This window comes from Coloeus monedula, assembly GCF_965178545.1.
Source record: "Coloeus monedula genome assembly, chromosome: 1".
Taxonomy (NCBI): domain Eukaryota; kingdom Metazoa; phylum Chordata; class Aves; order Passeriformes; family Corvidae; genus Coloeus; species Coloeus monedula.
The window spans coordinates 86,726,987-86,790,594 of NC_138781.1; the positions used below are offsets into that span (position 1 = coordinate 86,726,987).

General features: G+C 38.9%; 2 protein-coding genes across 6 annotated transcripts; one reads left to right on the top strand and one right to left on the bottom strand.

The window, feature by feature from the left end:
- Positions 1-22,319: 22,319 nt before the first annotated feature.
- Positions 22,320-52,811, bottom strand: MTRR (5-methyltetrahydrofolate-homocysteine methyltransferase reductase). 5 transcript variants are annotated; one of them, XM_082289811.1, is made up of 16 exons: positions 52,642-52,810; positions 51,754-51,885; positions 48,759-48,926; positions 44,452-44,605; positions 41,212-41,329; positions 39,926-40,298; positions 36,924-37,046; positions 35,151-35,304; positions 34,280-34,368; positions 32,400-32,580; positions 31,002-31,044; positions 30,381-30,567; positions 27,957-28,075; positions 26,400-26,492; positions 26,132-26,311; positions 22,320-25,197 (listed from the first exon to the last, which is right to left on the bottom strand). In XM_082289811.1, exons 3-16 carry the CDS (start codon positions 48,900-48,902, stop codon positions 25,053-25,055), a joined length of 2,103 nt encoding a protein of 700 aa, XP_082145937.1. In that variant the 5' UTR covers positions 48,903-48,926; positions 51,754-51,885; positions 52,642-52,810; the 3' UTR covers positions 22,320-25,052. The 5 variants fall into 5 exon arrangements, with proteins under 5 accessions (XP_082145937.1, XP_082145939.1, XP_082145940.1 ...); XM_082289812.1 differs by having other exon boundaries at positions 25,081-25,197; positions 26,140-26,311; positions 52,642-52,811; XM_082289813.1 differs by lacking the exon at positions 48,759-48,926.
- Positions 52,812-52,895: 84 nt separating this feature from the next.
- FASTKD3 (FAST kinase domains 3) lies at positions 52,896-60,014 on the top strand. Its single transcript, XM_082299077.1, has 7 exons — positions 52,896-52,920; positions 53,392-54,852; positions 55,956-56,041; positions 56,443-56,605; positions 57,635-57,704; positions 59,009-59,123; positions 59,905-60,014. The coding sequence occupies exons 2-7, from the start codon at positions 53,421-53,423 to the stop codon at positions 60,001-60,003; spliced, it is 1,965 nt and encodes a 654-aa protein (XP_082155203.1). The 5' UTR covers positions 52,896-52,920; positions 53,392-53,420; the 3' UTR covers positions 60,004-60,014.
- Positions 60,015-63,608: the final 3,594 nt, after the last annotated feature.

A 63,608-nucleotide genomic window follows, 5' to 3' on the forward strand; every position in this document is an offset into this window, starting at 1 on the left:
TCTACCTTATCTTTCCCTGAAATGCTTTTCCAATACGGACATCCAAGGAAACCAGTATTTTTATATGATTTAAAATTATTCTTAGACTATATATCAAAAATATGAAATATTCACTTTCATTATTATTTTATTATGAGCTCAATCTTGATGTAATAACAGGTCATTCTAAAATCAAATTTGGTGTCATATGCTTTGGATTTTACAGATTATGTGATGATAGTTCTTAAGGCATGCCAACCCCCTTCACTTTTCAAAACATTGAAGTCTTTCATCATTTTTCAAATTAAAAAAAAAAAAGAGGCCATATCATACATCTCAGCCAAAACAGCTCTCAAAAGAACAGAGGTTAAAACCAAAATCAGTTATTTCTACTTATACCTCTTGCTTTGGCTTGAGACGTTATTGTTTTACATAATAAAATTTATTTTCCATGTTAAATTACGAAATAAATTCATAGATCAAAACAAATAATAAACAAAAACAGTCCATAAAAGCAAACAAAACTAACAAAATAAATATTATGTAGATCAGATACTATTTTGTTGTTATTACAACACATGATCCACCACCCTTTGCTGGACATGTTACAGTTTGTCCATGCCCTTCTTGTGCCAAGGAGCCCAAAACCAGGCACAGCAGACCTGATCTGTCTCACCCGTGCTGATCACCTTCCTTGACCTGCTGGAAATGGGTCAGGCACAAAGGGTTATAGTGAATTGGGTGACACCAGATTGGTGACCTGTCACCAGTGGGGTTCCACAGGGCTCCATCCTCAGCCCTGTGATCTTCAACATCTTCATTAAAAACCTAGACGCAGGGCTGGAAGGGATACTAAGCAAGTTGGCAAGTGATATAAAACTGGGAGGGGCTGTTGACTCCCTTGAGGCAGGGAAGCCCTGCAGAAAGGACTTAAAAAATTAGAGGGCTGGGCGATCACCAATCATGTGAAGTACAACAAAGGAAAGCCTCAGGGCAGCCTTGGATGTATGGACAGACTGGGGAATGAGATGCTGGAAAGCAGTGCTATGGAAAGAGACCTGGAGGTCCTGGTTGATGGCAAGGGGAATCTGAGTCAGCAGTGCCCTGGCAGCCGGGAGGGCCAACCCTGTCCTGGGGGGCATCAGGCACAGCATCGCCAGCCGGGCAAGGGAGGGGATTGTCCTGCTCTGCTCTGCAGTGGGGCAGCCTCACCTCGAGTGCTGGGGGCAGTTTTGGGTGCCACAATATAAAGAAGACATTAAACTATTGGAGAGCATCCAGAGGAAGGCAACAAAGATGGTGAAGGGCCTTGAGGGGAAGCTGTGTGAGGAGTGGCTGAGGTCACTTGGTCTGTTCAGCCTGGAGAAGAGGAGACTGAGGGGAGACCTCATTGCAGTTACAACTTCCTCATGAGAGAGAGAGGCAGACACTCATCTCTTCTCTGTGGACACCAGTGACAGGGCCCAAGGGAATGACCTGAAGCTGAGTCATGGGAGATTTAGGCTAGATATTAGAATAAGGTTCTTCACCCAGACGGTTGTTGGGCACTGGAACAGGCTCCCCAGGAAAGTGGTCACAGCACCAGCCTGACAGAGTTCAAGAAGCATTTGGACAACACTCTCAGGCACATGGTGTGTCTCCTGGGGACGATCCTGTGCAGGGCCAGGAGCTGGACTGGATGATCCTGGTGGGTCCCTTCCAACCCAGCATATTCTGTGATTCTGTGAAACAGCTTCCCTAATGCAGCCTGTGCAGCATGGGCACACTGCTGTCTCATGTTCATCTTGTTCTCCATCAGGACTCCCAGGTCCTTGTCTGCAGAGCCACCAGCTCACCAGCCACTCAGCCCTGAGTTTATGTGGGTGTTCCTCCACGTGTTCAAGACTTTGTATTTCCTGTTTTTAAAGTTTGTGAGGCTATTCCTTCCAGTGTGCAGGACCCAGCATTCCCCCCGGCTAAACTTCATGAAATTCCTTCTGGCTTCATGCTCCTGCTTGTCAGGCTCCCTGTGAAAGACAGGACATTCAGCTTGTTAACGAACCACTAACCTCCCTGCCCTGGCTCTGCATTATCAATCAGTGTGCTGAAAGTGCACTGCCCCATCATCCAGGTCATTCATGATGTTAAGCATGATCAGACCCAGCACTGGCCCCTGGGGCACACCAGTAGTGCCTGGCCTCCAGCTGGGCTTCGTGCTGCTTTTGATGGCAGCCTGAGCCCAGCAGTTCAGCTACTTTTCAATCACTGTCTACTCATCTACCCTATACTTCATCAGCTTGTCCAAGAGGGAGGTTATAGGAGGCAATGTTGAAAGCCTTTCTAAATTCAAGATAAACAACATCCAATGCTCTGTCCTCACCTGCCAAGCCAGCCATCAAATTGTATCAGACTGTCAGACCCCATTTTCCCTTCATAAATCTATGCTGACTGCTCCCAAGCAGCCTCAGAGTGCCATTGTAACTCCTTTGATGTCAGTGAGAACCCATATCTCTGCCTGTAACTGCAGCCACAGAATCTCTGCTTCTTTCCTGCGTGATGTTTCTGTAAAGTTCCTGTAAACTTTTTCAGATAATGCGACATGGAAATTAGCAAAGAAATCTGTTGTGACAGGGAGATCTGGAGATAGACTGGAATTTGTCAAAAAGGTGTCCAATGGCTTAAAAGAGACCTGCTTTTGAATAGATCAGAAAAATTATGTCTACATACAATACCAAGAGTAAGTTCCTCTAAGAAAAACACATTGTCCTAATAAAAGAAACAAGTCTGCAAGGTTTGCCATTCTAATAACAGGCTGTCGCACAATTTGTTGTCATGCATCTTTCTCATCTTACTACCAAAAAAACCATTTATCTCATCCATTGCAAAAACTTCACTTGTATCAGTTTAACATATTTACTAGTTCTCCCTTTGCAGTGGAGTAAAAGGGGCAATATCTGAACCACCATTCATGTTCTCTGATGGTAGCAGTTGATTATTCTCCAACAACTACGATTCTTTAAGTAGAGAAAATGTATGATAATGCAGTAAAAACACCAGTACATACTAAGAATGGGATACTACAAAATTTAAAGTAAGATTTTCAGAAGGAAATGGAAATCAAGAGATATAATAGATACTAAGAAAAACTGCTCCCTAAAAAAAAGCAATACTTTTAAAACCAGTTCTTCACATAAATCAAGACACTGCAGAGATGTTTAAATATTAAAAGTGTAGATGTTCAATAAAATATAATGGGATCTTCAGTCATGCAACTTTCTCATTGATAAGATAGGCAAGAAATCACACATATTAAGTAGTGTAGACACACTGAAATATTAAAGACTCTCATAAATTAGTTTATCACTTGTTTTCTAACTAAATAACATGCCTAAAAGCACACTTTTTCTTTACGTTCAAAAATGTCTCCTGTTTCAGGGGCTTAGAATTATGCTCTAAAAAGTACTTATATCCTGAGTGATTTAGTATACTCAAGTTTCATTCCACATCCCATTTTGCACAATTTTTACAGTGCTTATTCCATTCCTGAGAAGAGGCAGGATGCCACAAACTACAGGAAAGCAGCTCCTCTCCCCCTTTCTATTGGTTTCACAGATGTTGTAGAGTAGATCTGCCCACAGAAGCTCTGACCAAGGCCTGGTCTAGAAAGCAATTGCTGCTCACTTGCAAACCTTGAGACAAATCTGTCCAGCAGAGAGGAGGAAATGTCAAGAGGCTAAAAGAAAAATCTAATGGAAGTGAAACACTGCTGCATGTCAGTTTGGTTCCAAAGGGAATCTGGAAGCATTTCATTACAGCAGCCCGTGGGTGATCTGCTGAGGAGGGAAGAGGCTGGCAGCCAAACTGGCCCAAAAGAAGGAAGAAACATTTAATATTCTTCGAAAGCTTTATTAATTTTGACACATTTCCACAGGGTGTTTCATCTTCAGAGTATCAGCACTCTGTGGTAGAAATGTACTTGCATGGAAAATTTCTGCTGATCCTAAAGCAGGTGGCTCTGACTGCATCTAAATCTGCTCTTTTCCCCTGATGCTTGCTGCTTTCAAAAGAATTTAGAACAGATCCTGAACAATTTGTTAGAAGACCATCATCAAAATTGTGAAACTTTCTAAAATTAAAACAGAATTTATTAGAGACCTTCTTCACTCTCCTACATTAATTATCTCTGTGTAATGGTAATACCTTTAGAATTTGAAATGGAAATATAAAATCTAATTTGAAATAGAAATCTAAACTTTGAAAAATTGTACTGGTGTATGTATAGACACATGTCCTTCTGAACCCTTAGCAGTTTTTGAGACAGCCGGATGGTGCCCCAGTTAACCCAAGGTAGTGTTCACTGAGCAGGAGGTTGGTTAGAGAATTTCAGAGAAGGAGGTCTTTCAACTAGGAATTCCCAATGCTACCTTACTTTCACTGTGGAAAAAAGTGATGTTAGAAAGGGAGCTACTAGTTTAACAGCCTTTGAGAACAATAGGTTCTAGAAGAACATATTGCGAAATAATATCTTCGGAAGAGTAAAGCAAAAGCCTCACTATAAACAAATACTTTACTGAAATTTAGCTATAAATATAAAAGAATTGCATTCAAATATAGTATAAAATTAAACTAATTCATATTATTTTCTTTATAATATAAGATCAAACTGATTTCACAGTTCAGCTTGAGTACAATTCAAAATGATTATGTGTATTTCCTTTTAAAGCCCATGGAACCTATCTTTTCTGGTTAATACATATTTCTAACAAACATATCATGAAAAATTTGCACTTACACATTTAAATCCGAGAACATTTTTTCAAAGCTGATTTTGCCACAGGTACAAAGAAATCAGTCAGTGTTTCAATTTTGTTATTTATCGGCATCAAAAACTCCCATGGCATGTAACTTGACTGAAAGAAAAGTGGGCTGTACAGGCTAGATAAAGTAACATGCTGCAAGGAGAGAGACCATTATCTCAAACATTTTAAATTGAATAGTGCTAACACCTAGTATGCAAGCTGAAAAAACAAAGACCTGAATGCCGATATTTGTTAATCACTTGAATTCACTAAATCCCTTATGCTTTGGGAGAAATACAGAATAAAATTAAAGCTCACATTTAAATGTACATAATTTTCAAGACCAAAGGGTGAGCTTCAAAAACATTCTAGTGTGAACCACACTGCGAAAAAAGACCATGAACTACATATTTCTATGTAACTCATGATGGAAATGGACTCCAACTGTAAAAGAATAAAAACTGCTTGATAAGAAAAGTGGGCCTGTTATTTTTTGGAAACAGCAGTGCTTCCTACTTCCTCACTTTAGGAGATAGACTCTCGAAACCCTGACAGAGTTGTCTTAGTCAGCCTCAACCATTTTCCCCACAGCAGCGATGACAGCAGATGAGAAATATGCTCAGTCATATGCTCAGTCATACATAATCTCTCTACATCTACGTTATCTCTTAGTCTGTTGAGACTAACTTCAAGAGCTAGATCAGGTTGTTTAAGATCCAGTTCTGGCACATTCCAAAAGCCTCCAACAACAGAGACTCCAGCCCTGCTCAGCAGCACTTGAGATGCTCCACTCGCAGCAGCATTTCCCTTGTCCACACAGAGGTACAGAAACGGGCGGTAACAGATCTCTGTCCCCTAGCTTGCAAACTTCTCTCACACCAATATTTCACGGTCCTGATTGAATATAATATTCCATAAAGGCAGAAGAAGCAGCAGCACCTGAGACAGGGAAAGGAAAATTTGAGAAATTATGCGCAGGAACCATGACCTCTCTCAGGGAGAGAAAATGCAGATATTAGCTTGCATTCAAGGAGTACGTCCACCTGGAAACCATCAAGAATTCAAATCTTGGAATGGTTTGGGTTTGAAGGGATCTTAAAGATCATTTAATTCCAACCTCCCTGACATATATGGCAAGGAGACATTCCACTAGATCAGGTTGCTCAAAGGTCCATCCAACTTGGCCTTTGACTTTCCAGGGCTGAATCATCTCTGGGTAACCTGCTCCAGTGCCTCACCACCCTTACAGTGAAGAATTTCTTCCTAGTGTCTAATCTAAACCCACACTCTTCCAGTTTAAAACCATTCTCTCTTGTCCTATTACTACATTTCCCTGTAAAAAATCCCTCTCCAGCTTCTTGTAGGCCCCCTTTAGGTACTGAAAGGCTGGAATACAGTCTCCCGGGGGCCTTCTCTTCTTCAGGCCAAACAATCCCAAATCTCTCAGCCTGTCTTCCTAAAACAAGTGCTCCAACCTCTGAGCATCTTTGAGGCCCTCCTCTGGTCTCAATCCTCCTCTGGTCTCAGTCCTTCCTGTGCTGGGACCCCAGAGCTGGATGCAGCACTGCAGGTGGGGTCTCACCAGAGCAGAGCAGAGGGGCAGAATCCCCTCCCTTGCCCTGCTGCCCACGCTGCTTTGGATGCAACCCAGGGTACTGGGCACTGGCCTGGTCTTATGACTGTCTCCCACAGTTCCCTTACTTGGCAGCACAGATCCTCAATAAGTATCCATGTCCTGCCCACTTGGAGACTGTCTCCCACTGGTCTAGCCCAGTGAGGGGCCCCAGGCATTCCCTGCAGCCTGAGATCTTCACAGAGTCATCCTCCTTCCAGAGCAAAGTAAAATCACCAATCTCTATGTGTGAATTGTAGTGGTTATTCTAGCATTTTCTAATGAACACTTCAATTTGGGGAGCAATCGTTTTGCCATCAGAGAAGATTTTGTGGTCAGGAGGATCAGTGCAGGGATGAATTAAGATACTTTCCCAGGATGGAAAAGGAGCGCCCAGATGGATGAAGCAAGAATCCTGTGCCAGTTTCCATCCCAGGCCTGAAGGCATTGGTCGATAATCTCCACTTAACTACAGCAATCAACTTAAATTTCCCTTTATTATCTTGTAAAGATTTCCAGTCACTTTGCAAGTGAAAAGGCTGCTTCATGCAGACTTTGCAAAATGACTGAAAGCAATAAACAGAGATTATGCTGCGATAAATTTGCAGGATGGAATCAAATTGGTCCCGTTTTTAACTGGGAATATGTTATGCTGAGGTAAATATTGGCAAATTCTCCCTTTCCAGAGAAAACTGGTTGAACAGAATGAAATGCTGTGATGGAGTGATCTCTCCTTGAGTTATAGAGACTATATGGTTATCTATGGCTACAGCAAGCACAAACACAACATCTGTCAGACTTGTTGATTCAGTGGGCCGATAACACTGAATACTAAACCTAAACAAACTAAACAGCAGTAAAGGCAGCTGATAATCACTGACAGCAGCAAGTTGACACTTGAGATCAGTACAGAAGAGCAGTTTTATGGCAGAATTTTAATCCAGAAAGATGACTGGTAAATTCTTTGAAAACAGATGAGAGGGAATTCCCACAATCCATTCCTGTGAATTAGTGTCTGCTGTCAATATCATAAATATTCACATAATATTTTCATTGCAGTAATCACCTAAGAACTGTCTTTGAAGATGTCTTAAAATAAGACCACCACAAGCCACAGATGTAAAAACTTTGTTTCTTGGATATTTTATTATTTATTTTATTCAGTTTTGGAGTTTCTCTGCAGTGTGGAGTAATCAAAAAGCTATCACAAGCTGAAAGCACACAGTCCCCGTGAATCCATTGTTATGAGTCTGACAGTGCCAAATTGTGAGATATGTTTTTTGGATGAGCTATCATATGCATGGTTAGCATGGAAATGGAAGAAGCAGCAGGCTGCCAGCACTCAAGCCAGATCTGTTACAGCTGTTTGTGTCCAGAGATCTCTTGCAGAGCTGTTTTGTGAAATGTGCCTGACTCGGGTAGCACACAGTTACCAATAGCTCTTAGCAACCTCCAGGACCCAAGTTAAGTGATTATGAAGTGATTATGACAGTCTTCAAACAGTAGTTCTGAGTAGCAGAAAACTCTTAGAAGAAATTACAAGCTTAAGATTTACAAGCTGAAGCCTTGTAACTTTAACACTTGCATTTGTTCAGTGCTCCTCTGACTGAAAGAAAAACTGCAGGAGATTCATTCTTCATTACATACTCGACTTTTTTCCACGATAATAGTATGACTGAATGTCCAAGAGACCCTTTTCCATGCTAGAACTCCTAAAGTGAAGACAGTCATTTCAATGCTGTCTGAGGCTTCTCACCTTTTTGTGGAGTACTTGAGGAATATTTGAGGAGAACAGAGGTGTTCTAAAGATTGAACCTTTGGCTCAGTTAGCAAAATTTGACTTCTTTCAGAATCACACTGCAACATAATAGGGGCAGGGGTTCATCTCCCATTCAGTTGTAGCTTTTATATATTAATGTATAGGAAATGTTTTTACTTCATTTAGGAGGTTTTGCACATTAGATTTTACACAGATCAGCTCAAGTTTTATGTTGCTAATACTACAACAGTGTACAAAGTACTTTTCATTATTTCATTGACAGATTAAAATGCTTATTTAAACAGTGCTGACTCAAAGTCTGAAAAACAGAGAGAAAATAAGAAAGAGGAAAATGTCATTCACTAATACATTTGTGATAAAAAAATAGAAACAATAAAGAAATGCCAAATAAATAAATACAAAGTTGATGGATATCATCAGGTTATTATGTGCCAAGACTCAAATTTTGAATTTTAGTTGATTTTTTTTATATTTTAAAGGAGTGGAATCATTTCACTACAATACATAGAAAAATATTTAATAGCTTTCTACCCTCATAAAACTCAAAATTATTTTTTCCAAATATTAAACAAGTTGGTTTCCCATCCTAAATGTGAATGAAAACAGCTTTATAAGCTTTACCACAAGAACTATGCTTAACACCTCCAAACCTTATTTTTGTAAATAATTGAGAATACCTAACTTCCCAAGTCATATTAAATCAATCTGAATTATGTAAGTGCTTCTGAGTTTTAAGGATAATTTTCCTTCAGGCTCACAGCCCAACCTCTTACATTTCCAGGAAGTGAGTATGTCACTTTCAAAAAAAAGGATGCATGCAGGTAAAACTGCTCAATATTGAAACCTACAGAATTGTACACTGTCACCTAAGTATGTAAAGGCAGATGAGCCTTAACAATTATAGTTGGCAATAAAACAAATTGATCTATTTAAAGTTAATAAAACTAGAATACATTTTAAATCTAGAATTTTCTTTTCCAGTTCTCGAACTATATGCACACCTTAAGAAGGTACTGTTCTCTTGAAACTATCCATAGATATTCTGGCATCACCCATTGCTTCTTCCTGTATTATCCAAAACCATAGCAGAGAACATAATGGGATCCATTGTACCTGAGTATTTTCATTTGGGTTGCTTTTTTCTTGTTGGGTTGTTTTGTTAGGGTTTTTTTTATTATTATTATTGTTTTGTCCACAGGTAGAAAGCATATGATTTTCCCATGCAAAGAAATAGGACCAAAAACTATTCCTCTGATGCTCTTCTGCAGAAACATCTTCCCCAAGCTAGTGGTTGATTTTAACATTTTTGCTTGCAAAGACTGCAGTCCTGTTAAGAGCTAAGATGGAGTTCTTAAAATGTTACTGAAGATAGACAAAATAGCCATGCACAACTGGGAAGATCCAGACTGTAATCAGATGCAGACAACACTTCTTTATTATTCAAAATGTGGAAATAGGAATTGTGGGTAAATTTGTTCTCCCCTATGAGGGAACAGGAGAGGTGGCTGTGGGGTTTTTTTACTAAATGAAGGTCAATGGCCGATGGCTGGTTTATTTCCCCTCCGTCTCTGAAGTAGTCTCACTAAAAATGATGATTTTGCAGAGTGAAAAGGCTGCACCCTTGCATTCAGCTTAGACAAGTCAGGGCAGACAAGTTCACTGAAGGAGCTCCACACAGCTTCATGCAGAACTTTATGCAATGGCATGGCTGGCTCTGACAGAGGTCTCTCAGCCAGACTGGGCAGTCTGGGGGAAAATCGAGGTACAGCTCCTGAAGCCTCTCATGCTGAAGCCAAAATAAGTAACATTTTTGTTCCCTGAAGACTTAATACCAATTCACTGAGTCTATACCACAGAGATTTGATTTTTGCACATATATTTCTATGTGGTTATACCTAATGGGCTCCTACTGCCTAGGAACCGGAGTGACCCCTTCATGGATTAATAATGTTAACAGGCAAGTCCTGATGTGAAGTAAGAATTATACCATCCTTAAGCCCCAACCAAACAAAGAATTTCCATTGTCAGGAAACCAGTTTAGTTCATTGCTTTTTCTCTTGAAATATGAAAAATAAATGGGTCAAATAAAATACAGAATATCTGATATTTCAGTGTTGGTATTTTCCAGTTTTCCTAGTGGAATGGTTCAAATTCCAACCTTCAGGGGCAGTAATAAAATCAACAGTTTTTAGGCTGTTGGAGGAAAAGGACAAAACCTCCCCGGGGAAGAATCTGAGGACACTACTTCAATAACAAGATGAATATTCAGTCTTTATGTTACTTGTGATCTGGAGACCTGACCCCATGTGCTGACCAGCCTTGCCTCAAGCAGTGCCTGCTGCAAGGGCAGCACCCCAGAGCTGCTTCTCTTCATGCAAAGATAAACAGAAGGTCAGAAGTAAAACACAAGGTATTAGTCCTTTATTCAATTTCATACCTTACATTTTCTCCTCGTATTCTTGTTTCCCAAAGATGAACACAAAAACATTGAAAAGTTAGGCAAGTTGGCTTCCTCATTAAGAGAAAATTACATTACCAGTTTATAAGATGGGTTTTATCCAACCTGCTGTGCATCCTTACCGACTGGATTCAGAAAACCAAAGCAACGCTTTTTATTGCCTCTCACAAAAGAAGCAATAGATGTAGATAAATAGGCTTAAGTTTGAACATTCAGGTGCATTTGTGCAGCAGGTACATGTTTTTTTGTACTCACAGCTGGTCTCATGCCTGGTTGTTTTGCCTCAGCACAATCCTGCAAGTATATATCAAACATGATACAGACAGTCAGTAGCTATCTAATGGCACTCAGGAGGCATTCTAAAGTGTATCAAAGTTGATTTGCCTTGGTAGTTTGGAATTCCCTACAGGTAATATTCTGTGAAGAGACAATGCTTGGCTTAGGTGGTAAGCAAACCATTTGCCTCATAATGAAAGAAAAATCATAGCTAATTCTGTGTATTAATACCCTGATAGGGATCTAAAGTTACCTACATCCTGCTGTACTTTTTTTTTTTTTGCTGAGTCTTAAATATGAGACAGTTCCTACTAGATCCCCCCAGCGCAGTCTGTCCTGAATTAAGGGGTCAAAACTGGGTACAATATTCCAGATGTGGTCTTAAAAGTCCTGAGTAAAGCGTTGCTTCCCTCAACCTACTGGCCGATAATACAACCCAGGAAACTGTTGGGTCCTCTTTGCTTCCAGGGCACACTGATATATTTAGCTTGGGTTTGCCAAGCCTTCTGTGTCGTCCTCTCCAGACGGACAACATAGTCTGGAGAGACTGTGCAGAGCTGCTCTCCACACACTCAGTGTTCTGAGGCAGCTGTTGCTCGGAGGGCTGTGAGACATTGCTGTGCTGGGAGGAGGTGGTGAGCGATTGCCTTCGCACCATTGCTGCGGGGGTGGTTTACCCACTTCTTTCCTTCACTCGTTAATTTGTTGATCTTGATTGATGAATTTTTTTAACTTTTGCTCTTGCTGTTCTTTCTCCAGTCCTGCTGGGGAATAAGGATTTTGTGGTGCTTGGGAGCTGACCACGGTCAGCTCATAACAATTAGTTACAGAAATACTGTGGATGGCAGTGCCAAAAGCCTTGCTGAAGTTAAGGTAAAAACATCTACTGCTGTCTCCTTATCTACAAATTCAGTTACGTTATTCTAAAAGGAATTTGCATGCTATACCTTCATTACATCCATGCTGACTTTCCCAGTCTTCTGCCCATAAATGCATTCCAAGGAGACTTGCTCCATGAGTTTTACAAAGAACAAAGAGAGGCTGATCAGTCTGCCACTTTTCTATCTGTCCTTTTAGTTTGAAATGAAGCTGGAGAATACTCGCTCTCCTTCAGCCCCTGGGGATCTTCCCCACTCTATTCAGCATGTCAAAGATGAGGGAGAGTGTCCTCACTATAACATACACCAGCCAGTTCTCTGAGCACTTCTGGATGCAGCCTGATCCAGTCTTCTGGGCCTGAATGAATTGATCTCAAGTGATTCCTGATCTCATCTGACCTACATCCACTGCTGGCAGTTCCTTCTCTTTAAGGAGAGAGGCCTGAATGACATTGCTGCTGAAGATTGAGGCAAAACAGCAACTGAGTATCTCCACCCAGTGTGTTTCAAATTGGTGCTAGAGCACCAGCCCTACTCAGCCATGGGCCATGCTTTCTTTGATCAGCCTTGTGCTACTGATGTAGAGTTTTCTTGGTGCCCTCACCATCGTTTGCAAGTGTTAACTCCTGTTGCTCTTTGACTTCCTGTATAGCATTCTTAAATGCGTGGGCAAGGTCTCTAAAATCCTCCTTTGTTGTTTGTTTTTGCCGAAAAACAAACCTAGCACATATTTTAATAGATAAAAGCAGTGAGAAAGAGTAGGTGGGAAAGGAAAGAGAGTGAAAGATAATCAAATAAATTCAAATGCAATAAACTCAAATGCTAAAATGCTAAGGACAGGGTCAATTTCCTACATACATCCAGGAACATTAGAAGTGTAAATAATTAAGCTCGCTTGAAAAATCTTTTGAAGTTCTGATAAGTTTTTATCTTTGGGAGAGCAGAAGGACCAATGTTCATGAAGGTTTCCCAGACAGGCCTAGAATTCCAGCTCCCAAACTCTTTCACTGCCTAGCTTCTGAGACATTGTTACCGTTGTTAAATGGCCATTTTTAAACACTACAATTAAGCCATACTAAGAAGCATAGATCCAAGTTTGGACCAAAATGACCAGTCTTGGAAAGTAAGTTGCTGCTCTAAAAACATTTTCAAAATCATTGACGGTTTGGTTGGGGTTCTTTTTTCTTTTTGTCTTACTAACAGCAGTATCACTACAAAAGATTATATCTCTTTAAAAAAAACAATAAGCAGAGCATCAAGATTGGTGAATCTCCTTTATAAGATGTTACTTAGTGGCTACATGAGGAATTTGCCTTACCTTCTGTTGGAGATCAAACCTCCCATAGGTTAATATAAAAGATTTCTGCTACAAGGGTTTTAAGAAGCTATTTCAGGCCTCAGCCAAAATATATCATAAATCAAGAAGTCCATCTGTCATTGCTTCTGAAATGAAGCTAATTCTACCAGCCAAAAATGATAAATAGAAGTGCTTGAGGTTAAATTTGTTAAACAGTATCTAGACTTGCAATCATTTTCAGCTCTTCTAAAATGGTTATGAACTTAAATCAATGGATAGCCTCATTATGCTTTTGCTCCTACTGTTTTATTTTAAAGTGATCTTTTATTTACTTTTGAACATTGTCATGACACTTTCAACTCTCCTTACAAAGGTCATCCCAATGGGTATCTCTTTATTTGCTCTCTCTCTCTCTCTCTATGATATAGGTGCTATTGATGCATGTCCACATGCAGAAGAATACAACCACAAAAATAAAAGGACAAAAATTAGTTACAGCTCTTGTGTTCTTTTTCTGACCCAATTAGGGCAAATAAAACTGTGAGAGCAGAGTAGAAGAGTATGTAATTAATGGCAGGTAAGTAGAGCAGATCGAATGTAAAAATTTGCAGAAATGGGATGTCAGGTATCAGCTAGACTAGAATACAACAGGCAACAATGGATCATAGCAATAATTATTAATCATGACACAATGAGGATGGCACACTGCAAAAAATGTATTTAGTCATCTGTAATAAAGACACAAAGGATTTCTCTTATGCTTCACCCTTAACATTATAATTTTTTCACCAATGATTTCACAAAAGACTTGAGTTACAGAGAGGTTGTGCCATCCACTCATGATCTAATTTAGAGCATAACTGCAAGAGTCCAAGTACAAATTTCTGCTCATTGACAGTATTATTTGCTCAGAAGTTCCATCCCTGTTCACTTCTTATATTCATATTTTCCCTTATTTTAATAATAGTAACAATTTCCTCTAAAGCAATTAGATTTTTCCCCCTAGCAAATTTGTGATATCCTTAGGGGTTTTTTTCTACAAGACAATGACAGACAACTTCTTCTAACATCACACAGGCTGCCATTTCCAGAAGCATTTTGCCCTTTTCATCACTCCTCACCTTAAAGGAGGCAGGTATTATAAACACCATCTAAATGTTTTCTCTGGTGCTGCAACTGCCCATGGCCCAGGCAATGAGGGATCAGTGATGTTGTATTTGTGTAACACGGCAAGAGTGTCTGAGGAGTGCAGGAAGCTGCTGATATCCTCAGTAGTGTGCAACACAGGGACACACTCTCGCAGAGAGGTCACAGAAATCACTGAAGGCAGATGCGCACACCACTCTCTGAAACAGCATCTCACCAGGAACATAAGCTGGTCAGAAAGCACACATCCTTCAAAGCAGGTGACTGACCGTGTTAGTTCAGCACATTTCCCATATTGCTGACTTTGGTGGAATTTTTATCTAACTTCAACCACAAATTAAATCTGACTGCAAGACAGCAGAGTCTGCAGCACCTGACAGCAGTGAAAGCATCCTCTGCATCCTCAGAGAGTAAGTCCACCTGCGGCAGAACTGCCTTCATTGTGTTCCTCTGCTGCAGTTTGCCAGCAGAGATAAACCGGGCTGTCTGTCTCAGGAAAGCCACTGTGTTTACTCTGAACAATGCAGGCAATGAATCACAGGCACTCTGTCAAGGAATCTTCTCAACCCCAGCATGCAGCAAGGAGACAAAAATCCGAGAATGAAAACCATGTATACTGAAAAGCAACACTCATTATATCTGCTTTAATGATCCTTCTCCTCCTTTCTCAAAAAAAGGCTGATGAATATGCCAAGGGCAGATTCACAGCAAGAAAAATCTGTGTACGCTACATTGATCATTGATTGCTTATTTGCTGGCTTGCCCAGGGATGATTTACACACACACAACCCCTGCATGGGTGGTGATAAGAAAGAGGATGCACACACGTTCTGCTGTCATCTTACAACCAGTGCTGAAGGTGTGTATATCATGTGTGTATATTTTTTGTTTCCCTTGACAGGACATTTTTTGAACCTGGAATTAAACAAACCCAAAGGATGACATGGCTATCTCCATCATATTCACTAGGAGTTTACCAGTATCAGTGCTAGAGAAAACAATAATATTCCATCTCTTTATTCTGAATGCTCTGTCAGAGAAAAAGAAGGACATATCCTCTGCAGAGGACAAACCAGAGTCTGCAGAAACTCCCCAGCATGAGTTCAGAGACAAAAAAAATCAATTAATTGACAAATATAGTATTCTATTAAAAAATGGGGATTTTATAGCAATTATTTCTGAAATACACAGGAAAAGGTTTTTCCATTGCTGACTCCTGGCTGCTTTGCACTTTAGTGCAACAGAAGTCCCAGAAAAGAAAGACAGAATTCCAGCCTCGATGCTGCCATTGGAATTATTGCCATAAAACATAAAACCATGTTGTCTACCCTGCACATCAATGTTACAAGTAAGTGTCAACCACTCTCTTCAGATGCCTTAGGAATATAAGAGGTCATCTGAAACTCACAATTACCTGGATCTCTTTTCAGTTCAAAGCTGACTATTGTTCAGTGCTACAGAGCCTCAATAAGTGGTTCAAAAAATAGCAATGTAATCATTCCTTGCACAAGCCCAGCAGTAAAAACGTAAAACAAAATGAGGTTTATTAGGCCAGCTGGCATGTATACTTTATCTTTCTGAAGCCTGCATGCACCCTTTTTTTGCAGCCTGACTCACAGTCAACCAGTTTATTTTTAATTTAGTTCTGCTGAGGACAAACTTGCCCAGATGTACTGAATTGCAGAAGTTCATACCATGCCTTGAATATTTTCTTTTAGGAGATTAATCTGGCTTTGGCCAGAAACAAAGCAGGAGCACAACCACATGTAGTCACATACCAGTGCTTAAGACGCTGCTGCTGAAAATCTTATAATGGAAAAATACTGTTGAACTCCAACATAGAAGTTTTATTAGGAAACAAATGTGGTAATTTTTAAAGCAAACATCAGGGGAAAGGTTCTACTGGATAGATGGCAGCAGTGGTCCATTAAATTCCCTCCCCCAACTTGTCCCTTCCAAATACGTGTAATATTGAACATTTCAGAAAGCACCAAGTGTCAGAAAAGCAAAAGACCACAGACATCACATAATGCTCATATCAGAGGCATCAACAAACAGCTCAGACTCCCTGGTGTGCAAGCTTTGGGTAACCTCTACAGGACTCTCTCTTCATTTGCAGGTTTCCTGAGGGAATATCCTTACAATGTCTGAAGCCCTAGTCCGAAGCTATCTGGGTAAAACCACATTGCCTGTTAGAGAGGTGCTAGCAGGCGTCAGCCTGGAGACAACCACGTGCAAAGGTCACTTGCAAGAGAGATTCCTGCTGGCTCTGTGCTTCAGACTGTCAGAGCCCCCCACTAAAAGGCAGCACACACGTCTATCAAACACCACTGCACTCCCAGTTCTCCATCATCTGTCGACTTTCTGAACCTGCACTTTGCTCCATTGTTCAGGGCATTGAAGAAGATGCTAAACAGGACTAGATCCAATATTGTCCCTGGGGCACTTTAGTGACACACATCCAGCTGAGCTAATCACAACCCTTGGAGAACAGCAGTTCAGCCAGTTTTCAAGCCACCTCACTGTTATTTCTTTAGACCCAATTTCATCAGTAGAACAGTGTCAAAGGCCTTATTGCAGCTGAGCTCCAATGATATCCACTGCTCTGCCCTGGTTCAGCAAGTCAGTCATCTTATTTTGGAAGGCTACTACATCGGTCAGCTGCTATTTCCTCACTATCCATGACGACTAATCCAGATCACCAATTTCCCCTTAGAAATGGTTTCCAGGAGGATTTTCTCTATCACCTTCTCAAGGAACAAGGCAAAGTTGACCTTATTCAGATCTTCCTTGTGGTTCATCTTGAGGTGATATTTCTTTCCTCCAGCCCTCAGGAATTGCTCCTGGTTGTCATGACCTTTCAGAGATAATGTAGAGTGGACTCACAACCTACATGTTGAATACATAAATAGAAACACTGGATAATAACATATTCACAGAATACACAGATTCTCTCATTCTCCTAAATTTTTACAGCAATGTCAGTTGATTAAATGAAACTCTACAAAAGCCTTTACAGTTAGTGAGATTAATATGAACAAGATTAGTCGTGTTTCTTCATGTGTTTGAAAGCGTCTAGCATGCTACAGGCACTGTAAGAAATGATGAATGAGAGAAATAAATGTTTCCACCACATATGTAAAGCAGTTTACAGATTTATGTCCTCCTTTTTGTTTACTGTTTGTGCATTTCTAGGTTTCTTTTTCTCTGAAAAATGAGAATCCTATATTCTTTTGATACCAATAAATGGAGGAAACTACCCAGGAGCTATTTTTTCTTGAAAGCATTCATTTGACCTTTTCTGAATAAAGGTTTGCATATGTTTAATAGTATAATACAGCTATGTAAACTGAAGGACACAGTTATCCAAACAGGCATTTCAAAATATGTCACCTGTAAAGCAAAGACAAAAACTGTATGGAGATCTTGGCAATGCTTGTATAAAAATACATATGTTGATACTTGAATATATGTATGTTTATTTTTTATACTTGGATGTATACATGCATGTGTATAAAGAAAACAAAGATGGTTTACATGTCCCATTAAAAAAGAAAGAGCAAAACAACAATAAACTGATGAGAGAATTATTTTTCCCATTGCCTATGAGTTCTTAATGGACTTTGGTAGGAACTTTTACATGCATGAAAAATGTTTGCATTTACATTAAAATTCAGTAACTCTCTGTGTGCAAAGTTGTAAGAGCCTTAACAAACTTGGCTATTGGTAGATAAATACAGCCATTTCTACTTAGGAATTACCTTTCTGTTTGGGAATTTTTCAACAACAACTTAAAAAAATATCAGTGTGTTCTGCTTCTCATAGGAATAGATCTATTAAAAACTAATGCGTGGAATTCTTCAGCATCCAACAATTTATTTCGAAAATGTTACAGTATTCATTTCTCCCCCTCCTATTTGTGTTTGCTCTAGCTGTTTTAGGCAAGGAAAATATAACAATTTACTACCATTAAGCTGTGCCTCTGGGACTTCCACTGGCAGCAATGCCACCCCTTCCCAGCACGCTTAGGAACTGTAACATGAAAAAGGGAAAGAGATTCTGCCTTTAAAACAGTCTTCCAAGTGCCACAAGCTGTTATTTGACTGTAGTTTTGGTAGCTCAAATACTGCTCCTTTCTCATCCTTACAGACCACAAAAAGGTGACATGAAGAGTGGTTTATCTACAAGAACCTGTTCCCACCAAAAGAAAGAGAGTGCAGTATTATCTTAGTCTCAAAGCAGTGATCTGTAAGAATCACAATCAGGGAGATGGCATTCATCTGGAAAACAGGAGTTTTACAGACACGCAGGATGTAGATGTACACAGAAGTGCCTGTTTCAACATCTGCCTCCACCCAAAAATGCTGAGCAGTCACAGCCCTGTAATTCTGCTTTCATTTGGTCTGGTGTTCGTAAATCAAGGGCAAGTGACACTATTTTCTCACAACATGTGAAAAACTGAAAACATTGAGGAGAAAGTACTGGAAGCAGCCTTGCTGATCTTCTAGCAAGTTACCATAAAATGCATAAAAAGAAAAAAAAAACCCAAATCAATCATCCAAGCAATTGAGTTAAAAGCAGATTAGAAATGAGTATTCCAGATTGATGGAGCTCTACAAAACTGCTGTTTTCAAACCAACAGTAGAACCACTTCTTTTTTAATAAGCACAATTGGCTTGGAGTGCTTTGTCAACGTGACAAACCTTTTCCACCACTAGTGAAGCATTTATTCAAATGCTAATGAAAGTGAATGTAATTTGTAGTGGTGCTGAATCAACTTTTCAACACTGTAATTTGCATTTCTGTAAAACTCTGATTCTTTCAATATGCAATATATTTGAATAGGGGTTTGAGACTAAACAAATTGATATACTGTTTTTGCCATCAATTTAAAAGCTTTTTGATTTCTTTATGCAAGGCAACTCTAATAATACTGAGTAGCTTCTTACATTTACACATTTTCTTCAACTAGAGAGCCGACTCTCAGAATTCATTAAAATTGTCTATAGCTCTTACATTAAACCATTGTTATCAAATAGTACCATTTATAGATTCAAGTCAATAGTTCATATTACTCTGCTAATGTAGATTCATGACCAGGGCTTCTGGATCATAACTTTCAGTGATGTAATATTCTTCCTATAATCACTAGCAGGCATGCAGTGATTCTCCCATTTTCATTCCTCCATGACACTCCAAAACCCAGAAAAGAACATAAAATTACATTGAGAATATTGTTGCTATTTATTGTACAATCACTGTCATGTCTGGAACTGGACTACTAGATTCAGTTTTGGTCTTCCCAACTCAGATGATGCATAACTGCAGCGAATGAAATGGATCCAGAGATGGAGTCACAGAACTTTTCCATCTGAGGAGCAGGGAAAAATCTGAAGCTGTCAGGTTAAGATGCAGAATGACAGAGCTACTCAGAAAAGAAAAAAAAAGTCCATTTTATGCAAAGGAGATCCAGTGAAACTGAGACACTAATAAATTGGTTATGCAAAGCCATCAACATACCAAACTGCTAAATGCATAAATATGCAATGAGAACATCAATTTTTACATAGCAGAAAATAAAAATTGAAAGCATATGACTATGTGGGAGCCATAAAGCTCGAAGTTGAATTACAGGTAGGTCATTTCATATCTGCTGCTCTTTTATTCTTCTTTTAAAAAACTCAGCTACAGAATAATGGACTGAATAGGTCTATTTAGCACAATTCCTCACTACCTAGACATGCAGCTGAATTTGTCCATTCAAACAGGGTATTTGTGAGTCAGATACATTTAAAATTATGTCTGGCATGGTGTTGACCAAGGTTTTAAAAAGCATGAAGTCTTCAGATGCAGGCATCTAATACACTATCTGCTATGGACACTACTTTAGCCAAGCATGGAGCCTGACAAAATATTTCTATCCTCAACAGCACAGAAGTATTATCATCTGGGAAGCAGCATTAGCAAGGATACAGCCCAACATTCAGATAAAACGTGCAGTGTGTATTTTCCATATGGTTTATGTGACAACACATCTTTGTATTGTAACAGTAATTGCTATTAGGCCGCATAAAATATCACTACTGGAAAAGAATTTGCATTACATTCAGGGCAGGTTTCAAAGGAGATGGCATTTCCAGAGTATGAAATACAATACAGGAACTAAGAGCACAATGAAACACCAGTTAATGGAAGAGTCCACATCAAACCTGTACCACTGCCACTAACTTCAGCATGCCATGCATCTCCTGCCCTGTGCAGCGATATGAATGAGGGCAAAGAACAAGCAGGAAACTGAAGAACACCTAGCATGCAGAAATAAGGTTAATTTTTTCATTGAATGCATTGCAATAGTAACACTTTCACTGTCATGATCTAACTGGTTGAGTAAAAACTGAACAACATAACCTGCCCAGTAAATGCTCTTAAAAGTCTTAATGAAAACCAACTATAATTGCTGGGCACTATAAAAAAACTCCCAACAATCTGAAAGCACAAGATAAATATATTAAAATAGTTATAGAAGAATGAAGGGGTGAGGAAGACACTTCCATCAGAAGAAATAGCCACATGGAGATTTCTGTTAGGCAATGAAGACAGAAATAATTTTGTCCATGAGTCTCACAAAAAGCAGGACATATTTGGAGCTAATACCTATCAGTGGATGTAACAAAAAAAACACCTTGTCAAAAAACCAAACAAACAAATATACAAAATCCCACAACATGACTTCACCACATTCCTGACTATAAGCAGCAGCTGATGCGTTAATTATCAGCTGTATAGCTACACTGAGAGTAACTGGAGAGTGAAAAGGATGTCACAGGAGTAAGGAATAGCTCATGACTGCAGAACTTCCGTATAGATAGATAGATAGATAGATGTACACATGTGCAGTCATTTGTAAAATCAGGGCTGGGGGGCTGCAGACACAAGGCCTCTACTACAAAATCTGTGTTGTGGGTTCACACATATTAAAAAGTACACATTCCCATACGTGGCCTCATTTTCAGATAACCTAGATGACAACAAAACACTAAGTTTTGGCATATATTGGCTTGAGGGGTTATTTTAAAATACATTTAAAAGTGCATTATTTCAGGGATGAAATTTGAGGACAGAACATTCCCTGGTAGACACATTATGCCAATCCATATCAGGCAGTGATCTGAACTGGGAGGCTTTTTTCATCTCCTTTACTTTGGGCTCTCAGACAGAGTAACAAAAGTACCAAAGACAGAAAGGAAGAAACTTAGAAGCATCATTCCTAATGACACTACTGGTAAGAGCTACTTTCTCTTTAACTAATACTTTTATTCCCCATTTGCAGTTCCAAAAGTAAAATGGAACACATTTAAGCTAAAAATTGTGGGTTTGGGGCCTAACTTCCAAAGGAAACAAGGAGACAGCAATACTCTACGCATTCCCCAGGACTGATGAAGAATACAAGGCTTCTGTTTGAAACAGATTCAACAAGCATAGCACACCAGTTGACCTTAGTCTGCTCACAAAGTTGAGCAGAACAAGTGTTTATGGAGGACAAGCCAATTTTACTAAATAAACCAGTGTTGGCAAAACTACTCAAAAAGTCTCATCTCAGTCATCTAAACCTCCTTAGAACAAAACATTTCACTTTGTGTAAAACACTGTCTGATGCATCACAAATCATGGTTGCTGGTAACTGGAAATGGTGAAAGGAAAAACTTATTTATTTCCAAATTGCCTACAAACTATTGTCTGCAACACAGCCCCCACCTTACTCCACAAGCTTATTTTGCTTTGAGACCTAATCAACTTGTACTTTTACTCCCAATAACCACTCCCCAACCCCTCATCCCTGTGCCACTCAATACCTAAGGTGCCATTCAGTAAGTTCAACCCTTAAAGTGGACACGAGTGATGTTCTGTGATTCTGCCATTTCCTTCATCTGGCTTTTTAATTTTTCAAAAGAAACTTCTCAAGATGCTCAGTATCTTCAGAAACTGCTAAAAAAGCCTATTCATTCTATTTTGGCAATATTTTAGATTTCCTGAAAAGTTGGGAGAGAAGGGGGAAGGAAAAGGAAAGGAAAAACAGGTGCAAGAAACACGCCAATACTACTTCTGCTTCCAGGTGCAGGAAAGTCAGCTTTAATTCTGAAGCAGCAAATTGAAAAAAATAGCATGAATTTAACAGTTTGAGAAGTTAACCCTCTTTTTGTAACTGCAGTTTAAAAGAGAAATTTCAGTATTGACTCTATTTCACAAATCCAGAATAGCATTAAAAATCTAATGAGAAAATAGGCCATAAGGAATGCTCTGGAACAGCAGCTTTAGCACGACCACCAGTTCTTGTTAGCAACATGACAACCACAAACCTCTTAAATATAACAGCACACCATCTTCACTACTTCTTTTAAATAACAAAGGTATTCTGTAATGAATTTTGTAATTTTGAGGAAAAGCACATACATGGTATTTCTCTTAACAGAAGAAAATTGAAAGACATTAAAAAAAAAATCCCCACTTAGGTTTAGGATATTTTGTAAAATTCACTCTATATGCTTTTCTAAAAGAAACACTGAGGAGGAGTCATAAATCAGCATTATCTAATTACAGAGAAACACAATTCAATTAAGAAAAACAAAGCTTTTACTGCAAGCCTTTTCCACCTCCATGATTCCTGTATCTTAAAAGTCCTCCTCGTTCAATGTCACTGAAAGAAATATTTCCTCCTCAGGTAACACAGTGGTGTTTGTTGGGGTTATTTTAGTTTGTTTGAGCTTTGGACTTTGCACCATGCAGTTATAAATTTAAGAATAACCTGCAACCATTTTTTGTGGTTCTAAGAGATCATAATAAAGCTCACATGCTTAACTAAGGATTTACCACTAAATAATCCAAATGTTTTAATTTTGTAGAGGATTGATAAAGGAGAGGTGAAATGCATGGATACCCTGTAAATATCCCAAAGGGTGCCATGCAATGACCTGCAACATTACCAAAATGGTCACTGCAACTCCCGTAGTGTGGGATGTAAGTGACAGGAAAATGAGCACCTGTAAGAGATATGGGGAAAGCTGCAACTCGCAGTCAGAAAATCATTGCTTTTCCTGTAATCTCCAAGAGCTTCTGAGTGGAACAGAAGACCCTAAGTTCTATCTGAGAATGCACATCATGTAACAAGTGCTTCTTCCAAACAAACCGATCCAACAGAAGGTAAAGATTTATCTTTACTATTCCAATGCTGGTAGCTTTTTCTTTTATTAATAATTTTCAAAAATATGTAAAGCTGATTCACTGATGCAAAACGTTGACATTTGCATTGTCTTTGTCATTTCCATGAAAGTTTAAAATCGGAGTACTTTGCACTTCTTTTCTTCTTTATGAGCCAGAGGTTAAAAGTGCAGTTTGCAATTACTGCAAGCTACCTCTCCCTATGGAGTTTTTTCTGTAGAGATTACTTGACGGAGATTGATATAAACACTCTGCTGAAGAACTTCTGCACAAAATTTTAGTTGACGTCTTCCAAGGTTATTTAAACAATCATTGCACAGGTTATATCATAACCTTAATTCCAGACACTTCACTGGAATGTTTCCTTTTTAAACACATGATTTTATTCTGACTGACCATCCAAACTTTTCCATTTAAAAAAAAATTTACCTACCAATTAACTAATAATCGCCAGAAAACCACAAAACTTGCAGTAAGTGATGTGGTTCTGATTATGTGTAAGTCAAAGCAAAACAATTCCCCCCAGGAAATAAACAATGATCTGTCTAAAATATTTTCTCATACTTTGCGTTTGTCTTTAAAGGTCGAAGCATGACTTGGGACTGAGGAGACAACATGGATGTTTAGAAGTTAGAAAAAAGCAGAGAGAAGAGAGCAGGGCTCTGAAGAGAAGCATAAATTAATTACTTTTACTTCCCCACCTGTTTGTACTCCAAATGTCCCTTGTTACAAGGAAGACCAGACACTTCAGTGATTTGCTTTCGGCCACTTGATTTTTGCAGTGGGTGGCCACATGTAAATGCAACTAATTTCAAACCACCATTATTTTACTATATCTTCAATTTTAAAATTATTTATTTAGTAATCTGAGAAAGTATTTACCAAGCAATATTATTCCATCAACCAAATTCAGTGCAGCTGGTGAGTTTGCTCATAAATTAAACCACAAACCTTTTAGAGACAGGAATAGAAAACAATTTCGAAAACATTATGCAGGAAGATCTAATAAGCAGTAGAATGGTGTGTTGCAAATTTTGAGACATGATGTAATGATGTGATGAAAAAGCTAATTATTTAAAGAGAACTTCTGAGTTGAAATTCTTCAGTAACCTTTCTGTGCAACATCCTGGACATTCATTCCTTTTGGCAGTCACTGTCATTGTTCAAGATGAAAAAATATAAGCGGTCTCAGGAAGTATCTAGAAAGTGGTCAAATAAATCTTGGCAAGTCAGTAATGTATTTCATCATACACAGATCAGTGTGTAACACATTTACTCTGTAGCTTCTTTATGTCTACTTTATAGGAAAAGTTACATGATGTAATGTAAATATACAATTATGCTTGTACAAGTGGAGAAGTTTTTAGTTTATACAGCAACCCAAACTTAAGATGAGAAAATCAAGGCACTGAGACAGCCCATTATGTAACATCTCTAAAAAACCATATACTTCAAAGGCCAGCCTGGTTTGTTGTCATTTAAAAGGTTTCATGTTCCTGTTTGAAAGGTCAATAGAGAAAGTTAACCTTTGTGTGTGACTACCGACAGAAATTTTGACAATAACTTTTAGTCAAAAATGTATGTGTGAAAGGAAGTCTTTTGTACTACAAAGGCACAGGAAAAGCTAAATATTTAGCTCCAAACATCCTGCAAATATCGTTTTGCTTCTCGAAGCATAGCCAGAATTTTCAATGCTTCCAATTTGTCAGCTTCCATTTCCATGCTTAAAATGTCTACTACGGCATCGCTTACATCATCAGCCATATGCTTCTTATCTCTGAAAAATAAAAAAGAGAGGAGGAAAATGCATAATAATGTATTTTTCCATTTATCAATAGCTTCAGAGGACAATATAGGAAAGGATCATTAAAAAAATCCCGAACATAAATATAGCTTTTATATTGTACAGCATGATTCTTACGGAGTTTTCATGTAGCTGAGCATTGACATTAACTAGGGTTTCCCTCAATTAAACACTACATAGTTCTTGGCATGCTGTAATTTATAAGTAAAAAACCTTGCAACCCTAGTTGAGCTATTGGAGAATAACTGGTTTCTTTAAGAAGAACTGGACCTGCTGAATGAGTTATTATTCTATCACTACATGGTTCCAATATTAAAAAAAATCCCAAACAACAAAAAACCTCTACCAAACCACTCACTTATTAATAATGTTATTTTTAATACCAATAGCTAACATTTATACCTGCAGGAGAACACATTTACATCAGGCCCTATATTTAAACAGTTTGTACATTTATCAACAAACTTTTTAAGTATCTTGAACCTCCATGTAAGTTTAGCATCCACAAAAATTTATTACTATGACAGAGCTTTAGCATTCTGGAGCACCCAAACCTGGAATACAGCAGAAGACTGCTACTGTCTCTCAGCTGAGCAGTTTCTCATCACATCTATTCATATATGTCATTTTCTAAAGAGAAATCTATTAGCTTGAAACCTCCTATAACTTAACTGAATACTGAACAAAAAAAGGGAAAATAAATAACAAGCAACTAAAACAATCAGTGGAACTGTGTGGTTACAAGCTGTATTTCAAGATTATTCTGGAAAAGAGTAGGGATGACAGTCAGGCTTTCCAGGAAGGCTCTTTCAGTGTGATATTGGTCCTTTCTTTCAGACAGCTCTAAGACTTTCTAAAGCCTCAAACTTCTGCTACTCTCTTTCACAACAGTCCATTTCCTACTCACCCACATACATAGAAGTAACCTCTGTCTTTCAGCAGGACTCTGGCAACCTCCTTAGCACAAAGCCTAAGGACATCTTGCACGTATTTAGGTGGGGCTACTTCCGCAGTTGAAGAGTCTCTCGAGAAACAAACCTTGAGATAAGTTAATGTTCCATTTTCAAGAAAACATCTGAGCTCATCTCTGAAAGGTAATAAAAACCTGTTAGCAATGGCTCAGAGATGAGCATTCCCTCATGAATGAAAAAATGGATGTTAAACAGTGAACTTGCTTGAACAAATAGTCTCGATCCTGATGCCGACAACCAAAAAACAGCCATGTCTCTCCAAATTTCCAGTCTGGATGTTGTTCTCTGAGCTTTTGCCTAAAGAGACAAAAAAAATCCAAGCCTGTTTTATCAAGTGCAGAATCTAAAACATCTATAACCTAATTTTCATTTAAAGTAGTATTTTAAAAAACCACTGGATTGGCAGAAATGTGAAACGACTTAAGCTAAATCAAAGTCAAACCCTGCTTATTTGATTTTCTTGACTATTCACGTTTGGACCAGCTCAAAATCAATGAACTTCAAATTTATGGGTTTTTGGCCACAGTTTCATACTGGAATAGTCAAGACTGGCAACTCCAAACATCCCACAAAATAATCCTGACTGCTGAATAAGGAGATCACTACCTTTTATCCTTCACTGGAAGCCCTGTAAAACCACCTGGGAAAACTCAGCAGTTTTAGAAGGCTTTCCATTTAGCTGTATATACCTGCTAGATTCTGTGAATAATAATTTATTAACTTCCACATCATCAGAAATATTATTTCATTTTCTTGGAATAATGCTGAAAGTATTATTTTAAAGGAGTTTTAGCTGCCATTTTCTAGTTACATTTTGAAAGAGAGTTTTCATTTATACTTTAAAATAAAATGCAGAATACTTCTGAGAGATAAAGGTATATTTGGGAATCAAAATTAAGGAGCAAGGATGGTACATAACGATTTGGTTAAAGCAAAGCATGGAGTTAGAAACAGCACGTCAAATCCTCACTTTTCTCTCAAATAAAATGTTTCAAAAATAATTGTTATAGGATCCAATAAACTCCATTATCTTGCTGGAACTAACGAGTCATGTTGGTTACCTTTAAAACTTAGAACCATTCCCACCCAAATACTTCACTCCTCCCGTTCTTCATTTCCACAGAATGATCAAGTTTTTACATATTTTTGGTGGTGTGCTGTCACTTTTTGAACAACCATCTCTTTGCCTTGCAAAATTACACTGCTGGAGCTGGAGAGGGAAAATAAGAGATCCACCTTCCCTCACACACAAACTCCCAAACACAAAGACTACTACTGAGTTGAAGGTTCTGGTGCCAAGCTTCTCATCTTAAAACATCAAAATGTAAGCCACACAGAAACAGGAGAATACAGGAGAAAACTTGACATTCATCATGCCTTTTAATACAGATGCCACTTCTCAAGGAACTGAATTTTGAATAACAAGCCAGCCAGCACTTCCTAAAAACTACCATTCTCTTACAGGACTTCCACCAGCAACACAAGATAAAGGATTTAACTTCTTATTACTATTTCTGCAATTCACCCCATTTCTCATATACCTACTATGAATAGTAAATACAGTTAGATGAAAAATTTTACTCCTTTGAAAAACAAGTAAACACACAAGCAATGCTTGTTTAAAATTAAGACTGCTTATAATCAGCATACCACCATTACAAAAAGGAAAAAAAAAAAAAACTGCATTTAAACTCAAATCCTCAGGCTGTTTCTTTCCTCAACATAAAAAGGCTGCTCTCCAGGTAACAACTTGGTACATACCTATGTTGTAGGAAACCAATAAATGGTGAAATTCCTGTTCCTGGACCAACCATAATGAATGGGACAGATGGGTCTGCAGGTAAGTGGAAAGCATTGTTTGGACGAGGAAAAATAGTTATCTAAAATTAAATTAGATAAAATATAATTGAAGGGTATTCTTAAGCAGTGAAAACACCACGACATTTTTAGAACCTTCAGGGTATTTACACAGCATATGTACCCACACACTCTTCCAAATCCTGAGCCTCAGAGTTCATCTTTAATTCCACGCAGACATTTAGAATGGAACCTCACAGAAGTTTTTGGGAAAATAAAACCCAACAAAACAAAACAAAACAAATGTATTTTACAAACCTATTAATCCATCTGAAGGAAAACTGGGATGAACCACGCAGATGTGAGTTTCTGAACATGAAACCTCATGAACATGAACTGATTGCACCACAAATTTGGGGAATATTGTTACAGAATGCATGGAAAATTTGGAGTTAGCATTCAAAGGGAAGTAGAGCTTGTTTATTGCTATTGAAGGTAACTTAACCTTTTTTTACATTGTGGGCATCTAAAAATAATCCAGCGGAGGTCAGGATTTGTTTATAGTGAATTGAAGCCTACTGGTACAGGGCTTGCTTCCTTAATTTTCATAAAAGTTTGACATGATTTCCAAAAGTGCATATGGGTGAGGGGAGGCACATAAGAGCTCAAAGATCTCGGGAAATGTTTTACAGAATCCCACTGATAAACAGTAATTCTGATTTGCATATCTGTGTCAGAAAGGAAGACATATTTTCATAGGAGCTCCGTATCTACCCTCTGAGACATGGCCAACATAATCCATGGAAAACAAGACATGACTATTTTCATTTCTTAAAGATTATTCAAGACTCAACAGCAGCCATAGCAGAGCTTCATCCATTAACGTCATAAGCAAACATCCAATTTATTTTGCACATTAATTATGAAAGGATTTGAATTTACTTTCAAGTTTAAGGAAGGAGTAAGGCACTAGACCAAGTTATTTAAACTTTGCTGTGTAAATCTGAATAGTTTAGCACAACTCATTTTTTTATATTCTAATTCACTACAGATACAACAATGTTAAAGAGCATTATTTTCCTGGTTTCATGATGATAAAAAAATAGAATAATTCTTGCTTGTGGGGACCAATACTTATATATATCCTTCAAACCACACTTGAGTTAGGAGGCTCTCTACCCTATTAATGATTCCAAACTGGTCATTCTTTCAAAACAGACTGCAAATGGTAAACACATTTATGCTGTAAAGTATATTCAATTAATCTAATGTATTTCTGCATAAGATCACAGTCATCTATTTTGTATTGTTATTCCATATATTTCTGCAATCTATGTGCATTGCTGCACATTTTTCTATGCTGAATTCTAGCTTGTGCAGCAGATGGAAATAGTTCTAAACTTTATACAGACTCATTTCGTAATAATTTTTTTTTCCCTTTTTAGCCACCTCTTTTTGTTGTTTGATCTTTAATTAACTTCAAATCAATTATATTTTAAATAAAGAGCAGACGTGAACATTGGAGTAAGATATATCATGCACATATGAATCTTTGTATTAGTTTTAAAAAATGAAGGTAACTTGTATGGTGTTTTTTTCCATTTTGTCTGACTGACATCTTGAATTATTGGCACAGTTTTCTTTCAACCGAATTCTATGCTTGTTCCATTTTTCATAATCAAATATACATTAGGCTGCCAGCAGTTCTTTTTGAGAGAAGATATGTGTATCACATATATCAATTATATAGCAGAATCCCAATTTGTTAATAATTAGCTTAGACCTAGCAAATTTGAGATCGATTAATGACTCAGAATCTCTGCCACAAAAGGAAAAGAGGGGAAAAAAAAGTACCTTCTCCCAGTAATACCCACTGTGCCAAACAATCATTGACACACATCAGAAAAAACCCACAGGTGACTGACACCCGTGTCATATTCAATAACTTGGCCTTTGCAAACTCTGGAAGCCCTGACAAGAAGCATGAGTTTTACAGTATCTTCCCTATTATCTGCCACCCTTTTCTAGAAATAACTGCTTCTCTCTTGTGATGAGAACAGTCACAACCATTTAATTGTACAGTGGCAGTTTAGTCCATGAAAACATCCTCCAAGATACACTTACGACTGCAGAGGGGTGGAAAACAACTCTGGCCTTTCAGCAGTGGAAAATTTCACAGTTCAGGTACGCATAGATAAGTAAAATTTAAGTTTAGTGCTTAGCAATGAAGTTCTGGACATGTTATACAGAAGTAGGGTAGAACTGCAAAATTAAGGTGTATACTGACAAAACATCTGCACAACATCACATCAGTGAACAAAGAAACCCGCAGTTGTTTCAAATATGCATAAATGCAACAGTTAATGACTTTAGATCCAATATTCATACCTTTTCAGTTGAAGAGCTTTCTCCTTTTGTATCCAGAGTGCTTTTACTGGGGTGCAGTAGAGGTGCAACTAACTCAGCAAGCCACCCTGTACATACTCCTTTCCGTGAGACTGGTCTAGAGGGACTGGCAGGGAACTCCACAACATTAAATACAAAGCACAGCCTTCCTGGCTGATACAAGTTTGAACTACAAAGACAAAAATATTAAAAAACCAATCCAAAACCTGAGAGACAGCTGTACAATTTTGCAGCGAGTCCATTTGCAGCCCAAACCATTTCAATGGAACCAAGATTCTCAGTGGTCAGCTAACTGCATAATATTTGTAGTTAGAAATTGTCTTAAGGTTGGACTCAGAGGCCAGTGTCTACAGAAGGGAATCCAAATTCCTACCAAATTCAGGTGTGTGCGAGCTTGTTCTTAAGAGCTTTATCAAAAGCATTGCCACACACTCAAAACAATGCTCTTTGGAATAGCCCAACAGTGTTTCTTGCAATAGAGTCACAACTACGTTTTATCCTTCACTTCTCTCTTTCTTCTTCAGATTATAATGCACAGAAACATGCATGAGAAAAACCCCATACCTAAATATCTAAGAAGATAAAATTTGAGTATTTCATTACCTTGACACTGAATAGGATCTGGCTTGTAATTTAGGAAGATGTTCTGAAGAATAGAAAAAAAAAATGTATCATTTATTTGATTCACCCCAATGAAAATGTCATATAATGAGTGTTTACACTACAACAGATTACAAGGTATTTTAATTTAACTACAATTTTATTCTAGTGACATTGAGTGTTTGTGATTGAGAAACAAGCAATTAAGACTTGAACTCTTATTTTGAATGGGTTTTAGACCTTGTGGAACATCAATTAGAGATCCTATACGACGGGACCATAACAGTTAATTTATGGAGTTCTAGGTCAAATAAAAATGACTGTAAGGTGTACAGAAGAGATGCCAGTAGCTAGCAAGATGAGGTGAAGCTTGAAATTTAATTTTCCCCACCTTTCCTCCATGAGCTCAAAAGCTCTCACAATACACATTGCTTGATTGAAAGTTTCCTACATACAATGTCCTGGAAGCAGATGTGCCAACTCAGTTTCAAATCACTAATTACCTATGTGAAGTTTTGAAATCTCAGCTAAAAAAACAACTGGGCATTTTTTCAACAAGATGCCCATTATATATCTATCTATATATATATATCACTCACACACACATTTATACCAACATTATGTACATACATAAACAGAACTACCCTTTTGTCAGTACATGCACACCCTGACATATTTTAAAGGTGCTCTGCTACAGAAGACAGTTGCTAGGTGGAGTTAAGAAAAGCTAGCGCAGTGAAATCACTTGCACAAGACACTAAACCCATTCAGAAATTTTGGGTAAGTGTGGACAAAATGACTGCAAAACACAGCAAGCAATTTCTTTTACTCATATTATGAAACATATTAAGAAACTCTGGATTTTAATTTGAAAAATAACTGCCAGTAATTTCAGATGTATTTGACATGGTTGGAGTTGTAACCTCATCCTTTCAGTATTTTATATCAGGAACCCAGTGAGTGTGTTAGACATTACATAAACACAAATATACTGGGAAAACCATGTTGTTTTAACAGGTAAAAGTGCAAGTAAAGACCACGTAGGCAGAGAAATTAGGAGTTGTAAAAATAAGTCTTTTTTAATTGTAAGCAATTGATGAACTAATTCGTAAAGACCCTACTCCTGCAAGCACCTTATGCCTCCTTTTCATGTACAGGAGTAATCCAGAGTCAATTAAAGCACTGGTGTGAACCGAAATGTTTGCAGAAAGAAGGCCAAAGACTACAAACTGTAGAAGAGAGCTTTGTTCCCCAACAACAGTTTCAGCTTGATCACTATAGAAACTATAACATTCCTAAAGTAGTTAACTGAACAGTTATTCCCCTTTCTTGGGAAATTGAACATTTACTCTGACGCATTTTCAGAAACCAAATCTAATTAAATCTAAATCAGTCTTTTACCAATTAACAGGCTAAGTGAAGGCTTGCAGCTTGGAAAAGCATGAAGTAAATCCAGGAGGCAAACATTAGAATCTCTAATAAAGCGAGTGTAATCAGAGGCTCCTTGTCTGCTGCAAAGCTCTTGAAGCCTCCGTTTCTCTGACGCATCACTGGTACACTCTACAAGAGCTCGCAAAAATGCCTGTAGGGAAGAAAGAAAAGAGGGAAGGGTGAAAAAACTTGTCCATTTAGGGAAATGGTCACAAAACCGGGAAAAACTTGGGTTGCCTGGGGACAGGAATTAGGTTAATGGATAATACACTTTATTTCTCAATTTTTTTTTTTTTTTTTGATTGCTCTTCTAATGGCTGCAACAAGCTAGCAGGTCAGAAAATCCTACTTAGCCTGAGCGAGGAAGAGATAAAAAAACAGGCACAAGCCATTCCCCCCAAAATTCCAGGTTTTTGAAAGGTGTTCTTATTGCCCCTACTTACACTTTAGTTAGGCAACTCCATAACACAACTTCACTCAAGACAAAACACCATTTACTAAGTTACAGAAGCCAGGAAATTAATAACAAAAATCTTAGAAGAGGTATGACTACAAATAAGGTATGGTATTTAATGAGTCATGTAAATGTTGTTGTGGTGTTTTATTCTATGCTTTATGGTACATAATGGTACTGTAAACTTCTCTTAAAGGAAAATGAAATTGAGCATTGTAAGATAAGGTGAAAAACAGCTGTAAATAGTTACAGGTTTTTTCAAAAAAAGAAGGTGGAAATAGACACAGTGCATAAAAGAAAAGTGATAGAAAACACCAAGTGCAATCAGATGATACATTCTACACAAAGGAATACCTGGAAAATAATGTGAGTGTACTCAACCATAGAGCTTCCAGATAATAGTTTTGAGTATGGAGTTACATAAAGCACATTTTAGGCTGAACAGTTAATACAGCAGACAAGTTATAAAAACTGGCTTCAGTGATATTCCCCAGCCAGTACCCTCTGCCTACTCTTATTGCTGAGACAAATTTTCAAAATCATTAAATGTGGTTTTGAAAAGGTTGAAACAACAAGAAGATTCTCTTCTGCTGCAAAATCCACTAAATTAAGCGAAAAGGTCCTCCCAAAGACTGATTACCCTCAGAGACCCAACCACACAATCGTTTAGCTTCATCCTTCATACAAAGTTATCTTTAAAATGCATTTTGACAATACCAGAAATACAGATGCATTTTCAGTTACAAGCTTTGAATTTTTTACATGCACAAAACAAAAGGAAAATAACATATACATGTTGTGAGAACAAATACTATGCAAGCAAAAATCTTTCTTTGAATTCTGCTAGGTTACTGAAATGCTAAAGAAAAGCTTTAAAATTTCAGAGATTTCACAGAATATTCTGAGTTGGAAGGGACCCACAAGGATGATCAACTCCAGCTCTTAGGTGAATGACCCACACAGGGTTACTAGCACCATGCTCTGACCAACTGAGCTAATGTAAAAGACACTTTGGTATATTTGCATACAGCAACGTGTCTTTTTAGCGACAGAACTTGAGAGATGTGGCTCCCTCTGATTAGAAAGACTGTTTTCTTTAAAATAATTATGGGGCTGGGTTCAGTCAGCCTTCCCAGTTATCTGGCACCAAGTTACCTAATACTTTTCTACTTACTTCCAGACTAGACAGGATCCAAGATACTGCAGAACAGGAGTGTCTGTCAGATAAACTACCAGAATTGACATTTCTCAGAGTAAAGTACAAACAGCAGCATACAAACTGACAATCCTTATTCACTAAGAGATACCATAACTACACATAAAGCAATGACAGATCTGTAAGAGCCCATAGCATAGAATTACTAATTTCTCTTTAGAACAAAAAACACATAAACACCTTTTTGGGAATTGCTCTTATTTCCAGACACCAGTTTAGAATGAATTTGAGAGTGCTTCTTTCAGGGATGTGTTGTGGACGAGATGCTCCTAGTTCAGTGGGAGAAAAAAAAACAAAGACAAAGTAAAATGTGCATCTATTAACATATGAAAGTGGCATCACACATCTCACACTTAATGGACAACTTGTGCAGCCCTCAAAGATGCAGGGCATCTCACAGTGAAAATTGATTTACCTATAAACCAGAATAACAAAGAGCTCTACACCATCCTATGGAAATAAAGGCACAGCTCAGCAGCACCACTAAGACACCAAATGCAGTGCAAGAATGGAGTAATTCACACAGTTCCAGCTGGCAGTACACAGGCACACTTTGAACCTGCAGCTACTCTTCCTGAAGCATGGCATCATAAGACTTAGCAGAACACATCCATAGACTTACAACCCTATTAAAAGGCACCTTGCAACAGCACTAAGGCTTGTCCTTGAGGAGTGCAGCCCTCTTAGGATGTAAAACAGATTGACATGCAGTGTTGTGCAAGGAGATTTTACTTTCAAGTGGGGGATTGTAATGTTATGTGATTAAAGCCTTATCTCCATAAACATGAAGGAGCACAGAGTAAGAACAAGATGGATGAATGCCAAAGCCAGGCTGCAGTTCCCAGTCAAGAGCTCATCTTTTCAGCTATAGTAAAATCAGCAGCATTCTTATGCATTCACTTTTTTAACACATCACTGTGACTTCCAACATGCCTCCACAAAAACACAGCTGTGTTTCCATATGAGAGAGAAAAATGTTCAAAACCACGCACACCAACTCCTACGAACACAGAAAGGAGCACTGGGCCATGACCGGTGCATCACACCATACCTTTCTTTTTAGTGCCCTGCTTAACTTTTACACAAACCAAGTTGTCTCCTTTTTCAGAAAGTCCCAAAATGTGAAGAAGCTCTTCCACTTCACTGCCATTGTTGGGACATATTACACAGAAGGCATCTCCAGGTTGGTACTCAAAGGCTGTATCCTGTTTTAAAACATGAAATATTTCTATTAAATTTTATCACAAACCAAGGCATTCCCATTCCTGAACACAATCGTCCTACTATTGCGCTCACATTAAGTCAAATATTCTTTTACTCTGAACTAACACTTTGCTGTTTTGAGCACATCAGAAATGAAACAGTCATGTTTCCTTTCCAGGCTTAACCTTACTAATTAGAAAAAGTCTTTCCTTATCTGGTTTAAATATTTGGACACTCTTTAATGAGAACTGCTGAGCAGCTCAAACAAAAGGAAAATAAATACGTATTAAGAGGTTGTGTTATATAATCAGCCCAGATCATTAATTACTGATGTACTACATTTTCTGGTTTGAGAAGAGCAGAGAAATGAAGTCCTCATAATTAATGTAACTTTTTACAGAGATACATCATCACTAAAAGAAAATTTGCTTGTTAAACTATTTGATGAATTGTGACAGAAGCGACTGTAATTGCTTTTATTTTCTGGAGGAAAAACAGAAAAATAGCCAGACAAGAGCACAGTGAAAATTCGTATCTTAAGACCTAGATTCTACTTAGCTGCCTGAGATTCTTGTGTGCAACTGCTGAAACTCTTGTGTGCAACTCAAGCTTCTGCCTGTTAAAGGAACATACAGAATTATACTTGAATCATTATGTTTCCCGTATGCATCAGGCAAGTGACCTGCACACACAGACTGAATGTTAGGTGAAAAAGGCAAGGAAATGCTTACATTTTCAGTGGGTGCTGATGACAGAATGTATCTATACATACAAATACATGCAAAAAAACATGTCGCTCAGAGAATCAGTTGCTCAAAACTTAATAGAATCTACTTATAACTGAGATTTAAAGATGCCTCACATACATTGAGACAGATTAGGCTAAGAGAGGCCAACAGAAGGTACTGCCAAAAATCTCACTATCTCAAAAGTAATATTCTATAAATTTGGGAAACCAGTCAAAAGCAACATACTTTCCTTTTAAAGATTTCTTATAAAGTAGTATTGAGCACTCTCTGCCTGCTTTTCATCTTCAAACCAGTATACAAAATATGATCTTCACTGAATAAACTAAACCAGTTTTTTAACTGAGGCTAACTGAGGTTGGCAGTTTGAACAGCATGTTAACAAGTCACAGCAAATGAGTGTCAGAGGCAGAAACAGTGTTCAAGAACTAACAATTCCTATCACTCAACCTACTGCTTGTGTAGATTACTCACCATTATGAACAGTCACAATTCGCTATACAGTTTCTGCATATTCTTCAAGTTGTATACTTATAAACTGAAAGATTATTCATTTTCAATATTGCCTGACTGCCCTTCTCCACTGCAAATTCCCTTCATAAAGGTATTTCACTCAACATGATATCCACAGAACAACAAAGAAATTAACTTTACACTTTGCTCCTATTTTGACTTCCATGGAGTCCTGTTTTTCAGTGAATAAATCAAACTTTACATTTACAAACAGATAAACGTAAGCTGACATCCTATTGTATGGAGAATTATTTTTTCTTTTTAAACAGTCAAATAATTTTCCTCCTCAGTTATTATACATAACACACATGCTTTTCACCCTTTATTTTAACCCACTAAAGAAAAAGCCGTCACCAACTTACTGCAATATCAAGCTCTAAGAGCAATGCAGTTTTTATTGCATCTTCTCTAGTGAGCTGAACTGCTTTTGTAACTGGCACTTCAAAGGTTGTTCCCTCTGAGATAAGTGAAGGCAGATGTGGATTCTGAAAAAGACAACAAAAAAACTTACGCTAAAAATGCAAATCAGCTTTATGACATCCTACTGTGACATACAGGAATTGGTGTTGGTACAGGCTTTTTGGAAACAATCTCGGAAAACTACTCAATAAGGAAAAACATTAATCTTCTCTATACATAGAGTGTTTTGCTCCTCTTTTTAAAAAATCACATCTAAGCAGTTACTGGCATACATTCAATTATAAAAGGCAGTAGGCTTGAACAGTCTAATGGGCCTACATTATTACCAAATGCAGCGAGCTGTTTCATTTTTCAAGAACTGCCTTGAAAATAGCCAATTAGAGAATGGCATTTATGTTAAACCCCAGAAAACTCCTGCCTAATTAAAGGATTACTAGATGTATATAATGGACATAAGAAGTACGAACAGAAGTTACATCATTGCAGGTTTACAGCTTGAGGCTTTGGGGTCAATATAAGGCTATTATTATAGGCAACTTGTAAGAATAGTTTTAAATTAGAGCTAATGAGCAAACCCCACTCTACAAGACAGCATCATGTTATAACCCAACATTTCTACAGAGGTAAAAATGTGCCCCAAGTATGACAAATGGGCACAAAGAATAATTCCAGGTCACATATGTCAAAGGCTGTCACTTGAAGATCAGACTACAGCCCTCATTTCTCCACCACTATAGTCAGCAAGTTTAACAGGAGATCAATGCAGACAAAAATAAAAAAAGGCAGGAGGGATACCAAATGCCTACAACAATACTCTGTCAAACGTAAAGGAATCATCCCACCAAGAGGAGAATATCTGTTAATCTGACGATTTCCTATTTAAAAAAGGAGACAAGAGAATCACTTGAGAACAGTCGGAAGTTTCTTTGTTCTCTTAAGATTTTGACATGCTGATTAATGGCTTGGGCCATATCAAGCCATTGTGCATCAGCTGGACTGTGGTAATTGTCTACATTTGTATTCCCCACAAGCCAAATTCGAGGCATAAGGAAATCAAGATTTAAGCTAAACTGTATTATCTTACACTTCCCACAAATGCTTAAGGCCATTGCTGCTCTGCTACCAGTATGCAGCAGCTTGTTAATTCAACCCTGAGACTCAACAGCCCAAGACAAGATCATTTAAGTAACTGGAGAGATCGTTTACCAGTCCTTCTTTAAATGGCAGGGAGTCTCTGTTTGGAGATATCCAAACCTCAACTTGATGCACTTCAAAACACACCAACTTCAGCTGCGCTTGGCAAAAAGCACCCATAGCTGCTGTTGCAATGTGAGATACCAAAAGAGGACATGAATTGTGTGATACCTGCAAAACCAAACATGACCCTACATACTACTTTTCAACAAGGTCTCGCCAACTATGTCAAAAATAGTTCCAAAGGAAAAAAACACAAACATGCATTTGATTCTTTCCAGGGTTCAAGACAACCATCCTGTTTTATACCTGAAATCTGGACTATAATCTTTAATCTGTCACTGAGTTCCAAATTAGCAGATTCATCTTTTTTCATTTGCTGTTCAAAAGCAAAATTAACTTTTTTTTCTACATACAGAAAAGTTAAGGCATCAGTATTAGAACCTGATGAACTATTTCAGAGATCAGTCTGAATACATGCTGACTTTAAGAATATAGTCTTTTAAGCAGCACATTCAACCCAACTATTAGTCTTTAATAGAGAGTACCTCTAAATCATAAACTTCCTAGAATTTAATTTGGATTATTAAATTTCAGAACCCGCACAAAACCAACAATATGAGGTTTAAAAGAAATGCAAAATTACCCAGTGTTTAAATCCATACACTCTTACATAACTGTATTAGCTAGACTAAGTGATTCTCTCAGCATTTCCATTAAGTCTCAACAGAGTGTCAGAGTCCAGAGGATACTGAAGGGCTTCCATGATCATCAGCAGCCACACCAGAGGACTGGACCCAGAAACCCCATCCCAGCTCAGTACAGGTTCTTCAGTCCTTTCCTGAGCTACATTACAGCAGCACTGGTCAGCAGCTCAGCCTCAACCATGCCCGTGACTGGACACAGATCCTGTTGATCCACACCTGGAATTGAGACCGGTTTCTTGGCTTGGGCCCAGAGCTGCCTGATTCCCACAAACTTGCCTGATGATCTGTACTCTTGGCTGACCCTGGCTGCCACCTCCTGGTTTGCATTGCTTGGGTAGTGGGGAACAATGCTGGCTGTGTTACCACACTCAGCTCCTGGCTCCCCATCATTTAAAGAGCAGCAAGACTTCACTGCTTCCTTGCATGGATAACTGAAACATCTGCCCTCTACAGGCAACCAGAAACGTTTGAGTCACTCTTGCCAACTGGAGATGATTCCCAGCTCATGCTAATTCTCTTCTTAGTACAGCAGGTCTTTATTCAATGTGGCTTCACATGAAAAGCATACTGGCTTTTGATCTACAGTTCATCTTCCATTTCCCATAGTAAAATAGTGATCATGTTTTCACAATGACAAGTTTCTCTGTTACTAAGTATGCAGGAAGACTTTGAGCAATTTTACAGCCTCTTAGTGCATTCTGAAAGTACTAAAAATTTGAACAGAAACTGTACTGTACTCCTCACTACACCAAGATGTTTTCACTGTTACAACACAAGCCACGGAGGATTTGAATTCCTGCCTTCCTGACAGTGTAATACCAAATTACTATTTAGCTGAATTATATCTTGACATAAGTGTCCATAACCCATATGGTAGCAGCTACATTCAATATAAATGGACTTTTTACTTAAAATTCAAAACCCTCTTGCACTTGGGGATATATCTCCTTTACGTAAGGAGCTCTTTTGAGCCATATGTAGGAGTATACACTCATACTCCTGCAAAAGCTAGAGGCTTCTGTCACTCAAAGGGAAGTCCTTACCTCATCCTGGGCATCCTGAAACTGCACCTCTATATATTCTGGTGGCAGGGCAGGAATATTAAGAGCAGACTGAGAGACAGGAGGGACAGAATGAACGAGTGAAGGTTCGGTGTCTCTAGCTGGAGCCACAAGATTGATGTCATCCAGTTTCTGTGACAGAACATCAGAACCCCTTGCTCCCCCATCTTCTAGCTTCAAGTTCTGTATTTCAGAGCTGAGGTTTAGTTCATGCACAGTATGCAGAGTGGGAGAGAGAGAGCTGGAAACAGCATCGACAGCACTGTTCATGCCTTCTTTCTCTTTCTGCAAGTGCAATGCTTCCTTGAGGGCAAGCCAAAGTCCATCAATCCAAGGATCAACCACCAATTCCAAACTGGGAATGAAGGGGAAAAAAAATAAGAAATGCATGGATGAATTATTGTGACTTCCTGGACTGCTAATTTACAAATAATGAAAGACCACAAAAGTAAAAAAGCACCATTCACTTTCCATTTCTAATATATATCTGTAGCTGTTACCAAGGTTACTTGTCAGAAAAAAAAATTATTTAGTCGTTATCACTATGTAAATTTACAGACTCTAAAATGTATAACAGCCTTGCTCTTTTCCCAGTTTCTTATTTTTATTTTTCATATGCTGAACTTTCTGTCATAAAGTTGAAGGAATGGCAGCTGAATATGCAACTTTTCATTGTGCAACAGCAATATCAATGGCTTACACAAATGGCCCATTTTTATTATTTCAGAACACAAGAGATAAGTTTTATGGTTATGACAATGTTTGTGTTCAACTGCTTTGCATCATCATGCACAGAACCAATATAAGCAGCAGTTCAAAATAACTAAGCCAAGACTGCAGCCTACTGGCCAGAAAGAGCAACAGAACAGGGAGTTGTTTTCTTACATAATTCCTCTACAGCAGACAGAAAAATCTTCTTACATAATTCCTCCAAAGTGATCCTCTGCCCACCCCCAAAAGAAAAAAAAAGAATAAAAAAGGAAAAAGAGAAAACAGACTACATTTTCAAACCCCTCCACTTATTCTGACTTATTTAATTTCTAGAACTGCTAAATACTATTTTTCCAGGGATTAGTGTCTCCTCACACTTTAAAAATGCAGTTTTATTTAACGGCAATTGAGACTGAATAGACATACTGTGCTCAGGCAGAACTCACTTCTATGAGGTGCTGAGTATCCAGGTTCAATGGACTCCAAATGCCTCAGAACATCAAGCATTGCATCATGAAGAAATAAAATCCAAATAAAAACTAAAATTCAGTTCTTACCCTACACAATCATCTGCTAATCCTGTGTCATAAAAGTGCTGGGCACCAAGTTCTTGAAGTCGGCGGTCTACTGTCCTTCCACCATTACAAAAGAACATGTACTCTGAATCTCCCAGACCTAGCAAATTCAAGGAAAGTGGAATTGTGTCAATCAGCCAGCCACCCAGGCTACACAGACAAAGACAGGACAGACTTTTCTTGCAGGCAAACTGAAGAATCTGATCTGTTGGAGCTAGTTCACAGCAGGGCACCAAAATGATTAGAGGGATGGAGTACCTCTACGAGGAGCAAAGGCTGAGAGACTTGGGATTGTTCAGCCTAGGAAAGAAAAGGCTAATTGTGGCCTTCCAGCACCTGAAGGGAGGCTACAAGAAAGACACTGGGGATTTGTAGAAGGACATGTGGTGACAGGACAAGAAGGAATGGCTTCAAACTGAGAGTACGTTTAGATTAGATGTTAGCAGGAAATTCTTTACTGTGAAGGTGGTGAGGCTCTGGAACGGGCTGCCCAAAGATGCTGTGGAAGCCCCATCCCTGGAAGTGCTCAAGGCCAGGCTGGATGGGGCTTTGAGCAACCCAGTCTAGTGAAAGTTGTCCCTGCCCATGGCAGCGGGGTTGAAACTAGATGATCTTAAAGGCCCCTTCCAATAAAGGCCCTGTATGATTCTATGATAAATACAACTACACATCTATATATACATACACACTTGCATATGTAAGTGTATTATTCAGATGCTACATTGAAATAGAAATATGCATATATGGATTTCAAAGAAAATTGTGTTTGTCCCAAAATAGGGCTGAAAAAGTGGCTCCTCCTTCCCAAATCTAAGACAGAGGAATACACTGAAAACACTTTGTTTTCAATATTTCATATTTAAGAAGAATAAAGCTTTAGTTTGAGGCTTTTAAAAAATACAAAATTCCTCTAACAGGAGAAACGTAAGGAACTGAAATAATTAAAAAGAGTAAAACTGATAAACTGTGTGAATTACCAAAAGAAATTATCTCACTTTCAGGATTAAGTTGTTAACAATGTCAGCAACATAAGAGAGGGAGTATTAAAAGAAATTTAAAAATACAGGAACTTGGGGAAAAAAGACTCATCAAACATAGCAGTGATTTTAAACAAGAAGATAGCTGAAAAATCTGCATGAGGGAATCTGGTCCAGCAACTTCCTCCTCAGGAATGAAAGACTTCTTTGTAGATCTTGTTTCCTCTGCACTGGCTTTTCTGCCCCTTAACTGTTCTGAAGACGTTTAAGATGAAGATGCTCTTTGTTACCTGTTAACAGTCAGTGCACTCAGGAGCTCTGTTCATGGAAGATCCGAGATTTTAAGAGGTCAGCTAAATCACTGATCCACCCTAAAAGTGATCGATCATCCTTTCGAGATGCTTGTCTAATAATCCTAAAGACCACTGGTTTTAGGTCACCTTCACAAATTCTCTAAGTAATCCACACCACTAGTTCACTATCGCTATCAGAATTTTTCACAGCCTGACCCTTTCTTGTGTGCAATTTCAAACCACTAGATCCTTATTATTTCCACTTGTGCTGGTTTTGGCTGGAATAGTGTTAGTTTTCCCCATCACAGCTAGTATGGGGCTGTGTTTTGGATTTGTGCTGGAAACAATGTTGATAACTCAGGGATGTTTAAGGTATTGCTCACACAGAGCCAAGGCCTTTTCGGCTCCCCTCCTCACCTCACCACAGCAGCGAGGAGGGTGGGGGTGCACAAAGTGGACACAGCTGGGAGAGATGACCCCAAGAGAATGACCAAAGGGACAGCCCATGCCATATGGCATCATGCTCAGTACAAAAAGCTGGAGAAAGAAGAGGGAAGAGGAGGACATATAGAGTGATGGCACTTACTTTCCCAAATCACTGCTATGTGTGATGGAGCTCTGCTTTGCTGCAGATGGCTGAAACACCTGCCAGCCCATGAGGAAGGGTGAATGAATTCCTTGTTTTCATGGTTTTTGCCTTCCCTGTTAAGCTGTCATTATCTCAACCCATGATTTTTATCACTTTTACCCTTCCTATTCTCACCTCCATCCCACCAGGGAGGGGTTGGGGGAGTGAGAGAGCAGCTGGGTGGGGCTTGGTTGTTGGGTGGGGCTTGGTTGTTGGCTGGGGTTAAACCACGACGCCCGCTAATAACGGACCATTCCTCTCTCCTTGTAACAGCCTTTTTTTTTTTCATTTTAAGAGGACTTCTGCTTTCTCTTAAGTACAGTACTTGGAGCAAACATTTCATTGCACCAGTTGAGATGAATACCATGAAACTATTTTAAGACTAATAACTTGTTAAACTTGAATTACACTGTAATTGAGACACCATGATAATTTCTGCCACAATAAAATTCAGTGTTAATACAATACTTATCTTTATACATACACATATGCATGCAGTCAGCTATGAAAAACTTGACCATTTCACAAACTGGAATGTGCAACTAGGCAATAGCATAACAGCTTCTTAAAATGCTACATGATTAGGGATGCATATAGTCACACTTCCACATTTTATATCCAGTATATAAATTTCCTTCTAATGGGTCCCTTCCTTATTAGAAACTCAGGAGTTTCCACACTCCCATCGATCAACTTCCACTTGTCAGGTAAAAATAACCTAGGTTTAAATAGACATTCCTGGAGTTTTTTTATAAATGCAATTTCAAAACTCAACAAACTAACCTTACCATCAGCTCAAGCTATACCATACATTTTGCCAAATCTGTATTTTGCTTATCCATCTTTAAGCTGAAGGTACATTCCTTCTCTTGATGAGTGCAACATTCAAAACTAAAATATTACTGCAAATTTTAAAGGGATGGGAAGATTTAAGGTTTTTTTTTTAAGAACATTTTACACTGCCTTTCCCTCTGTAGCAAAAAATGCCCAGTGACTCACACAGTCAAGCAAACTAATCTAGTTTACTAATCTCTATAGAGACTTGACATGAAATTTAAACTTCACACAGCTATAGACGTATCATGCGGTCTTTATGCAAAGAAAATTAAACTATAAAAAATTACATTGATAGCTTACATTCAGAAAATTTCTGTGATGTTTTTCCTTTATTGCTCATAGAGGACATTACATAAGACTGCTGTTTATAAAAATAAATGTTTTATAAGCACTTTAAAAACCCCAAAACACCTATTCAGAAGTAAAAAATACAGAAATTGTTCACTTACAGACAAGTTCTGCAATAATATAGAAAATACCAAGTCACCTAGCAATCCATACTGGAGATGTGCAAAATGGTCAGGAGGCAAGGTCTTGTCTTGAATTTTCTTTACAAACTTGCGGGCAGTGTCTGGCGGGTCTCCAGTCCCAGTAGTGGAAATAACAATAACTACAGGATCCTTTTCTGTTTCCAGGTTGTACTACAAGCAATAGAACACGTTAAGTTAAAAGGTGCCATTTGATACCTATTTGTGGCCTTAGATACTCTATCTGCCACCTTTCCTCTTCCCAAGGGTACACAGAAAACCACTTAATCTCATCTTACCTATATTAAGCCACAGGAAGTCTTTCAAATAAATACAAGTCATTTTGGGGATGCAACTTATGATCTTATTTGGAGTTTCCAAGACCAGATTGGATAAAGCCCTGAGGAACCTGCTCTGACCTCAACTGACTTTGCTGCAAGACAACGACATGAAGCCCCTGCCAACCTGAAATATCCTACGATCCCATATAAAAATGTCCAAGGGCAGCATTTTGAGCAGGCTAGTACACACATGAAGAATACTTCACAACTGCACTCAGACAGCTTAAATACACAGTTCCTACAGTATTTTATTTGTCAAGTGGAAAAGGTATTCTTGTATATATGATCAAAATCACATATATAGCCATAATCCTGATTTCACACAGTTAAGTGGTGTGTGTGTCCATACAAACTGTAGGGATCATTTCTAAGTTTCATTAAGTATCATTTGGTCCTGTCTGATAACTTCCATGTTACAGAATCACAGTATCACAGAATTAACTAGGTTGGAAAAGACCTTTGAGATCATCATATAAAAAAAAATTCCCAGTGCTTTTGGGGGAACTAAGGTAGCTCTGAAGAGTCATAATCAGACACTGAGCTCGACAGTCTGATTAATTTTAGCCCACTCACCCTGCGCCCAATTCGCTTCTCTCTCCTTTGCTAATACCGGTCTCCCATATTTCCCAGAATTTCATGGGGGCTACTCCCATTACCAGGTTGACAAGAACTGCCTGTAGTAGGGACCATGTGTCAGTTCCACAAATTCAGATCTCATGCAACCATTTATTACTTCTGAAGTAAAAAGCACTCAGAGTCTGTGACTACCCCATGTTTAGCAGGCTGGAGCACCGTGCCAGCGTGCTGTTGGTCAGGGCACCCACACAAATCGCTCTCGCAGCACCCGTATGGCCTGTGGGTAGTGACCTCTGTGAAAAACAGCTCCACGCTCTTGTTTGGGAGTGACCTCTGGAAGCCACCTAGTCCCACGCCATATCCCAAGTGGGACTAGCTGCCAGCACTGCGCTCAGTCAGCTGTAACTGGCTGAATTTTGAAAACTTCTAAGGGTAGAGGTTCCCCTTTTCTGGGAAGCTTATTCCATGCAGAACTTCTTCACTAGTGTCAAATCTGAATTTCTCAGGCAACACCCAATGGATCTGGCCTCCTGTTGTCCAGTCTGGCTCACACAGGCTGCTATCAGATCACTCCTTAGCCTCCCCTTTGCCATAATAAGCAACCTAAGCTCCTTCTACTACTCCCTGTAGGCTGCAGTTTAAATCATCTCCCAGCATTCCAAGTTTAATAAAAATAATAGGGTTGTAAGAAAATAAAAAGAAAGATTGCAAGAGGTGCTGCGTTTCACTTAGAGCCGTTTCAAGATTGCAATTCAAAACTCCAGATTTTGAGAAGTTATGTTCTAAACACCACCCTCAATAAATCACTCAAACTTTATCCCCTTGTCAAGCCATGTAAAAAATTACTTAACACCTACAACCCAAAAAGGCTAGGAATACAAAGAAATAGACAATAAAGGTGTTTTACTGTTGGCATTGTTTCCAAATCTTTCCTGAAGAACCTAAAAGCAGTTGCATGGTAAACTTAAATTACTGCATGTCCTGCCTCTGGCAGTGGCCTACAGCAGAGGCCTAGAGAAGCACAAGCAAACAGACTAAACATGCAAGGATATTCCCTGGCTACTTTGCCAGACTTCAGTGGGCTGTGTTCCAGGAACGATTCAAATAGAGCTTTTGTCTTTCATAAGTTCAGGCAAACTCCAAGTACTCACAAAATCCTGAGACTTTCAAAACTGAGCTATCAGTTGTACAAAAAAACCACCTTAAGGGTTCTGTTGCAATAAGGACTCAGATTTTCAAAACTTCCACAGCTGATTTGCTAAGTACAGAACCACAGCTTCTGCAGTGCATTGCCACAGGTAACTACTGCACTTACAAACAAAAGCAAACTCTTCAGGTAAAGAAAGTAAGGGTCTACTGGTATCACATGAGAACATACAATAAAATGAGCTCCATTAAAAAACCAAAAAAGATACAAGCTCAGAAAGTACGAAGTGGTGTACTAGAACAGAGGCATGCTTATTAAGTACGAAGTGGTGTACTAGAACAGAGGCATGCTTATTAAGTACGAAGTGGTGTACTAGAACAGAGGCATGCTTATTCCACTGCAGATTCTTGTCTGCAAACTTAGACACCTTTTGGAAACCAATTAGGTAACACAGCTTCTGCAATAATTTGTGTCAATTACTGCAAGGTCTGCTACATCACTAGACCAGCAAGAACCTAACACAACTACACAGTTTTTCACTCTACCTTCACTTCTTCCTACATCCTTTGTGTTTCAGGTTTGTCTCATTCTTTCTCTTTCCTTCAAACGTTCTCCTCAGCTGAGGACAGAAATGCCACACAAGAGCAGTGAGCAGCCTGCTCAAGCTGTGCCTGGTTACTGAAAGAAGAGGATGGGATCAGCCAGCCAGGTTCATCTTATCAAGAATAATACATATCATACCATGACAAATGTACTTATTCAGGTAACTCATCCAAGGCTGACTACATGCACTGTGACCCAAGATGATCTCCATTTAGCCTCCCATTTGTTACTGCTCCCACCTCACTTCCACTTCATTTCAGTCTTCATAAAATGTAATCAACCATAACCAGCCACGGATTTATGACCTTATCTCACCCCTGAGACTGTAGGTGAGAGGCACTACTTGGAAATAGCCAGTGTTCCTGAGACCTGAGCAGTATTTGACCATTCACTTTTGAATGGCAAGAAGATCACATTACTATTATTGACTCTGTAACCACCTATTCCATCCACAGACATTCACAGCAATCGCTTTAAGTGATGACAAGGTCTCAAAATACCCAATAGCTACATAAAGACAGACTTTCTAACTGACAAATAGGGAAAAAAACCAGCTTATGTGATAAAACTTACAAAGCTGCAGAAATTACTTTTTTCCTCAGTGCTCAATATTCAGATTCTGAATTCATCATTAATTTGCAGCTCTGAATTGTCTTGCCAAATTTGGCAAAATACATTCATTTAAGTGGCAGGCCAATAACAGGGCTAGAAATATTCTGACTAAATCTCCAAACCTGTCAAATGCAGAAGAAATTAAAGAGAAGAATATAAGGAGAATCTTCACATTCCCTGATGGCTGCATAAAAGTCTCTTTGTAACACTCAGCTACATACTCACTGCACATTCATACAAAATGTCTCACATTTTCAAGTGCATAAAAAAACTCTTTTAGATGTTATTTTCTCCTCCTCTCATATGAAATACCAGGCTATCAAGTTTTGATTGGTTTTTTTTAATATGTTTTTGTTTGAGGACATACAGTTGAGAGTACTTTGTGAAAGAAATTACAGTCCATATTGCTTTTAGTTACAGAACGAGGTTTTCACATTCTTACTCTTGGATAACAGCAAGTAATAAAAAGCCACTTCCTTGTTCCAGCCAAGCTTTTTATTTTGTTCTAGAACGTAACTTGAGTGAGTCCTGTGGGAATTGAAGTAAGTGCACATGCTAAGCAACATAAGAAGACCCGCAAAAGCTCTGAGCCATGCTGGAGCCCACAGTTAACAGAACACAGAACATCAATGCAAGAAAAGAAACAGAACAAAAAAAACCCAACCCAAAACAACCAAATAAACAAGAAAAAAAACATTGTTTCTAGTAACAGCAGACTTGACCTGTAAATACAAAATTCCTTCACTACTGCATACATAAAAAGTTTTCAAGAAGTCACTGAATCACTGTGAGAAGAGAGATAAAGATTTATTAAATACAGTTCTAATAAGAAAAATCACAAGATGTATCTTTGGCAGAAGGCTATTAAGTGACTGTAAGTACTGGTGGAAATTACTGATTCACAAGAACAAAAATCTGACACTAGATGGTGTACCCTGGGTGGGTGCATCTGCCAGCCTTCATGATTATCAAGAGCCACCACTCAAGCATGCGAAGAAGAATGCAGTTCTTCAATACATATTTTTCAAAACAGTATGGAGTATCTCACCTTATCCATTTCACTTATACAGTGCATATCAGCTTCAAGTCCATGGGCACCTGCTTGCTGCCATATTTCCTCAGCTATGGCTTTTGCCTGCCCCTTTTGTGTTGCATAGAGGAGCAAAAACCTCCTTTTTGACGCACAGCACATTTGAGGTTTTTTTTTTTAGAGACACTGCAGGGGAAGAAAGAATTTAAAAAGTGAATTTCTTGTAAGCAGAACAGCAAGATTTTACTTTGCTTGTGAGATTAAAAAGAGACAGTTAAAGACAGAAGCATTGGTGTTTAACTTGGAAATGAGGCATCTACTCTGAAGTGAAGGCATTTCTCACAACCAAACTTTGTAGATCAGGCTGTGAGGGACACATGGTATTGGTCCTATGTGCTGTACTGCCTTGATGCTGCAGTAATGTTGCAATATCTCCGATATCAAGAATCTAGTTTGTAAACAATACAATATGAAAACTCTTTTTATGAAAATATATACTATTTTTATTGTCTTTTTATATATTTTCCATTTCAAGTTAGCGACTGCTTTGTTCACTTCTCTGAGCTGTCTTTGAAAACAAAACAAAACATAGACCTGGTGAAGTCAAACTACAAAGCCTGAGGAAAAAAATTAAAATTCTCAGTTCTTCTACTTTGAAATCATTATTTTTTGCTTGAATGACTTTATACTTTATTGTCCACTATGTATTTTGGAGCACAATCACTGACTTGAGTTTCTTATTTCAAAAGTGAGCTTCTTACCCAAGTGCAACTTGACCCTGAGGTTAGCTCAGTTGGTCAGAACAAAGTACTAATAACCAACGTGTTGGTTTTGATCCCTGTATTGGCCATTCACTTTGGAGGAGTTGGACTCTATGTTCCTTCTGGGTCCCTTCCAACTCAGACTATTCTGTGATGCTGTGAACTATAGAATTGACTCTCTGGTTTTTTTTTCTTCCTAAAAGTAAGAAAAAGTCTTAGAGAAATCTGCTGTGGTGTCACCAAGTCTCTCACAAGTGGCAGGATGAATGAGATGCATATCCTTATCCATTCACCTGTCCCAGGAAAATTTGAATGTGAGACGTTTTCTTCCATTATTTTGACACAGAGAACACAACAAATGTAACTTCAGGCAGCAGTAAATAAGTGAGAGAAGCAGAATGTCTTCAGCACGAGTATTACAAACTAATTTTCTGTCAATATTTTATCATTGCTAAGGAGGTGCAGTAGAACTCAAATACCTAGAATTAGTAGTGCGAAATTTTCAGTTCCCATCCTGAGGTACCTCTCATGTGCCTGGGCCCAGTTTGCTGTACTTCACCTACTGCTTTCACATAGTTTCAACTATGGAAAGCATTCAGTGTCCTAACCAGGCACAGTGAGCTATGGAAACCTGTGGCTACATTATTTGATGTACCTCTCTTTTCTCTCTCAAGGGAAAACAAACATAGTTCAATCGTATAAGAATATTGTACTCTATTCATATGGCAGGATATTTCTCCTCACAGTACTGAGGAAGGCTTCTCTTACAGGAATTTTTTTTGAAAGCATAATTATACATCAAAAGTAGCAAAACTAAGTGATAGGTTCTTAAGAGTGCCTGTATCATATGTGAATTTCATGAAAAATGTAATTACTAGAAAATTTTGAGTTTTTCATTGTATTTTCTTCTACTTTGTTTTCCATTTTAGCTTTCATTTTAAATTAATTATATATATTATCTAAAATTATTAGTAATGACCTTAACAGTCACCTCTAAATAAATTCATTTATGTAACTGGTTTCATGAGCATGTGTGCACAGAAGGTGCATACAACAAAACAATCCACAAAATTATTTTTCACCTTCCTTTTCCAGAAGAAATACAAAGAAATGCACTAATTATGATGATTCATATAAAATAGTGTAAATACAGTTTAAATACCCTCAGGTCCCTGTAGTAATACAGATTCATCCTGGTCATGTACTGTGTTTTCACCTAACTCTCTTGTCAGCAGGTGGCATCACCCAACTACAAATGGATAAAACCAATAAAGATGAAGTGGTGTTTCATTACTACACTCTTTCTCATACCTCAAAAAGGCAGGAAGATAATCAGTTTCTGACACCATAGCACAGAATCCTTCTGTATAAGAAAAGCTAAGAAGTAAGCTGCCAACACTACAGCTCAGGCATTACCAACATGAGACTGTTAGAACAAGAGTCAGCTTGGGAAGCTGTTAGTGCTTCAGAAGCACAAAGATTTGCAATTGCAGGGGGAATGGAGAGGGCAACAGAAGGAACAGCAGTCAGGATGTGGTCTGACATGGTCAGATGTTGCCCTAACAGTGCCATGTCCTTTGCCAGGTCAGGCAGAGCAGCCAGGATTCCCGTAAGACACTGTGAGCTTTCTACTCCAGCAACACTAAAGGATGCAAAAAGCAGCCACACATATTTTCAGCGCATATATGGGAACTTGAGGAAAGGCTTTTTTTCCCTGGTGAGTGGACTAGTAGATTGCACAGAGACACAAAAATTGGAACAATCACACCTCCCACAGGTGGCACGTGGAAACAAGAGCACCAGCACAGCCAGAAGGGCAGGTAATACTGGAGATGAACATGCAGACCTCCTGAGACATGGTACTGTGTGTGTATGCAACAGTGTGAATGCATCCTTGAGGCAGCAGGAGAGAGCACAATTAGACAATTCCTTGGATTTAGATACAGAAAGCTGTTCAAATATTTGTAGGCATTTATTAACATTTTCTAGGTGCCTAGTATCATATCTGTTGCATTGTTGCTATTGATCTTAAATATATAATTCAATTAACTGATTAAACAGTACTTTATTAATTCCTTAACACTTACGTCAACAATAGAGCAATAAACTCCTTTGATCATGATTTGATCTAAACTGCACAAGTTGAAGAATTTCACCCTGTGAACAAGTCTCCTCTCTGTCATCAACCATAAGATCTTTGTGCACAGACTAAGTGGTGCCTGCTCAAAGAGATAAAAATCAGTCATGCCTACCTGCAGACGAGCAACCACAACCCAGGAACACACTTGCTCTCAGATGAGCATACTGTCCACACTGCTCTTGCTTTGCTGCTCTATACACTCTTTAAAGATGCTATGCCACTTCCACTTGTGATACGAGTTCAACTGGAATAAATAGGGAGAAAAAAGGTAATTCTTGAACTATCGAACTTTCTAAAGAATCCCTGTAACTTTAATAGTACTACCACACCAGCAGCCTTTAACATGTTGCTGTGCTGGTAGATGCACATCAAAAAACAACGTTTAAGCTGTGAAAACAACGTGTGATTTGCTGGATCAAACCAGGGCTTAACATGAAGCTAAGGATGGCATTCCAAATTACAGCTCATCTGATCCAATACTTGGAAAAATCAGAAACCTAACAGCCCACAGAATATTAGCAGGGAGCCCACCAGCCCCCTAAGGCAACAGACTGTGGGAGCCGCTGAGCCACACGTGCTGCCCCAGCAGTGCCGCAGCTGTACGGCAAGGCCAGACTCACGCACCTCATGGACCTGCCCTGGCAAATGTGACCTGCGCGGCCACGGACCGGATAAACAAACCAAGAAACTTCAGTGCGCAAACTGTTAGTTATGTCATCAGTAGATGGATAAACTCCTATGATCCTGATCCAACCTGCACTGCACACATGGAGGAGTTTCATCTCTCTGAAACTTAGAAAAACAACGTCTTTCTGTCATCAACCAGAAAAGCATCAGGCACTCCTCTGTGGCTTTAATCCGGGTTGTGGGACCGTGCCTTGAGCCACAAAGTCATTCCCAAGACACTTTTCCAACAGCCTGCGACTTGCTCAGAACCATTTTCACTCTAGGGCCAAGACAAATATAAAAAGCGAAACATAAACCCCTCCGCCCCGCGCACCTTCTCCGCCCGGCCCCGGTGCCCCCCGGAGCGGGGAACAGGAGTACTTGCGCTGCAGGACGCGGTGCACACAGGCACGAATCCCACTTCCGAAGCAAAGCGCCAGGCCCCGCTCCGCGACCGCCCAGGCAGCTCCGCGCCGAGCCGAGCCAGACCGGGCCGCAGGCAGCGGCAGCGGCAGCGGCGGGGCGGAGGCGGGGCCGGGGCGGAGCCGGGTGCGCCGAGCGGAGGCGCCGGAAGGCCCCGGCAGGCGCCGCGCTGCCCGTCATGGCTGCTGAGGTGAGCTCGTCGCGGCTGCCCCGGCACCGCCGGGTGCCCCCGGGGCGGAGCAGCGCGGGCCCGGCCCGCGGCAGCGGCTGCAGCAGTAGCAGCAATAGCAGCAGTAGCAGCAGTAGCAGCAATAGCAGCAGTAGCAGCAATAGCAGCAGTAGCTGCTGGGGCGGAGGGGGATGGAGGGGCCCAGCCGGTGCCGTCGCGCCGCTCCTGCCCGGGGAAGCGACCGTGTCAGTCTCCTGTTATTCTGCCAAAGCGCCCTTGTGGGAACACGGGGCAGAGACGCGCGGCAGCCTCTCACACAGGGCTCGCTGCTCCCGTCAGTTTCTGCTCCTGGCATTGCCTTCTGCTCGTGGCCGTGGGAGAGGGATCGTACCCGTCTTTCCAGCCACCAAAAGGATTGGGTTTTTTTTTTTCCTGCATTTTAGGGACCGTGGTGCTGTTTTCCAGACAACATATCTATTTTTCTTCCCCTAGGTATCATTTCAGAACTCACTTGATTCAATATGGCTTTGATTACCCGAAAAAGTTTCCAGTTGTATTCATGCAGCACACCAGCAAGCAGGTCTGCTTTGATGACCCTAAGCAAAAGGTTGAGCTTCATCAGTGGCCAGCAAAAACCCCAAAAGTGTAGCTTCGTGGCCATGAGGATGCTGTATTTGAAAGATAAATCTCAGTATATGTTTTGTAGGAAAAAACACTTAAAACTGCAGATGCAACCACTTTCTGTTAATGAAACTGTGCATCTTCGTGGAGATATCAGGAACTGTACTGAATCAAATAATGTGTGGATGGATGAGCAATTATTTTTCAAGAAGTTGAACAACCTTTGTACATCAAAAGAGATTTTTTACTTTCTTAGCTCTCTAGAGGTCATGTCTGATACTATGGCCTCAGGAGCCCTGCAGAGGATTTCTGAAGTTGAGGTGGATGACAATGGTCTTAAAAACCCTGGACTGTTAGAGAATGAAGTTTTCAGGGCATTATGCTTCCAGTTTGAATTTGAATCCTCAAAACTGTCAAACACTGGACTGCTGAATGCATTGCAGGCTTTGATAAAGCTTCGTATAGATCCGCAGAGCACGCTGATGGCAAGCCTGCTTTCAGAGAGCGAGGAGAGGCTTGGTAAGGGACAGCTGACTGCTGAAAATCTCTGTGCTCTTGGAGAGAGTTTGCTTGAGTTGGAAGGCCCAAGTTGTGCAATGCTGGAACAAATTGTGAACCACATGCAAGAAAAAGACATTGAGAGATGGAGTCCTGAGGAAATAGTGATGGTTTATAAGATACTGCAGGTGACTGTCAGGGAAGGGAAACAATGCCAAAACTTGCTAACCAGACTGAACAGTGTCACTTTACGCATGGTTTCCCAGCTAAGCCCAAACTTTGCAAGTGTAATACTGAATTCACTGGTGGTTCTTGGTCAGACTCAAGCAGTTCCCTTAGTCACAGCACTGTGTAAACATTCCGTGAAGCATGTTCCCTATTTCACAGATCATGAACTGGTTAATGTACTGGAAGCCTTCCTGTACTTTGGGCAAAAAGTGAAAGTTTTTACAGAGGCACTGGAAAGACACATCCCCAAGTCCATCCTCACCATGCATCCTCAAACAGTCAGCAAGGTCATGCAGTATTGCTGCAGAAAGAAGATCCTTTCAAAGCCCATCTTTGATGCAGTGGCAGAAGGTTTCATTTCCAATGCTGACAGACTTACCACTGACCAGATTGCTGCATATATTACACCCTTTGGGACTCTTAACTATCTGCCTCCAAGTGCTTCTTCCTTGTTCAGGAAGCTTGAAACTGTGCTGCATACCCGCCTGAGGCACTTTCAGCCTCACACCTTGCTGCACCTGCTACACTCGTGTGTCCTTATTCAACGTTATCCAATAAATTTTCTGCCAAAGGTATTTAGTCCCTATTTTCTGCAAAAGCTTCAAGGTAAGGAGCAGAGTTTCTCCTGGGATGTTCCATATTTCTTTCTATTATGTAGTTTGTTTCTTGTCAAGCACCCATTTTTTATCGCTTTCATTTGTCAAATCAACAGTGACCTGATCCAAGTGACTGGAAAATAGTGATCAGGAGGCCAAAGGCTGTTGCTTCCTTGTCACAATTGCCATTGTCTTTCATGTTCTGTCATTTAGATGAGTTTGAAAATTGCACTGTACAGTTTTAAAACAAAGACTTGAATTCCCTTAAAGGAATTATTTCAGTTAATCCTTCTGGTTTTCTAGAAAACAGTGACCTGGTGTTCCCCATATTTGTCCTTTTTCTTATACAGGATGCTAGAACATCCCCCATGTGATAGCCTGTTATTGGCTCTAATTATTGCACATTTCAATGCCTTTAGACATAAATCTGTTATGAACAACACATCATTTTGAGTTATTCCCTGTTTGATAGTAAAGAATTTTAGGATCATTGTAGAGAGATATATGCTATGCGAGAAAGATGACTGCCTTAATAAGATTTCAGCTAAGATTGCTCTATTAATTAAGGTAAAGTTTTCAAAGTGATTAGAAACGTTGGTCACTTAATTTTTCAACATGAAATACCTTAAGGAGTTGATTTTTTATCAAGCAGTCAAATGTCCAGAAATTATGTGGTATTATCTACTACTTGCAGATTTAAAAAAAAAAAAAAAAGGGGGGAAACAGTGAGATCCTGGGATTATAACCTGGGGAAAATGAAGTTATAAGAAGGAGATATTTATCTAAGACCTCAACTCAAATTTATTCTTCTCTGTAGAATGTCCTGCATCTTTTGGATCCTCATTTATTTGGTGAAAGAATATGACAGTTTTAACTAAGATCTTGCTAGCTGTATATTCTTATGTTGATATTTCTGTAAATAATTTTCTCATTTTTCTACCTATGTGATTTCATACTGATCTTTCTGCTTGTTCAAACAATTACTGGGAATTTTAATGATTAAATAGCTTTTCTACACATTATACTGAATAGCTTTTCCTAACTTCTGCATATGGTTTGTGTAAAGATACTTTGTTGAAGGTACACCTGAAAACCTGAATGTTGTTGTTTCAGCTCAGCCACCTGGTTTGAACAGAGCTGCTATGTCCCAGCTAACCCAGCTTTTTCTGACTGTCACCCTGGAATGCCCATTTTATGAGGTACAGTACGTGTGAAACCAGAAGTGATGTTAACAAGAGGAGATAAGGTTATTAGGGCCCTGTTTATACTTAGTTGAGTGTATTTCCCATAAAAACATTGGAATTGGACAAAACAACTTTCGTTGATGACAATATGGGGCATTTCTACCTGATTGAATTACTTGATATATTTGTATGAATGGAAACAGCTATGCATTTCTCATGAACGTGATAGCATGGAAGCTTCCTGAGGATGTTCTGGTGGTTGGGTGATTTTTAAGTTTCCAGCAGATCATACCTAAGACTGTAGGTCTCTCAATAGACTTGACTTTGAAATGCACAGAATACATTTTGCTCTGTTAGTGTGAGGTAATTACAAAAATGTTATCTCCCTTTTGATTTGGTTTTCTGTGCTTATGTAGGGTCCAAAACTCCTTTCAAGGTATCAAGTAAAGGCCTTTCCTACACTTCACAGTTCTCCTGATGTTCACCTCTTTAAAAGAGTGAAGACTGGATTACTTTATTTGCTGAAAAAAAGAATCTATTTTGCATCAGAGGTATCAACACCATATTTCTATGTAGTTGGTAAGTATCATTTCTTTAGATTAGTAATCAAATATGTGTGTGTATGGTACCAAAGCTTTAATTTCTTTTGTGGGCATTCTAAATTCTGCAAATACAGAAAAAGTAAACTGGGTTACAAAATCCTGTAAAATATCTGAAATTTGGGAACTTTAAGTAAATAATTTTTAGAGTCAGAGAAAGGAAAATGGAGAGAAAAGCACTGCAGTGTTAATTGGTATTTACGCAGCCAGTCTGCACTGAAAACAGCTGCTAATGCTTGTATTCTGTGTTTTTATTATCAGTTCCTTATCTGTTAAACAATTTGTATAATGCAAAGTAAAATGAGGCAATGCCATTTGCCTGATCTCCCTGCTTTAGTGGTGAGTAGAAAAAAAGGAGGACTGGAAGGTGGTCAGCCCTGTGTCCTGCTCAGCTGGGCTCCTCTCCCCTCAGCAAGAGCTACTGACTACACACTTGGTCATGGTTTGTGGATTCTAAGACAGGAGTGAGCAAAGCAGAGTGTTGTGTGCAGCAGGAAAGGAAACACAGAAAGCAATGATGAGGAAAGGCACGTGCCCAGGAGGGGTGGATGATAATAAGATGTTGAAGGAAGGGAGTCTTGGACACCATGGATGTCAGAGGGATTTAAAAGAAAATAAAAAAAGGGCATGATTCCAGAGTTAGTCTGCATGTCAGCTTTCATGAGGATGTTGAAGTTAGCAAAGAGGGAGAGAGCGTGTTTGTCCCCAAGGCCCTCAAAATTCCAGAGACCCTAGCTAGCACAGAAAAGTGCCATTTAACTGCATTACAATTTTTAGTGGACTTGGAATACTACTTTGCTTGTTAGCATTATGAAAGGCTGAACTGTTACTAATTATCACTCATTTGTGTTAAGTCTATACAACTTTTGCTAGCCTCTGTGATTAAAAAAAAAAATTGTGATAGTATTACAGTTATTTAATAAAACAACTGTGAGAGGATGAGAATTGCAGCAGAAAGTTTGTTATAAGAAATGCCTTTTAATGTCACTTCTTTTTTCATCTACACAAGATATTGAGATTAAATTAGATGAAGAAGGTTTTGTATTGCCTGCGGCCCAACTTGAAGAAGTACACAGACGGTAAGAGAATAAAAGAAACCACTGGTAAAATGTTGATTTATACTAAGGAAGAGCATCCAGGGTGAAAACCTGGCAAAATTTAAGCTATTTGCAGTTTTGCCATTGACTTCAACAAAGTTCAGGTCTCATACCAAAACTGCTGGCAAAAGGACAAAATTAACAATCTGCTTTTTGCTCATTGTTTTGCCACCTGACTATACAGTGTCAGAATCAAGTGATCCTTATTTGGATTATAGTAATGTATTTTGATATTCTGTAATTAATTTCCAAATTAAAACTAAATTCTAAATGAGTGTATTTGCACAGATTTAAAAGAGTTTAAATCAGTTTGAGTTCACAAATTTACTTCTGCCAGGAATCCTGTATAATAAGGATATTTGCTACAGATGCTGGTTTTTTTCATTGAGAAATGCATAGGTGTTTAAAAGTATGTTAAACAGGGGTTACTTTGGGAAGCCTTGGATACAAAGTTAAACAACCTTGCCGGTGTGGTATTTGCAACTGCATTCCTGTGAATAAAGCAAAAGACTTTGAGGAGGTTAGGCTTTTTCCAGCTTAACCTTCTGTTGAGGTTTAAGCTGAAACCAGGACACTTTCACAAGACTCAGAGACTAATACAAGTTCTTTCCAAGAGCCCATGCTTAAATGCTTAAGAATGAGCTTTAATGGCTTTTTTTTAAGTAATAGCTTTCATAAAGTAAATAAAGTCACAATACAGTTAACATACTGAAAATTTAAGCAACTTTTTAACAGTAGATGTACAAACTTTGGTTTAAGTTGATGGGATTTTTATCACCAAGATTTAAAAATATAGTTATAATCCATGCTGCCAACCATATGTACAGGTGTAGCTTATGCAGACGTAGCTTAAACTTAACTTGAACTCTAATGGATTTAACAGGTAAATTAGCAAGTTAAATAAATTTAGTTGCTAAAATGTTTTCTAGCTGAGGCAAGGTTTTTTACATTTTTCCTTCTAGAAGAATTTAAAACAGCTTACTAATCATAGCATTAAAAATATCATGCTCTCATTAACTTGCATGGTAATTTTTGTTCAGAGCAAATGAAAAACCTTTTCAGATCAGTTTCACTAAGTTTCAGGGTTTCACCTCCCACTCTTAAATTGAGTGATTTAAATAATCCTGAACTAGGTAACTCCCATCCTACATCTGATTCAACGAGGTGTAAGAGGGAGGTGCTGTCTCATGCTTCTTAGAAACTGCAGCAGTTATGGTGATTAAAATAGCTGATTGTTGTGGTTTTGTTGGGGGTTTTTTTGATACTACACTTATGCTTGATTTTAGAATCGCCCTGTGTGTTGATGGTCAGAACAGATTTTGTGCTCATAGCCACAATCTCTTGGGAGAAGAAGCTATTAAACAGAGACATCTTCAGTTACTTGGTTATGAAGTTGTGCAGGTAGAGTCCAAAGATAAAGGTTTACTTTTGCTCTGGCTAACAAAATAAGTAAAAAATTATTTTACAATATTTAAAACTGCAGTTTGAATTAATTCCTAAAGCAGATGAGTCTTGTCCTTTCTATATTATGTTCTCTCTGCCTAGTTTTTGCCTTTTTGAGGGTGTATAGAAATACCTTTTTCTTCCTTAGATTAATTAGTGTACTCTGTCTGTGCTTTTTGCCACATAGTTGCTGCTAGGAAGATAATCTTCAGTGATTAAGATTCAAATCTTGACTTAAAGGAAAATGATGTGTAAGAGTTCATTAGAATTGGAATTTTTAATCAAATACTTTTTTAAAAGGTTTGAACTTGGAATTTAAAAAGAGGAGTTAAAAACAAGAAGCTGCTTTGTATTGTAAATATTATTTTCACAACAGAGTACAACCTTTATTTTGCCTGTTGAATTAATAAAAGATATTTTTTCTTTAAACATACCTTGAATGAAAGCTGTTGCTTTTAGTTTTTTGAGATTTTATTTTCCACTTATCATCACTTATTACGTATGCCCAACTCCATAATATGTAGCTTAGTTTAACCTGTAATAGATACCACTCTTTGTTTCACAGTAATCTCTATTCAGGTCCTTTACAGATCAATAATATATTTAGGATTAAATCTTTAATTTTAAAACAAAAAAAATGATATTTTATGTGTAATTTTGCATCTGCTTAATGAACATCAGTCTTACTCAGTTATTTATTAAAAGGTATTTCCAGCAATCGTTTTTGGTTTGTTTCCAGATTCCATTTTTTGAGATAGAAAATCTACAAAATACCAGAAAAGTGGCAGATTATCTACACAAAAAAATCTTTCCTTGTACATATGGACTCAGCAACTGACACTGGAGAATACCACTGGATCACAGGCTGAACTTCTTTACTACAAAGTGTAAATTTTGTGCATGGAAGAAGAATTTCTTTTTATATATAACTCCACCTCAGAAAATTTGAGCTTCTGAATGTGAAACCTTCCAATATTTGGAACAATTAACATGTAAAGAGTAATAAAGAGGATCATATTTTCTTAAGATTTGTGTCAATATTTATTACAATTTTACAGATATAAGTGCCAGACAGTGCTGTTTTTCCCTCGTATTTTAACTGGTTCTAAATTACAGCTGCAGCACATGGCTATTCAAGGATACAGGCCAGTCTGAATGGACAGAATATGCCTACAGAATACCTACTAATCAGGGCTTTTTTTGACAGTATAAGAAGGAATTGTGCAATTTACTTACAGCTGCTCATGTGATTTCCCAAGTGTTTCATAAAACTAAAATTTGAAGTAGTTGTAGAAACAGCATTGGCTTATTGGTTTTATTTAAGAGCTGTAGAGTGCTGTTCAATAAAGAGCAATGCCTTACAGAAAATGAGAGCATTTTTAATAAAAAAGGATTTGCTTTACTTTGTAAAGTAACACTGCCACAGGAGAATGGACACGCACAACCGTCCCTGCGGGGCCACTGTCATAGGTTAGCAAGCATAGTCCCGGAAGGGACGTCCTTGCTAAGGGGTGCTTACAGTTTCCTCTGGGAACTGATAGAACCTATCAGCTGGCCAGTTTGAATATGGACAATTCTCTAAGCCACTTAAAGTTGTGAACACCTCTGTGATCCACATTTAAGAATAGGCAAACTCCCCCTCCAAGCTCTCTCGTTTCTGGCGCTGGGACAGGTGGCTGCGGGCCCCGTGTGGGGGCCAGCGGGCCCGGCCAGGCTCTGCTTGGGCCAGGCTGGGCTGGGCCACGGCCATCCTGGAGCCATGGACCTGTTCCAGCCATGGAACCCCCCCCACTGCCTTGCCGTGGGCAGCCGGAGCGGCTTGGCTCTCCCCCCCTCTCCACTGCGATAAGAAAAATTCAACATTCCAGCTGCAAAGCTGCAAGGCCGAGGTGAGATTAACCCTTTTACTGCTGTGAAGAGCTGAAAACCTGAGGGAAGAGAGAGAGAAGATGCTTAAAGCTGAAATTCTGTTGTGAAGCTATGATATATCAGAGTATCCTGTTGTAATTTCATGAAGATATGGGGGGTGGAGTGTTCAACTCGTAAGCAAAAGCACCTGCGCCGAGATAGGCAGATGCTGACGCAGCTGTAATTTCATGAGAAGTTTGGACAGGGAGAGATGGACCAGATGAGGACTTTTGCTCCAAACGGGAAAGGGGAAAACCTCAGTCCCTAGAGATGAACCAGATGAGGACTTTTGCTCCAAACGGGAAAGGAGAAAACCTCAGTACCTAGAGATGCTTCCAGAGATAGTCTTAACGATGAAGATGATGAAGACCCTTTGCTCCCAGGGAAGGAGAAGGGCCTCTGTTTTTGTTTCTGAACGGCTCAACCTTAAAATTGTACCCCAAGAAACTTCAAGAGTGGACCCTCGAAAGCAGTTGCGGGAAAAGCTGCAAGTCGGGGGAAAGGACTCACACGCAGGCAGAGAGACTCCTCTTCCTAAATGGACTGAACGATATTTGGAAGTGGGTGGCTGTCTCGTTGTGATAATGTTTTCATAGCATGAGCAAGAAGAGACTTCTCTTTCTAAATGGACTAAACAAGGTTATTATGGCAGTGGTAAACAGACTGAACATCTTAAGGGTTGTCTTTTTACATTGTCAGTGGGAGAAGGGAGGAAGGTGGGGGGAGGAGGAGAGTTCTGAAGGTGGTATAATTTTTTTCTTCCCTTTTTTAGGTCTGTTAATAAACTTTATATTCTTTCAAGTTTGGTGCCTGCTTTGCATTTCTCCTAATTCTTATCTCACAGCAGATAAACAGTAATGAGTATTTTGGACCAAACCACTACACTAAATTGGTGTTTCTGCCCGGTTAGCAAACCGAACCCGCGACAGCCACCCAGTCCGTGTTCCAGATGTATTCTATTTGTAGTTTTGCCTTTGGTGGCTGTTTTAGGTAAACTGTCTAAATGGGGTCATGTATACACTCCAGAGTTCCTCCAGGCTACAGAAACTCTATGCTCTGAAGGTCACAAGAACTATGTCCCATGGCAGCCTTTTTTATGTATGAAAAGAAATTCTGGAACTGAGAACCAGAACCAGTACCCACTTCAGCTGGAAACAGTGTGCCCTAATTTGGGTCACTGAGTTGCTTTGCAGATGGATGAAGGCAAAACAAGAGCTTTAGTTCTGATCACATCATGTGTACTTGATGAGCTGCCATGTAAAACACATTTTCTGGTTAGCTTGGTTAGTAATTCTCTGTGTAGAATTACTATTTATGAGTAGCAAAGCAGAATTCCCAGCATCACCTAGTTTGATTTTCACTGTTGTTTTGATCCAAAAAAGGTGAAACTCACATCATGCACATTCCGTATACTTCACCAATAGATACAGAATGGGGCCATTTTTTCCTTCCAAGGCTACTGTTAATAATTTGTGAGTTGCAGGTGTCTGTCAATCTCTGGAGATTACTGGATGCAAAATTCAGATCCAGAATATGATTTACATTGTGTCATGCTGTCCATTCTGTTTGTGTTAATTTGTTGCATGTATAAAACCCTTCCTCACAGTAGTATGTCAACACTGACAGGTGAGGGAGCACCAAAAGGTAATGAGATGCTTTCTAACAGTGTAATGGTAAGTTCAGAATATCAGTAGCCTAAGAATTTGTCACTTTAGCAAAAGAGAAACCGAAGGAGAGCAGCTGAAATGGCTTTGCAAACATCTGTAAGGAACTTATCCCTAACACAGAAGAAACTGTCAGGGTGTTCTTTTGACACTGAGCAGTGAAGGAAGAAGTGACCCATTCAGAACTGAATGAGAAACAAGTAGTGGGAAGAGCAACCTGTGAAATACCTTCAAAAGTGAGTAGGGATGAGAAGGGTGTGACATAAGCAAAGAAATGAGATAGGAAAACTCAAACTGGTCTTTTGATGTTTGACTTTCTCCGTGTTGGAAGTGAACTGGTGATGCCTTTCTTACACAAGCCAGAAGGTGGTGGTATTCTCAAACAAATTTGCTTTCCCATAGTTCTTCAAACACAGATGGTTTGTAAATAAAGGCTACTTAAAAGAAGCAATTTGTACTGACTGTCCCAAAGTAAAAATAACTTGCTAAGAATATGGCCATATTCCATCTCATTCTTTGCTGGTATAACTTTGATGCTGATTTTTTGAAAAAACATTGTGGTATTACAAAACATTTCCTTCTCCCTTTGTTTTACTGTGATTCCTTTCATTTAATGCTGCTGAATTTGTTTAGTGAAGTGTTTATTTTTGAAAAGGAATGTAGCAGTTAATGTCCTCTTGTCAATAGCCCAGTGCATGTAGAAGGTCATGAATAATGAAAGTAACAAACATGTCTCAGAATGGGCTGCTCTATGTGCTTTGCTTCTCACATCATGCCAAACAAGTGCTATTGATTGCCTAATTTACTACTTTTTCAGGTCCCAAATTAAGAAGTTTTTTTTTCTGTTATTTTTTCACTAGGAGTCTCAATG

Bases quoted from the DNA above. Each gene is read 5' to 3' on its own strand.
- MTRR (XM_082289811.1), bottom strand. From the start codon at position 48,902: ATGTGCTGTGCGTCAAAAAGGAGGTTTTTGCTCCTCTATGCAACACAA. The intron at 32,581-34,279 runs GTGTTTATGTGT...TCTTCCCTACAG, and splicing joins TAAGAGCAATTCCCAAAAAG to GCATTTTTGCGAGCTCTTGT. The intron at 26,493-27,956 runs GTATGTACCAAG...TTGTCTCTTTAG, and splicing joins ATTGGTTTCCTACAACATAG to GCAAAAGCTCAGAGAACAAC.
- FASTKD3 (XM_082299077.1), top strand. From the start codon at position 53,421: ATGGCTTTGATTACCCGAAAAAGTTTCCAGTTGTATTCATGCAGCACA. The intron at 56,606-57,634 runs GTAAGTATCATT...CATCTACACAAG, and splicing joins ACCATATTTCTATGTAGTTG to ATATTGAGATTAAATTAGAT. The intron at 59,124-59,904 runs GTAGAGTCCAAA...GTTTGTTTCCAG, and splicing joins TTGGTTATGAAGTTGTGCAG to ATTCCATTTTTTGAGATAGA.